The sequence below is a fragment of the Balaenoptera physalus genome (genome assembly GCF_965194825.1).
Source record: "Balaenoptera physalus genome assembly, chromosome: 7".
In the NCBI taxonomy this organism is placed as follows: domain Eukaryota; kingdom Metazoa; phylum Chordata; class Mammalia; order Artiodactyla; family Balaenopteridae; genus Balaenoptera; species Balaenoptera physalus.
Window position 1 is genome coordinate 5,764,589 of NC_138886.1, and position 50,749 is coordinate 5,815,337.

General features: G+C 47.9%; 1 protein-coding gene across 11 annotated transcripts; it reads right to left on the bottom strand.

The window, feature by feature from the left end:
• Positions 1-1,178: 1,178 nt before the first annotated feature.
• On the bottom strand, positions 1,179-50,422 carry FUBP3 (far upstream element binding protein 3). 11 transcript variants are annotated; one of them, XM_082468197.1, is made up of 19 exons: positions 50,208-50,375; positions 38,565-38,670; positions 27,416-27,446; positions 24,991-25,040; positions 24,548-24,619; positions 23,077-23,149; positions 21,022-21,184; positions 19,636-19,734; positions 17,268-17,372; positions 16,070-16,172; positions 15,152-15,252; positions 12,978-13,119; positions 8,964-9,124; positions 8,131-8,204; positions 7,700-7,780; positions 7,485-7,561; positions 4,994-5,065; positions 3,589-3,716; positions 1,179-2,529 (listed from the first exon to the last, which is right to left on the bottom strand). In XM_082468197.1, the coding sequence occupies exons 1-19, from the start codon at positions 50,289-50,291 to the stop codon at positions 2,521-2,523; spliced, it is 1,731 nt and encodes a 576-aa protein (XP_082324323.1). In that variant the 5' UTR covers positions 50,292-50,375; the 3' UTR covers positions 1,179-2,520. The 11 variants fall into 11 exon arrangements, with proteins under 11 accessions (XP_082324323.1, XP_082324320.1, XP_082324325.1 ...); XM_082468194.1 differs by having other exon boundaries at positions 27,416-27,449; XM_082468199.1 differs by lacking the exon at positions 23,077-23,149 and adding an exon at positions 23,202-23,259 and having other exon boundaries at positions 50,208-50,374.
• Between the last annotated feature and the right edge of the window lie 327 nt (positions 50,423-50,749).

A 50,749-nucleotide genomic window follows, 5' to 3' on the forward strand; every position in this document is an offset into this window, starting at 1 on the left:
ATTCCCTTTCCCATCATCAGCGTTTATGCCCTCCTCTGGCTCGACCCCTCCTTCCTTCCAAGTGGCTTTTACTATTCAATCTCTCAACGTCAAACTCGATTCTCTAGAGGTGTAGTTAAAGATGCCACATCTCCTTTTTGTCTTCCGGCTCTCAACAGGCCTCAGAATGGCTGCAGATGGGCTGCTCTCCACACCCCTTTTTGGCCTAAAGGAGCCACAGATGCTTTTTTTCCCCTCCTCTTAGAGCCTGGGGTAGAGAAAAGAAAAGGGACCAGAACTGGAAACACACACACACGAGAACGAGCCATAAGGAGGGGTCTGACAGGACCCTCCTAGCAGCACTGTGTCTGAATGAAGAGACGCCTCCGTGCAGAGCGGCAGAGGCAGGGCACGTTCACAGTCGAGGGGAGAGCTGTGCTCCAAGCCGGGTGCTTCCATCAACGGGCAGGGAAGCAGGAAAAAAAGGAGTCGAAGGCCGATCCCCTGTGCTCCTCAGTAACCCTGCAGTCCAGGGCCCACACTGTCCCCGTGTGTCCTGAAACCACAGGACCCTCCACGGTGGTTTCAACCTATGGGTAAGGACACCCCCTTTCTGTTTCCTTAATGAAAACAGTGAAACAAAATGAGCACAGTCGCTGGCACCTTCCAGCTCTCTCAGCAGCTCAGGGTCCCACAGCCGGTCCAGGGCTGAGAGTAAACAGCACCCACACAGGGAGGGAGCAGACCGTGGGCCAGACTGACCGCGGGCCAGACTGACCGCTTCAGTCCCCACTTCTCAGGCGCACGTGTGGGGAGGTGCGTGGAAGGGAGAGGGCGAGCCGCGCTGACCCCCTTCAGTGAATCTTCCAGCTCCACTTGGGATGGCAGCACCTCTGCGCAAGGAACCTGGCGGTTGACTTCTTGGTGTCACACCCACATCAAGAGATGAGCAGATGTGACAGGTAAGAGGGGCTGAGGTAACCAAGGCTCTCAAGTCAAACTGTTAGATTATACGAAGCCATGAAGATAAAATTAGCTTAACGAAGTAGCTACAAACGTAGGCTGTGCACCAGCTAGGTCGGGCCGACGTAGCGCAAGACGATCGGCCGAGAGCGGCCAGAATCCTCGCCTTTATCTCAGGGGGCAGCGGGCAGGGGCAGCGGGAGGAACAAGCAAACGGAGAGCAAACAGACTAAAAATACTTTGCCCACAAGATGTCTTGTGGAAATTTTATTATGTAGAGTGTAAAATGAATTGTCAGTCCAATAAAAACAACACTTTTTTTAAAAAACAACATGCATAACATTTTCCAATTGCCTTTTTTAATAGTTAGACATTTCAAGCATTATAAGGAAAATAAGGAGAAAAACCCCAGACACTGTAACTTCAGTATATCTCAAACGGAATGTCCCCCAGGTCAATTGAAAAACGCAAGAAAAAATAGCTTCAATTCCGTTTTTCTTTCCTTTAAAAATACATGTTATCTGTACAAGATACACTACAGTAAACACTGGAAATCATATTATCCCTTTTATTAAATCAAAATTATTTAATTCATATTGTGGTTAATGCTAGATTTATTTATTCATCTAGTTAATTTGACAAATATTAAGAAAATATTTAAAAGAAAAAAGCAAAAAACACCTTGGAATTAAAAAATAGTTACTACATTTTTATGCGGTTTAATGTTCCACAGTGTTTGTTAAAAGTTATATTGAATTTATTTTTAATATTAAAAATAACAGTATTTATATTTCTGAGAGAATAGAGAAAGGTTTTTTTGTTTTGTTTTTAAAACAAGCTTGGAGGTCTTAGATACACAATTGCAATCGGTAGGTAATGGAGACATGAAAAAACGTCTGCTAAACACACAAACACAGTTTTATATTATTACCCCTTTAGAACTCTAAGAAATTATACAAACCCTATAAAATGCCCCCTCCCGATCCCTGTTGGACAGCAATACAATTATCTGTCTCAATTCAGAATTCACATAATTAATTACAATACATAATAGTTCAGTTTTTAAAAAAATGCAATAAAACCAGACAGCCAAGATACAAGAAATTAGAAGTAAAACATTTAATGAATTTACACATTTAAGAATATTTAAATACTGTTTAAAATTTTTTTAAAGAATTTGTTACAAGCCACCTAAGACTTCCAAGCCACTTTCTGTTGCAACAGAAAAAACTGTAAATAAAAAGACACGCAAACAAAACAAAACAAAAACACACCATGTTGAAATGTCACTGCTCTGCGGCACATTCTGGTGCCCGAATTTGCAGGTATTGCTCCAAAAAGAATCCCAGAGCTTACACATTTGAAGTAACAAACAAAAATAACAAAACAAAAATTATCAGCAATTTTTAGTAACTGATTTTCCCGATTTTTAGAAAAATTCTGTTAATCTAAATATAGTGTTTCACAGAACAAAACAAAGGTTCTTCATCAAAAGGTTTGCAAATCTAAAAACCTCTGTTACAAATAGGTTTTGCTCACAATGGTTTCGGGGGGGAAAGGGAGCTGCAGGCCACTGTCCTACTGTTCCTGCGGAAGGAAGGGGGAGAGCAGTTAGTCTGACGGCGAGTTCTCAAGGGCCGGCCTGGGGTCGGGGGCTCTGTCTGCAGGGAGGTGACAGGAGCTGACACACACGCACACACGCCCGCGAGCACACGCCATCCTTCCGGGCCTCGTCATGGGATCTGGCCCAGACAAAACCTCTCTTGTACAGGAGGCCCCGGGGCACCTCCTTCCACAGAGGGTGCTGGGCGGGGAGTGGGGAGTGAGCGAGTGATGCTTCTTCTCAGTCACCTACCACCCTGACACCTGTTCCCACCAGGCCCAGGCGCAGAGGGCCATTCTGGCAGTGAGGTGAACGACTGGCCTTGGGTCCAGGGCCTGTGGTAACGGACACACTGTCCACAGGGACCTGACTGGCATCGGGTCGCCTGAAAAATGCACCTGAAATGTGACCTGCGGCAGTAGTTGGTCCTCTTCCCTGCATTTAGAAGAAAACCATTCTGGGCCTCTGACTAGACAGAGCCCTCCAGGTTTCCAGGCAGGGCCCAGCCTCCAGAGGCTGTGGACTAGCCCTGCTCCTGCGGCCCCTCACTGCTGACTGGGGACAAGCGTGACAGCCTGGCCACACCACGCTTTTCAAGAACAGGCCTGGGGAGTGACCCCAGGGCCAGTCCTGCTCCCTAGTCACATGCCACGCTGGCCCAGGGTCAGCTAAGTTTGCCACGCTCCTCTACAGCTGGGGGACCTGGGCTCCAGAGGAAGAAACTGAGTGCCACTCAGCACTGTGCTCGGGGTCTGGATTTGAGGGAACATCAGGCTCGTCCTGGTAGGGGCTGCCCAAACAATTCCTCCACTTGGCTCAAACTTGTCCTGTCTGGGGCGAGGAGGGGGCCAGGGAGGCTGCCGCGGGGCACTCTTGCAGACGGCGGCCGTGCTGAGCAGTGCCGGGGCCCAAGCGGTTCCTCCACAGCCCAGGGGCCCCGTGCTCTGGCCCCGGGGTCAGGCACACACAGAAGGCTTGGCGGGGGCGGGGGGGGTCAGGGTTGGTCTGGGAAGTCTTGGCAGTGCTGGCAATCGGCTACAGACCTGGCTGGGGGCCTGAGCTTGCCCTAATGTTTGCCCGTAGAATGCGACCTGCTGTCTGTAATACTCCGCCCAGGCCATTGTGTAGTCCGGCGGGGAGCTGGCCTGAGGAGCGGCGCTGGCAGCGTGACCTGATCGACAAAGCAAAGCACGGGTTACTGGGAGCAGGGACGCACCTGTGGGAGGCAAGGACACCGTGAGCCTGGAGGGGTCCCTTCCCAAAGCCTCGGGGGCATCCGCAACAAGTGCCCGATGCTCAGCTCTCCCTCCAGACCCCTCAGCGAGCTGCGCCAGGACTGGTCTGCCCGAGCCCGGCTGCAGAAAGCGCGGTTATCAGTCTCTCCTCGCCCGGTCCCCGCTCCACTCCTCCAAGACCTTCCTGTCTGTCTTCTCTCTCCAGAATCACATTCTCTGCATCTGTCTGCCTGTCCTGCCAGCTCGCAGTCAGTGCCCCAGGCCGGAGGGGGACGGGGAGGAGGGACGGCGAGAAAGCGGGTGCCCCGGCACGGGGGTGTGTGCACCTGCGCAGGGCATCCCGGCCCATGCGTGTCTGGGAATCTGGATGGGGGGCTCTGGGAAGACTTTCACCAGGTGCTCCAGGTGACGGTGGCCTCCCTGACCCCCACCCTGGCCCCCAGAAGGGTACTGACCTGGTAATGATCCCAAACACAAGGTGAACATTTCTTTGCCGGCCTCTGACCTGAGCTCTTCCAACTAGCAACTAACACCCTTCAGACTCAAGATACGTGAGACACCTCCTTCCAACAATACCCGAACATTCCGGTTCAGCAGTTTTGGGATTCACACCAGAGACTTCAGTACTAATTTTAAATGATTCACTTAGGGTTTTTTTGTTTTTGGTTGTTGTTATTAGGTTTCCTCCTCCTCTTTTTAAAAAGATTGGTTTAGTTAAGAAAACTGGCACAGTTAAGAGCTCACGTTGGAAGAAAAACAACTCAGCACCCGTTCCGACCTTGGACTCCCTGCTCTGGGTGTCACCGTCCCCTTCCTCTTCACCTGTCCTGAAACGGCCAGAAAGAGCTGGGCAGCGGCAAGACCGCAGGGCAGTCACGAAACGGCTCCCGGCTGGTCTGAGTCCTAACCAAGTGGTTCTCAAGCGGACGGCCAAGGCCGGGACTGTCCCTGAGGGCAGGCGCCATGCCCTTCCGGGCCCTCTGGAGTCCAGAAGAGAAGCGCGAGGAGGGGTGGAGGATGGCAAAGGACAACCGCGCATCTCCCCTGACAGGCACACGCAGGGAGAGGGCGGCAAAGGTAGACGCAGAGATCCGACTCACACAGGGAAAGCGAGAAAGAAAAAAAGGGGTCAGGGGACCACGGACTCTGAAGTCTACAGTCTTGGGGGCTCTGTGGCTGGGGAGCTGCTTGTTAAGAAGGCCAACGCACTCACTCTGTTTTTTGTAATAGTCTTCCCAGGCCTTGCTGTAGTCGGGCTGGCTGCTCTGCGGCTGGCTCTGCTGGCCTGGGCGAAGAACACAAAAGCAGTCAGGCCTTTGGGCTCCCGGGGCCTCAGCCCCCAGCCCGCAGGCTGCAGGCCCTGCTCTCTGCACTCACTCCCTTGCCCCTGTGGCCCGGGGTCGGGGGGGGGGGGCGGTGAGGAGCCAGGCCGACCCCCAAGAGGGCCTCCACTCAGGCCGGTGCGGCTGGGGCTGGCAGACAGCTGCCCCGCAAGGGCGACCAGCAGGCAGGGCCTCAACTCCCTTCAGTCGGGGACTGGGCTGCCACGAGCAGAGCCCCCGGGGCCAGAGTGCTGTCTGCAGCTCCCTGGATTGGCCTGCAAACCGACAAAGAATCCAAATGGCGCTGACCACTCCCTTTCCCTGGCCCTTCTTTTCAAGGACTGATTGCTTTGCCTTTGCACGAGAACTACAGGGGACACACAGGGAAAGTGTCCAGAGACTGCGCTAAAGATTACGACAGAAGACGGGGTACACACCTGACCCCCAGCCTCGCGCTTGTCCAGGGTGAGGGCGAGGACGTGTTGGGGGGCGTCCCCACCCTCCTCTCCACATCACTGGGGGCAGAAAGGCTGGGCTGGGGGGAGCAGAGCAGCAGCCTGCCCAGGGGCACGGGGAGCGGGTAGTGTTTAAAAGACTTGACCACAGCGGGAAGTCGGGACCCTCCTTCTGCCGAGGGACCCCCCCACAACATCCTTTCTTGTTAGAAACACAGCCTGCAGCAGGCAGGAAGGACGTGCTCAAAAACACATTTCACGGCACAATGCTTTCCCCAAGAGTTAATTTCCTCAAGGCTGAGGCGGGGCGCAGGCACGAGGACAGTCGGTGTGTGGGGGGGGGACCCCTCCTCCCTGCACTGCGGCAGGACGGGACTTGGACCTGGACACTGGCGCCAGGAGAAGGCAAGGCCTGGGCGACGCGGCAGCAGGAACCGCCCCCTCAGACACGGAGGCTGTGGGCAAGTGGGATTTTTCTTCTAAACAAGCTTTCACTGACCAAAACCAATTCTCAATTCCCCCGAATGAACCCAGCGACACCACAGGTGAAGGCTGGTGGACTGGCTGCGTTTTCTCCCGCTCAGCCCACGTGCCTTTGCCAACTCCTCGCCCGCCCGGCCTGAGGCGGCAGCGGAGCGGGCTCTGCGGGAACTGTCCCCCCGCAGGGAGATGGACGTGTCCCCTGCAGCCGCAACGGAAAGCCTCCCCACAGTCCAGGGCTTCTCCCGGCTCCTCTGTCCTGGGCGATGGGCACTGGGGAACCCTCTCTGGGTCGCCTCCCGCCCTGGGGGTGCCCTCTGATGGAACAGGAGGAAACAAAACACGCCCGGAATGCGGGATAAGTGAGCACAGTGAAATGGGGAGGGTAGAATCTGGGTGCTGTGTAGGTGTTCGTGTGAAGTTCTTTAAGATACTCTGCACGTTTAAGGTATTCCGTAAGAAAACAAGAAAGGGGGAAGGGAGGGAACAAACACAACCATGCAATTTCAGAGCTCACAAGTACTTTTGAAATCAAGTCCAAACCCTTCATTTCACAGATGATAGAACTGGAGCCCCAGAGAAGCGGGGACATGCCTCAGGCTGCCCAGCACTGCTCCAGACTCGTGGGGTGCTTCTCCAGCTGTGAACCTGACCAGGCGCCCCGGGGCAGGGTCCCACACCCAGCACTCTGCTCAAGGGGAAAGGGGTAGAACCCCGGGCCCAGCCCCTTGTGGGCACAGCTGCAGCGCGGGTCCTGCAGCCTGGCGCACCGCAGATGTGCTGAAGAGCACTTTCCAAACCCCACCAGGCTGGCCCTTCACACGTCAAAAGAACCTAAGGTAAGGTTTTTGTTCGGAAAGCTGTGCAAGATGGGCTCTACCAGCAGTAAAACTCAAGAATGACTCCTGAAGCTGACGTGGGGGCCGGAGAGTGGGAGGGGGTTTAATTCCAACGAGAACCTTCTCTTTTACAATCAGTTTTCATAGAGAGCAAATTCTCTAACCGTGCGCCTTCTGGAAGTTCAGGAGATAGAGAGTCCGTTTCTAAGATGGTGCTGGGGAGGAGAGGGAGAAGGCCACCTTGAGGCCAGAGGAGGGGAGCAGGCGGGGCACCCACTAGGCGGGGCACCCACTAGGCGGGGCACCCACTAGGGGGGGCACCCACTAGGCGGGGCTGCTGGAAGAGGCGGGCGGCAGTGGCGGGAGGGGCCGAGGGGCAGGAGGGGCTCAGGTCAAACCACACCCTCAGGGCCCACAGGCCTTTCGGACCCGTTTCTGGGGGACCAGAGTGACGGAGGGCTGCAGCTCTGAGAAGGACGGAGTAGGTGGGAAAGAAAGGCCTGAGAAGGTGGGCCAGGAGAGAGGCGGGCCCCCTGTCCCAGCCCAGCTGGAGATGCGCCCAGCAGGCCTGTCCCCGGGGGCGTCCCACCTCCTCCCGAGTCACTTACTTGGAAGCTGCTGTGTGGGCTGCTGCCACGCCTGGTAGGTGCTGCCCCAGCCCTGGGTCAGAAAGGCCGGAGGACCACTGCGGAGGACAAGAGCCACTCATTCCAGGGCAGGCCACACCCCGCCCCTGACCCCGGTCCGCCCGCCCGCCCCCCAGGCAAGCACAATGCTCTCTGCAGGAGAAGCGGGCAGGACAGAGTAAAGGCAGCCCACCCACCTCACAGGGGCGCTGTGAGGGTTTCCGTTCACTTTAGCAGCAATGTTTGGGAAGCACCCTGAGCTCCTTGGAGGAAAGGTGCTGAAAGAAAGTGGAAAACAGTGACAACGGCTGGGGACCCAACAACGGATTTTGCAAAAACAAACAAACAAACAAACAAAAACCCCTCCCGCCACCCACCCAGCCCCAGGGCGGTAAGCTCTCCTTGGGGATGCTGGCGGGACCAGAAGACCCACCGCCCTCTGGGAAGGCTCTCGCCCCAGCACTGGTCAGTGAGCAACAGACAGGCCAGAGGGACCACCAGTGAGAGAGAAGGAGAGGAGTCCTGCCCCCACCCAGAACTTCCGGCTTTCGGCTGGCACTCCCTGGAAATAGCTGGAAAAGGAGGACCCTTGGGGGGAGTGAGTTCTTCCAGTCAAGAAAAGACTCACTTTTGATGCGGCGCGGCAGGTGGCTGGCTGAAGGGGCTCTGTCCGAAGGCTCCGGGTGCTCCGAGACTGGTACCCTGTCAGGGCACAGAGGGAACTCTCACCTCCTGTCGGCTGCACCTGCACCCTCTGCCCAGGCCCGCCCCGAGGCAAACCACAGCTTTCGGGGAGAGAGACAAGTGAAGTAAAGATACCCTACGGCACTCGCACTAGCCTTCCTTGCCCACAGTGGGCTTTATTTGCAGAAACAGCTTCTGCCCCTTGAGCGACCGATACCACCACACAACCAATACTGGCACCACCACAACTGCCCTAGCATGTCACCCTGGGGGTAGGGACCAACCTGCTGACTCTCCCGTCAATTTAGGCTGGCCCACAGCTTTCTGCCATTCTACGTCCCCTTTGAGGTGAGCAGTGGCCAATCTGTCCTCCATCAACACTCCCTTTCTTTATCTGCTTTGAGGTGCCTGAAACTAAAGCCAGAGTCAATGAACGCTGCCTGCAGGGCTGGCCGCCAGGGCGATGCCAGTGGGAGTTCAGGGGCAGTGCTGGGGGAAGGCTGCCGCCCCTGGCTGCTCATCTACGCCTGCAGGGCCAACGGCTCGGGGCCTGAGCTGCGGTGGCCTGGGCGAGCTCTGCGCGTCTGGGCCTGGCCCTGGTGTCCCTGCGCCCCGACCTTCCCCCTCAGCAAAGTGGGAGGGGGCTGTTGCCCTCACATCACGTGAGGACCGAGAGCCACAGGAAGTACAAGGTTCTGGGGAGAAACAGGTGCCTTGGACATCCAAATGAAAACCCAGCTACTATTAGGCCAGGTGGGGAAAGGACCTTGTACGTACGCCAACTTTCTCATCTATGAGATGTCTGGCCAGCTCAATCTGTTGAGGAACCCCCCTGATGGTGAATATCCGCAGGTTGGGGTCCGTGTTGGGAGGGGGGTTCCGCTGAAGCTCCACGTGTGCTCCTGACTGCTGGTTTATGCTTTTGATGTTCTCACCCCCTGTGGGCAGGAGGACACAGAAGAATAAGTGGCTACGGTTCTCTCCTCCAGAGGAGGAATGGGTATTTTCTGCACACCAGCGCTTGTCCTAAGAGTAGACAAGTGCTTTCCATTTATACTTTAAAACGGCTCTTGTAAAAACTAGAGCTGTCTCATTTGTGAAGCCAGACTTGTGAAGCAAAGCTGAGGTGCAATGACACCACGTGGCACCAGCTGGTCTCCGTCTCGGCGTCCTATGCAGAGGTCTGGAGTGGCCCAGAAACCAGGTCTGGGCCTTGGCGCACAGATTTGCACACAATGAGCTCAGCTCCGGAGAAGGCACTTCATCCTTCTCAGCATGAGAATGGTGACCTGATGGCCCCTCCATGGCACAATGGGGGCCTTCAGCCCCGGTGTGGGCCACCGCACTGCTGTCTCCCGCCCTCCACAGGTCAAACGGACGGCCACAGGCCCCAACAATACCCAGAGCCCACTCAGGCCTTTAATATCCCATCCTGTCTCTTCTCAAGTCTCTGCTTCCTCCGTGGGTGGGGGACAGGTCTAGACAGAGCGGCAGCCCGAGAATGGAGGTCACAGAGGCCTGGGTGGAGCGGGGCTAATGAAAATGTAGTTGGACTCTTTGAAAAACCTGTGAGAGTCCCAGTCTCTTAATGAAATTTGCGTAACAAAAGCTCCATCAGTGTAACAATGGTTTGATTCTTCTCTTCAAATTTCACAGAACTTACAGATCAGCTCTGCTCAATTGGGTTGGCGGAGCCAGAATTCAAGGAAAACTTGGAGCACAGAGTTTTGCAGAACTGGAAAAAGACGACGTGTATAAAATCTGGTGCAGGGTACCAGGGAGCCCCAAAGGGTCAAAGCGAAGACTAAAGGCCAGTCTCTGTGTCACCCCTCCCCACCAAGAGTCGAAACTAAGCTGCAGTGACATTTCTCGTTTCATTGTACACGTCCACAATCCTTCAAACTCCCAACCTGCCCTCCACCCGCCCTGCTGGAAAGCCACGTCTGAACAAAAGCATCGAGGAGTAGGTAAGTAAGGGACACCGAGAGCAGGCACGGCCCTCTCATCCAGAAAGCATGATGGGATTCTAGGAGGGTCAGGATGCAAAGATGGAGCCTGGGTCCGGCCATTCTTCCTGAAGGCAGCGTGAGCGGCCCTCACACCATAGTAAGGAAACCAGGAGACTGTCGGCATTCAAGAAAGCTTGGTTCAAATGTTAGTCTGGGTAGGATGTTAGCTTGGTTTAGGGTAGTTTTAAATTTAAAAGGGAATTAAAAAAAAGAAAAGCCCAGCAGACCAAAGTGTTGTATGCATGGTTTTCTTAAAGATCTGCTGCAGTTTAAGGGAGATGTCCCTACGTTTTCCACCTTGAGCAAACACGTGGTCTCAGGGGCAGCACCAGCCAAGGCAAGAAAGTTGCAGAAAGTCTTCAGCAGCTTCACTTTGCTTCCAGGTACGTGCAAGCCCCTCCCAGCCCCACAACTACCGACCTTTACTCAGGTCGTGAAGTTTACCTCCTTTGCATCATGAAAAGCAAGCAGTTTCGCTCCTAGGCAAGAGTGTTCTGGGGGAGCGGCGAAGAGCTAAGAATAGGCGGAGACCTTCCCACTGCACACCCAGCACTTGAAGGGACCCCCACCCCACCCTCTGCCCAGACCACTCGGTCCCGGAGACAAAAGCACAGAAGGGCGCGCGTGTCTGGAACAGAGAAGCCCACGGGCCCAGACCGGCTCCCCTCCATCCGGCACTTGGACCGGCAGCCCCAGACTCCTCCCTGAGGCCTCAGGCCCGCGCTAATAAGGCGAGGAGGCACCACAAAACTGCATGGGGCCGGAAGGAGTTAATGTAAGTTCATCTTCCTTCAGAATGAGGCCACCAGCCTGGCACACGGTGGCTGTCTGCAGGCCCGCTCAGCGGCCTCTGCTGCGTTCTTCCGCCTGATGGGGGACAGAAGCGGCCCACCCGCGGCCCCCGGCTGGATGTGAAATCGTAAAGCAATTAATCAAACCTGCTAAAAGGCTTGGCTGACAAGAGCAGGGCTGGCCACACTATCTGTCACTATTGCTGTATTTATCATGGAAATCCAGCAGGGGCCCAGGGAGGTGCAGCGTCTGTCCAAGGGCTGCAGGGCCTGCCTGCGTGTGGCTCCCCTCACCCGCGCCTTTCCCAAGAAACAGGAAGACCTCATACCCAGCCCCTGGGGCGGGGAGTTACAGAAGGACCCCTGCTCCTGCCTGAACGAAACTTAGCCTGGCTTCCCAAGGCTGCTACTGGAGCACCAGGACACAGCATCGGTTACTGCTACGTTCTGCTGTCTCTTCCCTCCGGGGATCGATCGCTCAGGATGACTCTGTACAGGACAAACCATGAGCGACTGTCCTGTGAGCACCGAGGTTTCACTGACTAGGAGGAACTGTCGCAGTGAAGACAGCAAGGCTCTGCCAGGTCTGGAGAAGACACTTCCCATGAAAACCTCGTTGACAAAACGGTTCTCAAAAAGCACAGAAAAACCTAGATCTGATTCTCGAACTCCAGGCATCAGCTGGATTTAACCTCACGGCAACAGGCCAGCTGATGGTCTGGGCAGCACGTCTGACTTATCGCAGCATCTGGGCAGCCAACAATGTCCATTAAACACCTCCCAGCATGTACGCCCTGCCAGAAAATTAAAACAAACCTACGTCGTTCCTACCACCTCTGAGAGGTTAACCACCCAAGAGACAACACAGATACAGGAGATAAACGTTTTAAAAGAGCATAAAACACACACTGTCCGAGAGTGGGACCCAGTGCAGATTCTGGGAGGTGAACGAGGGGGACAGGAGGAATTCCAGCCCCGTGCCCGCTCGTGAGGACGTGCCACGGGCAGCCTCAGCTTTCTGCTGGTGAAGACGTTCCCAGGTTAGTTTCCACGGGATGCTAGAACCCCTCCAACAGCTAAGAGATGTCTGGTGATCACAGAAATTGGGGAAACTCTAGGGAGAAAACTGTATTTATTTCTTCCACATGTCGTCAAACACATACAAAAGGAATAAACAGGCAACTACAAAACCCAACGCTGAACATGGGTTTCCCGCCAGGTCAAGGGCTTTGCTTAGAGAGCAGAGAAGCTGAGCCACTGCTCCGGGGGCCCCAGACCTGCTCTCAGCAGCCTTCCTTGGCCGAGGCCAGCCCAGGTGAGCCCAGGCCAGCCCGCAACAGTGGCCTAGAAGCCTGTCTGCTCCCTCCCTCGCTGTTCACTGAAGGGCAGGAAGGAGCCACGTTAGCCGTCAATGAGGGTTCCCACCTAACGTTCTCGAAAACGCCTAGAAACAACTAACAAATCAATTTTTATTTCCCTCCACAGGGTGCCTGAGACTCATGGTAAATATGCTGAAAAGATAAAAAAACCACTTTCACATGTTGTGTCAATAGAGAACAAATACCCAAATCCAGTAAGGAAAAAAGTGACGCACTTGTCAGAAAGCAATCTTCGCTTGAGGAAATTATCTTAACGGTTCCTCTAAGCTCCCTGGAGGTGAGTTAATCACCAATCAGTCGATCGACAAACATTCAGAGGCCCCTCACCTGTTCAGGGTGCCTCTTTAACAACCTAAGCTGCTTCCATAGGCAGCGGGTCTTCCTGACCATCTGTTTACACGCTGTAATGAAGTACTGGCTTTGCCCCATTCATGAGAAGGCCCACGCAGAGGACGGTTCCTGCAGAAGGCAGCGGATGCCTCGGACCTGGCCCCTCAGTCAAGCGCAGCAAACAGAAGGAACTCTGTGCCTCAAAGGTACTGGACGTGGCCTGTCTGCTCTCAGGTCAAACCCCTAGAAGGGGAACGCCGAACTCTAGCGACTGTCTCTTACCTTTGCCTATGACAAGGCCGCACTTATCTGCCGGCACTGTGTAGGTTATCTCCTGGATGCCACCAGGGGTTCCCACGCTCCAGTCACCGCGGCCACGGCCTCTTCCTCTGGCTACCGCCAGGCCTCCGAAGCCATCTCTTTCCTGGGAAGGAAGCAAAGCTCAGGTGACATTTCTGTCACTGCCACCAGCACTATTTTTCACCTCCGGGGAAGAGGTTAAGTGACAGGATGTAATCAATGCCACGCATTAGAACCTGAGCACCTTTCCACAGTTCAGATTCTGAAGTGCTCTTTACAAGTAGAATTAACACAAATCACAGGCGCATTCAAGGAGACGTGCGCGGATAAATCACATGGTTACATAAACAGCACAAACACACCCAACTAAAACAGGCAGTCAGATATAAATTCCTAAGTCTGAAGCCCAGTGCCCTTATCCCTGGAGTTTTAATTACTGGGCCTTAATCTACAGGCATCAGGAGCTGGTTTTCTTCTCAATGCTGGGCCTACCAGAAACCAGATATTCGATGCTAAAGAGCTATGAGCTTTTGAAAGTGACACGAGTAGCAAGGATGACTTCTGAGCCTCCCCCGACAAAGTTGCTATAGAGGACAATTCAGACACCGCTCTAAGAGTCAGAATACCCTGCAGTTCAACCAGCAAAAAGAATAAAAGGGTTTCAAAGAAAAATTGGTTGTCTCGCTCCCCAAGAGAGGGAGGAGCAAGCCAGGCCCACCCGCCCACGGTCCGGGGCTGGAGAGGTCTCCCGACTTATTCTCACAGCTTCCCCACCAGAGAGCGAAACCCACATCCAACACCTAAGCGAGGAAGAGTCCTTTCATTCGAGGGCAAAACACCCCATTCCAGCCTCTGTCCTTTGAGTCACTTTGGAGCAGCAGCATTTAAAATCTTGTAAAGGTTGAGGGCAAACCTGGCCAAGCTGAGAGCTCCTTCACGGAAGGGAGAAGCTGAGCGGGCGTTCGGCACAGCCTGCTCCTGTCGATTAAGGGTAAACTGAATGTTTACCCAGAATCGAAACCAGCAGAAAGCCGAGCTCACTGGAGTGCTTTCTGTTGCATTCTGCTTTCATGAGTGACAAATGACAAGTAAAGAAGGTGATTTTAGGGATTTATGTTAGAACACAAACACGTGGCCAACTTTCTGGGTATGCCACAGATTCTCAAAGACAAGCTGTCCCCTCATCATCTCACAGCCTTTGCAGTCCTGGGATCAACAGTTCTTACTACTAAAAAGGATGTCCGAGATGAATTAGTGACGCTTCTCTGAACTTGCCTCATCCTAAGAACTGCCTGGGGCTGTGGGTGAGACCCAAGCCACCCTCTTGGATACTCTGATTCAGGAGATCTGGGGCGGGGGGTGGGGGTCTATAAACCTGTAACCTCAGCAGGTGCCCCCAGATGACTTAGGGGATCATGTGGGGTGCATCACCTGGTACAAACCCCTTGGTTTGCTGCTGAAAAAACTACGCCAAGAGGAGTTCAAAGGCTCGCTGAAGGTCACATGAAAAATGGCAGAGCTGGGATGGTGATTTCTAATCTCTGGCTTCTTTCTTCAGCTCCCATTGTTCTCAAACTTTTCCTACAAACCTGGGGGACATGATGTGCCAACCTGCCACCAGCTACAGTAGTTCTCCAGAGCAATTTACAACGGGGGCAGGTGTATTCTAACAGCATCACACAAGCCCGCTCACATTCCAGCGAAAGACGTGCATGGAATCAAGTGCATGAAGACAGCGTTAGGATTTTGGCAGATCATGAAGTGCCTTCTAAAGCTGAGATTAGACTTTACTTGTAGTTTTATACTAGGTACACTGAACTGTTTGAAACCTGGCGATCTGCACTGTTACATCCCACAAACAGTTTAAATAGTCAGGAACTTTGTAAAAACAAAAATCTAGATTCTGAGATAATAAAGGCAGAAGAATAATAAACTAGCAGGAAAACAAAAACAAAAACAAAAACTAAGGCGGGAAAGAGACAGATGTAGAGAAGCCCATGGCTATAATCTTGGAGGGAGGTAACTGACAAGAGTACTGGTTTCCAAAACCGTGACTTGAGAGGGGGTGACTGCTCCAGGGTGCTGCCCCGAGAGCCCCAGGTGGCACTTGCTGCTTCTGCCGGTGAGATATTGAAGCTCCAGAGAGCCAGACCCACCTGGGCTGTAAGAATAAGCTCGTTGATGACATGTGCTGCATGCTGGCATCGCTCTGGGGGTCCCATGACCTGTGCAGCTCTCTCTGGACTAATACCATCATCTGTGGAACAAGGTGAGAGACGGGATTAGGAAAAGCCCAACTTCAGAAGGAAACAAACGTCAATCTGATTTGCAATCAATGTTCCTACCAGTGCCAAAGGGGTAATAAGAACATCACCATATCACGGAACCTTTTGGATAGGGAAACGTGTACGGCTACATCTTTTTCCATGATCCACGTCAATACTCATTTCTTATGCAATTACAGCCATTTTAAAAAAGGTATCACTATAGAAACTAAATTAAACTTAAAAAAAAAAAAGTGCCAAGGAAAACAGAGTTGAGCTACAGCAGTATTCTCCCAGAAGTAGTCCATCATGATGTTTTCCCATCTTCAGAGAAATGAGGGAAATAAAGACATTGTAGATGATTTTGCTCATAAAGGTAAATTTATAAAATTTAAAGAACGGTCCTTGATTTTACGATTTTTTTTAATGGTTTTAAGTTATCTTTAATTTTATGAAATCAAAAGATCAGGTTTTTTTTAAAGTCTTTACTTGGCAAAATTAAAAATTGGAAATGCTATGTTGATTCCCCCCAATTTTACTAGTCCAAGGAAAAAAAGAAAAAAGCCTGGACACCCCTGGGCTAGAGTGTTCTGGCACAAGAAGGGTGACCCGGCCAGCAAATCCAAAGAAAGAAATGAGGGACCAGAGGACAAACCTAAATTGGAAATTTGGTAACAGAATGTTGCAAAAGAGAGAGAGGGTGAGGGAGAGCAAAGAACACTCAGTGGGCTAATAACAAAGTCCTTGTTTTGTGAGGTGTTCTTTAATTCTTCATAATGCTGAGGACTTTTGAGAACCATCTAAACCTACCTGGTTTGAACTGAATTCTCACACCGGCATCATTCTGGATCTTCTTGATCATTTCCCCATTTCTTCCTATTACAATCCCAACTGCAAACCTAGGCACAGACACCTAAGCACAGAGAAACAAAACATCAGAGTTTTTCTGCAAACGTGTGTGTGTGTGTGTGTGTGTGTGTGTGTGTGTGTGTGTGTGTGTACATACAATGATTTTTATCACAGTGCATTTCTGGAAATGATACAATGAAGCATTTTTTTTTCCTCTTAGGAAAAATACTGTGGTTGATGACTGCATTCCTGTCCATTAAACGCATCCAATAGGTCTGAGACCTGATCAGAAATAGTTATAAAGATGAAGTAAAGTTAAGAATAAACCTCATAGATAAAAGATTAAAAAAAAATTTTAAGATTAAAAATTTATCTTCCAAATTCTATGAAATAAACATAAATGTACCACACACATTGATTATACTATGGTCCTATAAAATGTTTTTCTTTTCCTTCACTCTTTTATTATAGTACAATATATATAACATAGTATTAATCATTTTAACCATTTGTAAATACACACTTCAGTGGCATTAAACACACTCACAATGTGTGTAACCACCACTGATGTCTACACCCCAAACCTTTTCATCATCCCCAATAAGAACTCCTGTGAAACCACAGTGCTTCCTTCCCCAGCCCCCGGTAACCTCTACTTCACTTTCCGTCTCTATGAATTTGCCTATTCTAGGTGCCTCATGTAAGTGGAATCACAACAATGTTCATCCTTCTGTACCTGGCTTATTTTACCAAGCATAACGTTTGCAAGGTCCACCCACGCTGTAGCGGATGCAGACATCAAGGATGTATTTCGATCCCATTCCACCTCATCAGTAAAACAGGCTTAGGAGTCTGATACTACCACAACATAGATCACCACAAAAACCTGGACTTCGGTCTTCACCTGGGCAGTGGGGCACGCTCTGAAGCACAACCCCCAACCAGGGGGAGCGGCCCCACTCCCTGAAATGCACGCAGCTGGCGCTCCTCACTACAGCTGCCTGCCCCACTCCTTCCTCACACCCACCCTGGGAAGCGAGCGTACTCGGAGGGTTTTGCAGGTGAGAAAAGAGTTAAATAACTTGCTCAAGGTTAAAGAGCTAACAGAAGCGTGCCCTACAACCTTAAACTTGCCTACTAACCTGTGACTCAAGCATACCTCTATACTGCCTCCTCCCATTCGGGAGCTGAAATCACCGCGTACACCTCGAAAATCAGCTTGGTCTTTTTCTCGGATGATCTCTAATACCATTTCTCTTGCTTGCTGCATAGACACAGATAAAAGGCATTAAGGAAAGCAACATCCTGAAAAAAGACATGACACCAGGTGAAAGATCAAACCCTCTTAAATTGGTGATGGTCGCTCCACCGTATTACTGACGTGCCATTTCTTTCTAGTGGGCAAGGGTGGGGTCTGAGAGCTCTGGCAGTGGGCAGTTCCCATGGGAAGGAAGACATTGACAACGCATCCCATGGCAGAGAAGCTCCAGGGAGGAAAAGGGAAAAGGCCAGCCTGGGAGCCCGAAAATACCTTCTGGCGCTCAGAGCTCGAACATCTTACCAACTGGCAAGACCATCCCTCACACCTGCCCGTCTCTAAGGCGCATTCACTGTCCTCTCCCCCAAGAATGCACTTGAGTCAGTCCATCCCACCCATGCCAGCACTGGCCCCACAGGAGCCGGTGCTAAGGAGCAACCGTGCACAACTCAAGGTCATGTTAGAACTGAAACTGAGTCCCAGTTCTGGAAAAATCAAACCAAACGAAAACCCAAAGCAGCAGTGTCTCATGACATTTGGAGAAATCGGAACATGGACTGACTATAATATGATGTTATGGGATTACCGTTATTTTCTTAGGCCTGGTTTTATAGAAGCAAGTTTTATTCTTAGGAGATACATACTGCAGGATTTGGAGGTAAAAAGTCACAGTATCTGACATTTACTTACAAATGGTGAAGCAAAAAAATAAAACATAAACACACAAACAAAACAGTAAGTAGGTTGAGGGTATTCAGATGTTCGCTACGCTATCTTTTCAACGTTTCTATATATTTGAAGTTTTTCATAATAAAAAGTTGGGAAGAGGGGAAAAAAAAAGAAAGCCAAAGAACAATATACCCTAAATAAAGCACACAGCTTCTTCATAATAAAAAATATGGAATACACAGTTTTAAAATAAAAAAAATACTGAAAACCTTTCTTTATAATAATTTTCCTGCAAATTCATGAAACATCAATGAAATAAGCTCTTTGCCCTGGTATTCTTTCTACAAAAGATAAAGCCAAACGTTCCACTGGAGAAGGCAAGCGTGGAGGGCTTCTGGGAGGCAGGCTTTCTGTGTCCAGCCAGCTCTCCCCTCCGTTCAGAGCTCTACGCCACACAGCAGAGGAGTCCCAGGCTGGACTGCATGAGCCGAGTGAGGAAGATTAGGTGCAGTCTGTTTTTTTTTATTAAAGCCCACCTGTTTACATCTAAAGAGATTAGAAACTCTGGGGGACCTGACGGGGCAGTAGATAGTGAAGGGCTGCATTGCTGACGGGAACCTAAGCAAAGCAGTCATTGTAATCACCGGCCCTCAAACCTGTTTTAAAATCATTATTTTACATATAGAAACCTTGACAAAAAAAAACTACCAGTGATATCATTTGAGTTCAGCTGAACGACAGCATTAAGAACTACGGGAATTCTTTTGCCAGAGACTGGTAACCTCTGCTGGATCAAAGCCCCAAAGCCCCTGCAGAGGGACAGCTGTCGCTGACGGGCTGGCTCACCAAGGTGTGTTGCTCTGGAGCTACTCTAAATGCAGCGAAGGTCAGGCAGGCTGCAGTGGGCAGAAAAAAGAGCGTTCGTGTCTCACGGGGACAGACACACTCCCACACCCACAGCCCACACGCATTCCTGCTAACAGCCCAGGTGCTGGAAGATGGAGCACCTGGGTGACTCAGACCTAAGCCCCCGCTTTCAGCACCTGCGGCTGTCCTCTGACGCACACAGGATGCTTGCTACGAGGGCACACACGTGCCTTGTGTGGTACTGGCACCTTTGGTCACCTCCCACCTCAGCCAGTGATCTTATAAAAATGGGTTTAGAGAACAAACAAATAAAAGCCAGAGGGAGCCTGCATCTGAGCTGACCACAGCTCAACATTGAAAACTGCATCTGATCAGGGCTGTGCCAGCCAATAAAACCTTCTGCGCTTATGGACGAGTTCTGTGCATGGGCTGCCCTGACAGCAGCCACCTTCCACACGCGGCTCTGAGCGCTCTGAGCGCTGAACCATGGCCGGTGTAAATGAGGAGCTCACGTTTTATTTAATCTGAACGAATTCCAACAGCCCCGTGGCCGGCAGCTCTGGTACCGGGCAGCACAGCCCTCCCTGTTCTTTGCATCACCAAACTTGGTTTGGGAAAACAGCTCAAGGAACACCCAGTTTTATAATTTCTTGAATGACATAAAAGCTCTACAAGTACTACCAAGTGATACCGCCACACCCAGGACCTGCCTGATCCATGGTTTCTCTCCTACCTGTACTTTAAACGGGTCTCCGGTGATGCGAAGAGGTTTGTCTGCTCCCGTGGGCAATGGGCCGTCCTGGATCATGACCATCTTCACACCTGTCCGCTCCTGTGAGGGCACACACACCGGTACAGCCCTCACTGTCAGCAAGAGGCACGCAGGACGGCACAAGCTGCACGGGTCGGGGCGTGTCCACGGTAAGCCATGCCCCACTACCAAAGGCGCTGCCCTCTGATCCGGCCCGTGAGGCTGGCCTCCGAGAACGCTGACGTACATGCCGTGCTTGAGGGCGTCCAAGCCTGACAGAGAAAACCGTTTCCCAAAACTCTCCTCCCTTTCCAGTCCCTGGAATATCTAAATATGAATGAGCTACTTTTACAAAATGCTAATAAGCACTGAGCTAGACAATCTATTTAACGTCACGTGGTCAGAGCTCACGCACAGCAATGGGAGGGAAGGGCCACCACTTCCCGACCTCACAGAGGAGAGCTCTGAGCAAGCTACCGAAGGCTCCAGAGCCGATGAGCGCGGCACCAAAATTTGGATTCTGGGATTCTAAAGTCTGAACTCTTAGGAGTCCACAGGAGAATGCCTTCCACACCCAAGGACCGGGCTATGCAAGAGCGCACAGGCAGGCCACAACCCCGACCCGCAACTCTGAAAGCCCAGAGCTCGGAAAGAAGAGCCTGCTCCTAACTAAATCTGGCAGCAAAACTACCCTGAACTCACGTGAGTGTACTTCCAGCCCTCCTCTCATGCAGTGTGACTGTTAGGTTTAGCCATGGAAACCTGCACTCGGCTACGGGATGCAGCCACAAAACTTGCTGGGGCTATTAAATTCTACAACACGTTTGGCCCAAGTGTCTCACGTGAGGGATTCTGGAGCTCAGAGCAGCAAATGTTCACGGAGCATTTACTCAGTGGCGGGCTCTGCACTAAGGGTCTCATGTAAATCAAAATAACGGGTATTATTTCAGCTCATTACAACAGCGAGGCCGGCCCCTTCCTGCTCTTACAGACGAGGAGCCTGAGCCTTAGACAAGCGCACGGACATAACTCTGATTGCACAGCTAACAAGCAGGAGTGCTGCTGGCTCAGGGACCCCGGCTCTGGACACTGGAGTTTTATCTGCGTCCTAACAGGGCTTCATCGCCACAGTGGATGCTGCCACTTCACGGGGACCCCAGGCCTTGGCGTCACAGCTGGCATCAAGCCTGGCCACAGAAACGTTCAGAACCGCAGAGGCACTCGGGCAGAGGTTTCGAGGGGAGCTCTGCACCGTGGTGCACAGCCAGCCCAGCTCGGACACGCCACAGCCGCGACAGAACCTCCCAACCCGGGAAGACGGAGGAGGAGGAGGGCTGTCAAGTGCTGCTCTGCCAAGGGCTCACGCACCTGCAACTGCTTTATCGTCTCCCCTCCCTTGCCGATGACCAGCCCCACTTTAGACGCGGGGATGAGAATCTCCTGGATCGTGCTGTTGCCGTCTATGTCATTATGAAAGCCAGGTCCATTCCGACAGCGGTCCACAATCTGTCCCAGGAGCCGTTTGGCTTGTCTTTGGGGAGGGAAAAGAACCACAAGAGAGCCAGCGTTAAATGAATGCTGGAGGCGCCCAGGAAGGGGAAACAGCACCGGGGGAACACGCGAAGGAGTCAAGGCAGCCCTCCATCCAGCTCCAGCTCCTGCCCTCACAACCCGGGAGGTCTCTGCCATCCGCCACGCTACTGGGCTGGAATTTAAAAGCAATGCACACCACAAGAGCAACGTTCCAAAACAGCCCCTCCACGCCTGCCCTCTGCTTGCGCTTGTGTCTCGCGTGCACGCCACAGACACGCCTGTCTCCGATTCGAATGTCAGCTGCTCTGGTGGCAGTGTCTACCTTTGACCCCCTGCATCTCTTGCTGCTCCCCGATCCAGCATTACCCCTCTCACAGAGCATATGCTCAACAGATATTTGTTAAATAAGAGCAGGAGAGAAAGCAATGAGAAAGACGGGAAGAGAGAAAGCAAGGGTTAGTAATCATCATTTGAATTCTCAAACTCCAAATTTCTTCTCCATAACCAACCAGACTGCTCGATGACTTCTAAGCTACGGCTACGAATCACCAGTTTGATTTCAAGGGGTGGGAAAAAAAGGAGGCAGGGCCCTGGTGCAGCTGTACAGTCATATACACCTGCTTTGTGCTTTTCATGTCAGATTGTCACGAGCCTGCATTTCACATGGGATTTTATGCTGATGTACCTGGAGACTGGGGAGGGAGATGGCAATGCTGAAATAGAATAACCCAGCCTACCGAGGTCATCCGTTGGGCCAATTTCCTTTTCTGCACCAGAATTTCCCATGGCTGTTATTTGCAGTATTTATTCTTTAAATCACCACGTACAATCTATTTTGTGGTTCTTTTAATAGGGAAAAACTCAGCTACTAAACAGGCTGGCTATACTGCACACTGAAGAAAAAACTGTTTCTTCCTAAAGTTATAATCCCATTGCCTCCACTGCTTGGGTAGAAGAGGAAGCAGGAATGTTTAAAAGAACAGGAAGAAAGAAGCGAATGGCAGGAAATAGATGTTGCCTTCTGTAGTCTTGAGCCTTTGTGTAGAGTCAGTCTTGTGTATCTTCTCAGTTACAGCAGCTTTTTAATATTTTGCTTGTGTACTAGATTAACCTGTGTTGGAAGAAAAGTGCCTTGACTCCAGCAAAAGCATCCTGCTTGCCCTATAATGCACACCTGCCAGTGATATTTATTCTGGTTCACTGCTTGCAATGTTACAGCAGAACAAGAAAATTTAAACTCATCTAGACTCCCTGAGAAATGGAAACAATAAAACAGCCCTACCTATTGAGCCAGACATAATCTCAGCACCCCTGTCCCCAAATGCAACGCTACTCGGTAGACTGAAAGAGGAAGGAGAGCAGACTCTAAGTTAGTACCTCCCCTTTCCCCAGGGGCTTCTTGGATTTATGAGGCCTGCATCTGGTACAAGGCTCCAAGCATGCGTGTACCAGGAGAGCAATGTTAGTCTTAAGGCTGCAGTAAGGGCCCCAAAAGTCCAAACACCCTCTGGCCGGTCCCTATGGCCCTCTGAGTGGAGCAATGGCCACAAAGAGTAGATTCATTTGGTTCACAAATATCAGAAGGGCGACAGGATCAGCCCCAGGCAAAAGACCTGATGCCAGGATTCTCAATGCTTCACAAAGTGAGAGGCTTACTGATCCAGACCTGCTCAGGTAAAGGAGATATTAACACGGAAGAAGCGAGTTAATGAGAGCATTCAGGCAGGGTGAAAGTACACTCTCAAGGATCTGGTTTATGAAGCAGATGTTATGACAGCTGTGAGAAATTCTGTGGGGTTTGAAAAAAAGGTGATACCTTATGTGTTTAAGGTAACAGAACAACAACTCCCCTGGCGTGGCAACCTCCCAGATCCTTCTCTAAGGAAGCACCTGCTTTCGTGGCCAGATTGCAGCACAGATCGACAGTGTTCAGTAACAATTCTGCCCTTCCATTTCTCCCCATCTGGGGAAGGAGGAAGAAGAGTGAAAGGAAAAAGTAAATAAAATAAACTTACTCAATACTTTCTGGGGTTCCGGTAAGTACACAGGGCCTCTCTGGAATCCCAGAACTCTCTATAAGAAGAATCAAGAAGATGAGGTGTGTTGGTGGGCATCAGGCAACCGTGCACCTTCGCCTCTGTGTACAGACTGTCTCTCTGGGCTGGTTCCTACACCAGCCCCACAGAAGGCCCGGCTCCCAGAAAAAGACAGCTTGCTTCCACTTGTGGAGAGAATATCAAGCTGGTAGCTCCACCCTAGATTCTCCAAATGAAAACAAGTCCTGCAGGGGAAGCTGGGAGGACGCAGCAGAGGTCTCTGAGTCGGTCCTGATTACCAGCCTCAGCTTCACATCTGACCCGCTTGCGTGCTAGTAAGTGCCAGAGTCACTTAAACCGCTGTTCCTCAGTTTGTCCATTTGCAGTATAGTTTAATGGTTATCTGTTTGCAGCCCTGAGGCACACTCGTAAGGAATTTAATGGCATGCACATCAGAGTTATGACCAGTAATTGCATGAACACTTCAAGAGAATAGTGACACCCACGTGGAACTGGTTCCAGGCCATTTGACAAGAGAGGAAAAAAATCTTACTTTCCAACACCACACACGACGCTTTATTTTGTTCCTAAAAACAACTGCCTCTGAAAACTCATATTCAAAAAAAATTAAAGAGAAATAGCTAACAGCAGTAACTGCCTTCAAGACACTGTACTAAGTATCTTTTAAAATGACAAACATTTCTGTGGTCGAATGTCCTCCAAATCCCATCCTCTGCTGTGCAAAGAGGTCAAACTCAGATGATGAAACTTATAAACGAAAGTAAAAACTCTTCTTCCCCAGTTTGTCTCTCTCCATATCACATGGTCAAAATGCACCAGGCTGGGAAAGGTCCTGAACTGTGTTTAACATGTGCTAATTTAGCCAGAACCTTCAGCTGGCCTCTTTCGACAAAGGGCAGGGACGGTCTACTCCAGGGGAGCTGGCGAGCAGTCCCCAGGCGTAAGCCCAGAGCCCCAGGACTCGTCCAGGCCCCACTATGTCTGGCATAACATTCTGGTGCAGAAAACAGAGGTCCTAGACCAGCAGGTGTTTGGGAGGGGCCACACCGGGCCCAGAGCTGCAGAGGGTCTCCCCAGAGGCCAGACGGGCGGCATCATCTCTGGGCCCACTTCTGCTCTGGTTTTTCTGGTTCTCAATTGGGAGGTCAGCTCCAAAAGTGCAAGGAAAACAGCAATCACATATACTTACCCAAGCCCCTAAACCTCTAAGCAACAAGCAAAGGTACTAAATATGAAAAACTCAGTAAAAAAAAAAGACTGATTTCTACCAAACTGAGATCTATGAAAAAAAAAGTAGCCCTTACCCGAGGCAATCTGAATTTTGCAACCAGATTCTGCTTGAATCCGTGAAATCTGCTCACCTCCCCGGCCGATAACTGAAACAAATTAAACAGGGTGAGAACATGCCCCCTTCATTCCATATTTAACCACACATGCGTGACAATTAATTCAGCAAACATTCCCACTTGGCTCACGGCACAACAAATCAAGTTGGCCTCAGCGAGCCCACAGGAACTGCATGTGAAACACAGCCGATGACACGGGGTTCTCTAGCTGAAGTGGGGGCGGGGGTACCCAGGGCCCAAACTTCTGGTCTCCCCCTCAGCCTGGAGAGTCCTGCAGTGCTCCGGGGCTCTAGAGAACACGGTGTGCAGAGCATTCTACCACGAGTGACACTCACACTAAGAGATTAAAATGAAAATAAGGGACAGAAATGAGGGAAAAAGTAGATAATGTGGATACTTACTAAATCCAACCATTTTATCAGGCACTTTGAATTCTTCTGTTATTACTGCCCTAAAAACAAAGAACATTTTGGAAAAATACACAGAATAAAGAATTTTGCAGTCATTTTAGGTTCCCCGAATTTCCCATATTGGCAATGTTAGAAGATAAAGGCTTAAAAGAAATCATGCCAATTTGGCTAACAAGTCCACAACCATCCACAAAGACTGTCATCTAATGAACCCTTTGGTCCATCACTCCTTCAAAAGATCCAAGCCTCCCCTTTCCTTGTGTCAGAGGAGGAAACCTCTATTTTTTTCATTAAACCATCAACTGCACTAACAACTGCCTTTTCTTCCTACAGCTACCCTCAGCATTGCTGAACACTTGAAGATCCTCTGGGGAGTGGGGAGTGGGGAGTGTTTTAGACTTCTATTCAAGTCTCCCTAGATGAAGAGGGACAACTACTCTTCAATATTCCTTGTTTCCCAATCTTTTTATTGCTTTCTGGCCTCCTTCTAATTTATCTGCCTTTTAGTGTGAGACGTCCCAAGTGGAACCGGTATCCAACCGAGGCCTAATCAGTGCTGACCAGTACAGAATAATTACCTTGCTTACTTGGCAACGTACTTCTGTTAAATGCTACCCCATCCATTACGTGTTTGTTTTTTTTTTTTAAAAAAAAAAAAACAACTACTGCACTGGCTCTTTCAAACAAATCTTCAAATTTGCTGTATAGTGTATTGTGGACAATATCCAATTTGCCCAACACCCCAGAAAGCAATTAAATCTAAACATTTACCTTAGGAGGAAGCTAAATGCAAGTAGTTTAAAAAAAAAAAGGTAAGCATTTTTAAACATCTCTCACACAGCTGGATTTTTACCCATCATGGAAAGGAATGAATAAAGTGCATGTTTTCAGGGAAAGGGCAGCACTTAGAAGAAACGCAATATCATAAATAGCACTGCCACTGTATCATTCTGATGCGAGCAAACAGTCTTCCCGTGTTTACATCCTCAGATTACATATGCACAGGGATTCTCTCTGCCTCTTGGGATATCCAAATTCACACCGAAATCAGGCAATTCCCGGCTTCCTCATGAGTAAGAGCGTGGCCGTTCACGGCAAGGCTCGGCCGGCCTGACAGGACGTCGCACGCTAGACGGGGGTCCCTGTCGGGAGGGTCCCTGTCGGGAGGCTCCCTGAAGGCGGTGAAGGGAACAGTGCCCCCACACGTGCAGCCACACGCAGCACAAGCTGTCGACTCCCAGGAAACAGCACTGGGGAATTTACTAGAAAGGGTTCAACACCAGCACAACTCAAAACTCAGGCAGCTCCTCAGCCTGCAGGGACAATTTTAGCAGACTCTCTTTGAGGAAAAAACGTATTAGGATGAACTGCTTTGGGCTTCCTGGAAGACAAAGCTCTACGCTAAATGCAAGGCTGAAACTGGTCTAACGCACAAAGTATAAACATTTTGGAAAGTAAAATCCTGATTAACTAGGAAAGTTACATTTGATACTCACACAACCTCATTTCAATGACTATGTTTCAATTCATTAAAAAACAAAGCAAACAAAGAAACAATAACTAAAAAACCCCAGAATAGATCTTTTGGTTATCTGATGCCTGGTGATTTCTAGAAACTCCTAAACATCTGCACAGAACACAGGAGGATATAACTGTATCATTGCTGGTGAAGGTTAAGGATAACATGTTACAGTAACAAATACACAGCATAAAATTTCACCCCTTAGGGAAGAGAAGCCTTCCTGGCGGTTTCCTGTATATTTTATCCTTTTTTGAAGGACAACATTGTGACCACAAATATTCCATCTTACAGACTGGTCTTTTTAAAGCCCAGAGGTCTTTGTCTCTCTCTAAATTCTCAGCGTTTAAGGGAACTAACTCTGTGAGGGGAAACTAAGGAAGGGCGTCAGCCGGGCAGCCGTCCAAGGTTCCGCGGCGACGCCTCTCACTGCAGTGGGGGGACCCGGGCTCCTGCCTCCCAGACCGTGATTACTGGAGCAACACCAGCTCCATCTTGTGAAAGCCCGGCAAGTCACACTTCTTCAGCACAGCTTTGCTCAAGTGAAGAGGTTAGGGTCCATAAAGCAAATACTGAGAAAACCATCCAACGAGGAGGACAATTCTCACATTCTCTACTTTTAAATTCAACATATGTGGGCAGAAAGAGCAGCGCCAACATCCCAGAAGTCTTCTAAGTTTACAGACGATAATGGCTGCTTTTTATACCTTGTATTAGTTTATCCCTTCAGCTTACACTGTCTTGGAAAGGACTACAAAAAAAGTTGAGTCTTAAGGAAATCTAGCCCATGTTTTTTCACGCTCTCAACCTCCGACTTTCTAACACTCTAGTACAGATGGTGGATCAATAAACAATTAGAAATGATCAATAAATAATAAAACATAACCCACTGCTTACCTTTGATGTACCAAGGCCCCTAACTGGTTACCTACTGTGGCAAAGAGAAAGAGAAAAGAAAAATCAAAGCATTAGCACGGATAAACTAACTTCATCCTTACACAAGTTCTTACCATTTCAGAGGGGAAGAAAAAGAAAGGCAGAAAGAAAGCAAACAGTAATTTAGGCTCAGTGGCTGAAATGAATGCGTTACATGATACGAAACAGGAGGGGACGTCATGATCAACACAGTCTCTAACCCAGTGTCCAGCTGAACGCAGGATAAGAAATTGATCCGTGTGTCCACATGCTGAGAGGCCTGGGAGAAAATCCTGCTCGCCTAAATCCCTCTCTCTTCCTACCTCCCTCCCGCTTGGGATCCAAACTCAATGTAAAGATGGCGAGGGTCTCTTCTTTCTCTTTTTAAAACAAATGAGAAGATTTAACCTCCTAGCTCGGAAGCATTGTTAAAGACTGCCCCGTGGCAGCTGCAGTCCCTAAGAAAGTGCACATATGTTCCCGCCGGCCATGCCACGGGGCACCCCCCCCCACCTCTTCCTACCCCCTCAAGAGCATAAGCATCTCCAGGAGAGGATCCGGCCTCCTCCCTCCCCGGGCCTTTTCGCTGAGCCACTACCGCCGTCTGTGTACAGTGGACACTAAGCGTGAGCAACCGTCTCTCAAGCCCATTTCACAGAGACAACGGTGCCCAACGGGCTCTAACGATGAAAACCAACTCTGCAATCATATCCCCACAACACCATTCCATCTACGCTTTTTGCTCGTTTCTCCTCTTTCAGCTATTGATGAGTGTCTCCACCAGCCATCAGCAAAAAATGATTCTGTGGTGTTTCCCTTTTGGAAAATGCAGCCCAGGAAACACGGTCAGCAGACAACAAAAAAGTATAAATCCTAACTGTCTTACAAGGAACTGAATGAATCTTACAATATGCTAACAAGAGCATTCAAAAATATGTCTCTGGGGAAAGTTATAAGAAGGACAGATATGCGGTAAGTGGGGAAGGATCAATTACATCAACCTCAGAACAAAGACTGAAATGGTTTGACATCCGAAATCTAGGTCTCCAATATAGCTCTTCTTTCTGCTTGAACTTAACCCTGTCATTCTCTGACCAGTCATAAGACGACAAAGGAGAAGAAACCAGATCATGATGTTTTAAAAGGAGAATAAAAAGCACGGAGAAACATGCTAGCAAAAAGTACACGAAACTACTGAGTCGATGCCATATTTCTCCTGGATCAACAGCAACATAATGGTCTACAGCCAAAATACTGACATTATATACTATTAACCTGCTTATCTCAGGGATAACAGAATTGTTTTTTATTGAATCTTAAAATTTTCTTTTTGCATTTCCAGTTTGAATATGACAAACGCCCTCACCCGGGATAGGCAGTGTTCATGATTCCCACTCCACTTGAAAAGTGGACATTGTGAGAGGGGAACGCCCACACCTAAGGCAGTGGGTATGAAAACAACACACTGAAGGAGAAGGTCCATGACAGAGTGTTGCTGAGTTTGGCTGGCCCCCTGTTCCTATTTAAGGGTCAAGCTCAGCTTCCCTGCTTACTGTCAGAATTCTTCTCGTAGGGGTAAAGAATCCAGGGGAGACAGAGGAACTAAAATGTCCTGAAATGATGCAAACACAGAGGAGAGGTGCCCAGTCCCCAAACACGGCAACGTGGCCGGACCTTGGCTCCTGGTCCCCTGTGCTATTTGGTAAGAGGTGTCAAAGGGCTGATGATTTTCTGATATTTCAGCTAGAAAAGCCGCAGAAACACAGTAAAGGGCTACACTACCATAAAGAACTTCATGAGATTCACAAGAACATTCAGAGGGCTCGTGGTCAAAAGCCATTTGAAATTTTGTGCTCATCAAAAAAAGGAAATTCCTTTTTGTTGGCAAAGTACGTGTGACGGGTGTCAGGCACACCGTATCATTTCTGACAGCCAACTGCCTTGCTGCCAAGTGGAGGTGCCTACAGAGATCGAAAATAAAAGTGCACACACCACCATCCCACAAATAGACGGACTGCTGAGAGCCACAGCACCAAAGAATGAAATCAAATTCAAATCCAGATCCAACTCTTTGAGTTGGTGGACTCTTAAGCAGGACAAATCGTCTCCCTCCTCCATGCAAATGCTGTAGCCTGAGGCCACAACGCCATTTAAAGTTTCATTCCCTTCGGAAACATTCCCATTTGATGCCTAAAAATGAAAACCAGCAGTTAGATAAGGGGCACTGGGCACTCATACAGCAAACCGCTAACGTCCGACTCCACGAATAGGGGGCCTTCTCTGCGTCTTCATGATGAAAAGGGGTCAGGCGAGGGAGGCACATGGGAACGCCTATCAAGCTCAATTTATGGTAACTACCGTCATTTTACTGTAAAAAAGGAAAAGTGCTGAATAAAATCAGTCCTATTTCCTGTTAATGGCACCTGCTGGTCGACCATGGTTCAGCCTGCCTCCGAAGTGCCCCTTGGCGCAAACGCGCACAGGTGTGGTTCTCATGTACCCTGCGCGCTATGTAATGGGAGGCCGCCCGGGCGATGGGAAGATGAGCTTCCTAGAGAAAATATTCACGCTACAACATGAGAAATCCTTTCTGAAGAGTAACCCTCTGCCAGTTTCAATCATGATCTTTGAAAAAAATAAGGCACTGGACACATTTTTTCCCCATTAGTGAGGAGGAAAAAAGTCTCCATTTTCTTCCCCCCAAAGAAATGCTATCAAAATATCGCTGGGGAACACACCCAGCTTTATAATACACAACCATCTTAACGGTTACCCCCTCCCACTCCCCCTCAAAAAAGCTCAAGGGACCAAAGCGTCCGTCATCCCTCGTCACAGTACAGACAACAGGCCGGCCTCCCACACAGAGCAGCAGACCTGCGGCAGGTGAGCAGGCGGGTCCGGAGAGGAAGCGCCGGCAGTTCTTACGTGACCCGTGACCCGCAGAACAAAGCAATAAACCAAACCTTCCTCTTCAGCCTCTGAACACAACCCTCCTGCGCCCGTGCTTGGACTCCAGTCTCCTCGACTCTGACCGATGCCTTTCCAAGCCCCGGTTAAGGTCAGTGAGACTTGCAGTTAGCTGCAGGGACGTCTGCAGTTTCCAAGGCATTTTTAAAAAGCTTTTCTGCCAAGGACAATACGAAGGCTTCCTGTGTTCTAAGGCAGCAACCCCCATCCCAGAGTCACAACACACTGACACGCTAAAATCAGCTGAAAGTCCCTAGACACATAATCTGTAACTAATTTGGCAAATTATTATTTTTTAAAGGTGAGAGTAAATCCAAGTTTATCTCAATAATGTCACTTTCACTTGCAGCTGACATGCTCTGTGAGTGGAAAAAGACCACCACTAGCTTCAAAGGGCGCTCCTCTACGGGGCCTCACCTGCAAGAACCCACTTAGTCCTACAAGAGCCCTGTGAGGCAGATGCTGTTACTACCGTCCCATTTGACCAGTGGAGGCGCGATCACACCCAAGCCCTCAGAAAAGGGCACAGGTGAGCGAGTGCCCGTGCCCACGTGACCTCTGCACCGTCACGCCTTTCAGGCACTGGGCACTGTGCCGGGTCCTGGGCGTGAAATGGTGAACGAGGTCATCTTTGCCTTCAAGGTGAGATTCTCATGGGGAAAGCAGACGGCTCTGTGATGAGCAGCAACCTACCCTGGTCTTCAGGAGTGCAGAGGTGTTAGGAACCCCACCTGCACCCTTCCCCAGTTCCAGTGCCCACCCAAAGGTGTCGGGAGAAAAATTAAGAGGAAAAATAAAGGGTATGATACTTATTTACAGCACTATGCCTTATTTTTATTTCATCCAGCGGTTATGAAATCAATTTAGGGGGTCATGACCAGCTTTATAAAAAATGAAATAGAAAACAGAAGGGACCATGTATATTAAGGGTATGTATTTCATAAAGTTTTAATTTCAATTACACATGTGATTTCAGTATGTGTGTAGTAACTAGTTCAGATGGAGATATGAGTATTTCTTACATTGCGAGTAGTATTTTAAAAGTGCGAAAATAACTTCTTACAATCCTGATGATAATTTCATGAGATAAATATTATCTCCATTTTACAGGCGAGGAAACAGACTTAGAGAAGGGAAGCAAGCTGCCCAAAGCCACACAGCTAATAACACGCAGAGCTGGGATGCAAACCCCAAATTCAGACTCCGGAGTCTCCACTTTCAAGCATACCCTGTTACAGCACATGAGACAGAGACCCAGGTTCAAGTCTTCCTTCTGCCACTTATCAGGTACCCGCCCCTGGTCAAACCACTTCTCCAGACACCTCTACAATAAGGAGTTCAGGCTCCAGGGCTCCTTCCGGCCTTATTCTGTACGGGCCCTCCCACCACTCCATCTCTAAACCCTGGCAATCACTAATCTATTTTCCGTTCCAAAAATGTCATAGAAGTGGGATCATACAGTATGCAACCTTTTGGGGTTGGCTTTTTTCACTCAGCGTCATTTCCTAGAGATCCATCCAGGTGGCTGCAGGTATCAACAGTCTGTTCCTTTATATTGCTGAGCGGTAGACCATGGAGACCATGGAGGTACCAGGTTGTTAACCAGTCACCTGCTGAAGGACATCTGGGCTTCAGTTTGGGGCTATTATGAATAAAGCTGCTACGAAGATCTGTGGGCAAGTTTTTGTGTCAACACAAGTTTTCTTTTCTTGGGGATAAATGCCCAGGAGTATAACCGTGGCCTGAATGGTAAGTGCATATTTAGTTTTGCAAAAAGCTCATCAGGGGGCTTCCCTGGTGGCGCAGTTGTTAAGAATCCGCCCGCCAATGCAGTGGACACAGGTTCGAGCCCTGGTCCAGGAAGATGCCACATGCTGCGGAGCAACTAAACCCGTGCGCCACAACTACTGAGCCTGTGCTCTAGAGCTTGCGTGCCACAACTACTGAAGCCCGCGCACCTAGAGCCCGTGCTCCACAACAAGAGAAGCCACTGCAATGAGAAGCCCGCGCACCGCAACGAAGAGTAGCCCCCGCTCGCCACAACCAGAGAAAGCCCACACATAGCCATGAAGACCCAACACAGCCAAAAATAAAAATAAAAAATAAATAAAAATTAAAAAAAAAAGCTCATCAGGTGGTTTTCACATACAGCCAGGGTCAAGAACCACTCTGGGTCATATATTCCCTAAAAGAATTTTGAAAAACTATGAAACCCTTTTGATTTGACAATTAAGTTATTTTCCTAGGTTAATGGGTGCAAATAATACATCAGGTATTGTACACGGCTTCAGTTATATCTCTGCTGCAACACTGATACTGCAGATTTAGCTCATTTATTTTCATGGAAGATGTCTACGATTTCACCTACTTGGCTAAGCCAACTGTCAAACCAACCAGTCAGATCATACTTTGCCAGGAAAAAAAAAACTCACTTCCCTTTTCCAACTCACACATGTGTTAATATGCACTCACGTGACTACAACTCACTTCTGAATTATAATCCTAAAACGGATGGATCAGATGGAGGGGAGGAGGGGACAGCATGAGCCTTTGCCATGAGCTGCTACCTGGATAAAATAAAAATCAGGTCCTGACCCCTTTAATATTTCTTACCAAGACTCTCATGCTTTTATCATCTTGGGATTCCCCACTCGGAATCCTGGACTCACCCCTTTTGAGGCATTTGAGGATTTTACCGCTCTTGGTGATGAACCGCCATAAACTAAAGAAGGGCGATGTGAAAAGGGGCATGGAAAGGAGAAGGCCCACGTGGCATCCCCAGCAGAGACACAATTCTCAGAGAGATCCATTTTAGGGAAGAGGGTGTACAGAAGTGTAAGAGCTGGAGAAGGATCCCGTGAACCTGTCCACACCCACCTAACCCTGGGAGGACATCATGCACCCCAGCTTGAAGACTACTGCTTGACAACACCCCTGATTTGCTTTGCCCACGTTGTAACAGGCAGATCTTCCCCCACCCCCTCCAGCTCTCAGGGACCGGGTTTTAGTCTTGCCTCTTCATCCCTGCAGCATCATTATTACCCTCCATGCAGGGAGAGTATGAGCATCTCTGAGATGCATTTTTTTCTCTTTCCAAAGTAGAGGCTCTGGCCCTTGCAGGCTCCTGCCTGAGGTGGTGCAGGCTCTGTGCCTGCAGCTGCACGGACGCCCCTGCCATGCAGCTGCGCGCACACTGGCCCTCGCCACTCCCGAGCACGGGCACCTCTCATCCCTCTTCTCTCTCTGAAAGTCTGGAATTTAAAACATTCTTTCCTCCTCTTTTTTCCTCCTTCTCCTTGCCCTATGCCACAAGTGCTGAAATAAAACTTGGAAAGGACCGTAGAGATATTCTATTCCTATCTTCCTGTAAATCATTCATTTGGTAGTACCCCTAAGAATTCTCCTTCCTTCATTCCACAAGAAGACCAGAAAGTGTGGTAAATCTAAGATGGTATTACATAAGTATCAAAGGTAGATACTTTCTCTGGTAGAAAAGGCAGGCATATTTTCAAAGTCACTAGCATAACACTCCCCGCCCCCCAACCCCAATCCTTTGCAATGGCAGGAATGGTGCTTTATTCACCCCAAGTTGTGATTTTGGTGCCACTCTTTAGAGAGAAGACAGGAAGAGAGTGTGGTCTGTTTGAACTAAAAAAGCTCAAGGGGACGTGATTACCTAAAACTCTCCCAGAGTAAAAAAAATTGGAGAAGATGCTCTCATTGCCACTCAAAATATGGCGGGGACAATGGGAAGAGTGCCGTTTCCATCTGTCAACCAGCTCTACGTAAACAGCAGAAACCACGTGTTTTCTCCAGCAGTCAAGACAGAGAGTGGAACCTGAGACAAGGAGATTTGTTTAAGGAAATTAGGGGAGGGGGGACCCTCTGTGCACCTTCCTAACTGACGATTAAGCAAGTGTTAGAGTTAATCATTTGACAAGGCTGATTTGAGATCAGAGGTTGGCAAACTACGCCTGAGGGCCAGCTTTCCACTTTTGTAAACAACCAGTTATTGGGACACAGCCATGCTCATTTGTTTACGTACTGTCTAAGGCTGCTTTCGAGTGCCAACGGCAGAGCTGAGTGGGTGGGACAGAGACCATACAGCCTGAAAGCCTAAAATATTTACTACATGGCCCTTTAAGAAAAAGCCTGCCAACTTCTGATTTAGATTAAACTTAAACTTGCATTTCTATCAGTTAGCTAATACTATTCTCTTAAATTTGGAGCTTCCATTTCACAAAATTTCCTAAATGCTAATCATAGGATACACAGAGGGAGAACTTAGGTATCAAGCATTTATTCACTCACTGCATGAGGTAGGTAGGGAAATAAACTGTCTTTATGACCATGGCACGTGGAATCTGGTAGGAGAGGGACGTGACGTTCCCGTCACCTGCAGAATAAAGAAGATGAAATGTGCCCCAAGAAGGGGACAAGTGAACTGCTGTCAAAGTTCAGAGCAGAGTGCCATTTACTATTTCCCAATGAGGTGGGCGTGTGAGAACGGGAGGAAGAGGGGCAACAGGAAGGGAGGAAGGAGTAAAGGGGACGAAGGAAACGAAAGAAGGGAGGGGGTACCCTGAGGGGGCACGCGAGCGAGGCACTGAAGAAAGTCAAAAGGTGAGGATGAGGACAGGTTTCCAGGAGGAAGTCACATCACACCCGAGACTGAGGGTGAGCAGGAGTCAGCCAGGTAAAGGGCTGGGATGGGGGAAGTGTTTCTGGAAGAGCAAAGAGAAAAAAGCTGACTAGGCCGCTGCAGAGTGCAGAACAGGGAAGCGAGACTAGAGGGGCAGGAGGCGGTGGCCAGGTTAGGAAGGGCTGGGCCCCCCTGGTTACCGGAAGCTGCCACAAGTCATAGAGCAGAGGGATGGAATTGGTTCGATGGGCTCCAGCAGAAGCATGAAGAAAGTACTAGATGGAACCACTGTCACACCAAGACCAGCAGGGAGCTTCTCGAATCCGTAGGGTGTACCTCAAAAACCATGAGAAAGCGTGGGTGCCAAGACAGAAGATGCTGATAGTTAAAATGACCTGACCCAGGGCTTCCCTGGTGGCGCAGTGGTTAAGAATCTGCCTGCCAATGCAGGGGGACACGGGTTCGAGCCCTGGTCTGGGAAGATCCCACATGCCGCGGAGCAACTAAGCCCGTGAGCCACAAGTGCTGAGCCTGCGCGTCTGGAGCCTGTGCTCCGCAACAAGAGAGGCCGCGACAGTGAGAGGCCCGCGCACCGCGATGAAGAGTGGCCCCCGCTTGCCGCAACTGGAGAAAGCCCTCGCACAGAAACGAAGACCCAACACAGCCAAAAATAAATAAATAAATAAATAAATAAATAGGGAAAAAGAAAAATGACCTGACCCAGAGGGGGAGGGCAGCAGAATGACTGCTCTTCCCAGATCAGGGACCAAGGCAGGCTCTGGAAGCTGGGTGCGAAGCTCTTGCTGGGTTCCAAGTGAGCTCATGAACTGGCAGTTGGACGGACAACTCACAACTGCCTTGGAACACAACTAACCCAAATCGCTTTCTACATCAGAACACAACGAACTCAAATCGCTTTCCTCCTGTTTTACTGCCTAGCACTTAAAAAAATCCTCCCATTCATACACGTGTTTGCACATCTCAATGTCCCGAATAAGCCCTATGTTAAGGTTCTTTATGGTTGACTTAAGAGTTGAAGTACCTTTAAGCAGACCCAAATAACACCTCCAAAAACTTCTAGGGGACTGAAGTTTAACCTCCCAGAGGTCAAAGAACCTGGCTTCACGGGAAAAGTCTGCAAGTTCATATTGCTAAAGAAGTGATCTGATGAACTTCCGTCAAAAAATCCCAAGCCGAAACAAACAAACAAAAAACTGCAAAGCCCTCGGAAATCTTTATTGCTAAGAAAAAAGTGCCGGCATTCCTGCTTGTTGTTCGTCTCTGCTTTTCTAAACTTTCATCTCACAAACAGCAAGACTGTGACCCTTAGAAAGCTGTCGGGTAAACAAGAACGTCACTTGCCTTGACAGGATCTGTTTATCCACATATTTATTCAAGAGAACAGAACTGGCCCAGTGACCTCACCCCTGTCAGGAGACAACTGACAAGAGGCTGGGGCAGGCCCCAGATGCCCAGCTCTCCTTAAGGTCCACAGCAAATCTCAAACTCTACACAAAGAGACCAACTTGGAGAAAAACAATTTGTGTAATTCTGTTATTTAAACAGAAGAGAGGATTAACTTTATCAAACTGTTATGTAGAACGTAAAAAGCCTGAGAAATTTCTCACACTTCAAATACAGTCTGTCGTCATGGTAAAACACAGGCCTGGGGATGACAAGAGACACAGTTCAAGGCGGAAAGGGTCTCCCTCAGTTCTTTCCTACTAAAGGAGACTTAATATTTTGGGGGAGGAAAGAGAAAAATTGTATTTATTCTCTAATCACAAGAACTTAGTCCCCCAAAATGCAAAAAATTATGGTTCTCAAAAAAAAAAAAAAAAGGTGACAATACACATATAATAATGAACTGGAGTTTCAAGTGAGATTCTGGACTTACTGGTGACTTAACGAGCCACATTCTTTCAAATGGGTGTGCAAAGGATTGATGGGAAAAGAAAAAGTCTGCAAGATGCCAGAGGTTTCATTTGCACATTTTTAGGCATTCATTATGCAAAGGACATAGTGATACTATTCTCTGTGGGCACAAGTTTTAGACTTCAACTCCACACAGTGGGTGAAAACAAGGCTGAGAGTTGTGGAATGTATTGATCTCAATTTCTGGAAATGGTGGGCCAGAGAGACACACTGTCCATTAATGAGACATATGCTCAGAGCCAGACAACTTAGTGTTATTTTTATATTGATGTCCCATAAGAGGAACTGAAACATGATTGCCCAGAAAAGGTAAAAAAGGTTGCTTTGCATGACAGCTTTTTGCTAAGGCAAAAATGCAGATAATGCCATCACTCATGTCTGGTCTAAGAAATCACTAATGCCAATCAAATATAAGATGATCACAAGATACCGTTTCAGAGTAGCAGTGTAAATCGTCACCTTAGTTCCAGTGGCCCTGTGGTAGATTTTCTGTGAGTGACCATAAACATTAATAATTTTTTTAAATAGACAAGAACTTTTACACCCAAACTGCAGGTTGTTCCATTAAAATCTGCACCGTGTGAGTCTATATAATTATTCCAAAAAGGTTCCCACTTACAAAAACGATGGCGATCTCTTTTTTAGAATCTCCAAAGAGACCAGAGCAATTAGTCATGCCATATTACATTTTTTCTATGAACATAAAACATGCACTTTTTTTGGGAAAGGAGATTACAAAATATATACTGTTGTATACCTTGACTGTTTTTCACTTAATAATGTATCACAGAAATATGAACACATACGTGGCTGGGTACATATGCAGATTGAGGACAGGAAGAGAAGACATTGGCCCACCCACTATGTGCATATTCACGTGCAATCTAGTGTATTTCAGAATTCCTTTTACAGAGCTACTTTGTGGGAGATGAAATATGATAAAGGAAGTCCAAGTTCTCTGCAGAAACACATCTGATACTCTTTGCCAAAGTGCTGGTAATGACGCACTTCTAAGTGGTCTCAAATTCTTTTGGGGATGAGTAGGGTATATAAACAAACCAATGAAATAAACGAAGGAATGAATGAAAGAAAAATGGATGCTGCTAGAAAGAGCCTGTTATAAATGGGAATGGTGGGAAACAACTAGCAGATAAACTGAAAAAAGGTCATCACTCCCCTTTCCTTTCTTTAAGGTCAGTATGTAGCCACAGCCTCCCCAGAGCCATGCACCAAATCTCAGCTTTTCTTTGGAGAAAAGTGGGAACTTCAATTCCCACGTGTGCACTGAGGAATAATTGAGGGCTAAATCAAGCAAAACTCTCGAATCAGTCAAATTATTTCCAAGCTGATGCTCGAAGACTGTCTTTTACCTTACAGCCCAGCCGAAAAGACTCCCTGTATTATCAAGGCAAGTAAGAACTCAAATGCCGTAGAACTGCTGAGGAAAATCATCTTAAATACTTCCCCGCAACCAGTCTTCAGAGAGTGACGCTGGAGAAAGCTGTTAAGGAAATGGCTGACACAGACTCCAGCTTAACTGGCAGGTTCACTACCACCTGAAAGGCAAAGATATTTACAGCAACTTACCTCCATCATCCAAGGGCCGTTTTTGTACTCCATAGCCATACACTGAGGGGTCCACTAGAGGTGTGGAATTATTCAAGTGAGGAATTGAATCAATTTTAGCAGCAATCTACAGAGAGAATCAGATTTAAATACTCAGTAACAAATCATGGCTCCATCGAGGGAGAAAGACAAGAGTCTTCTTTAAAGGTCTGCTACCCCATTTCTCCCCCCGACGGAGATTAATGTAAAGCAATGTCATGACAGGACATGGACTTTGCACTATTAGCTGAGTTCCCTTTTGGTCTTAGTAATAATGTCTCTTTAGAAATGATACTTCCAAAAATTTGTCTTCTACAAGCAAATTTTTAAGTCATCACTTAAAATATAGGTATACCACATTTTAAGGAAAAAAGCAGGCCAACAATATGAAGAACTCTGTTCAAAAGGTTTTAGCACAGGATTGATTCCCTTAAGGAACAAATTCCCCAGCAATATTTAAGAGGCCATGTTTGCTCAAATGTTGACAGCTCTTTAGGAATATATTCGTCCTATTAACCTTAACCCCTATAAAGTGACGATGTGATCTACAGAAACATAAAACAACAAGCTGCTCTCCACTGGAAGTTCAAACAGCAGGGGGGTGACCATCTGTCCAGACGAGTTTGGAAAGATTCCTGCACTGGAGAGATCGAGATAACCTCTGAGAGCTATTCTAACTTTTAACATTTATCATCAAAGAACAGAACATAGTTATTAAAATTTTCCCCTAGAAACAAATGCTATGCAGAGCTTCCTACACTTATCTGCTTTGTTTCCGTTAGGAATTAAACGTGATTTTCACAATAAATTAACTCTTTGATTTAATCAAAGGAGTATTTACAACTGGTCTTGACGTTAGTCCCTCAGTTAAGCCTCACAAGCAAGGGGGGATTAAGGGCAGCCAGCATAGATGTCCCAGACCTATGTCTTCAGTGGTAGTTTTCCTGAGGTTGTCCAAATGTGCCCAGAATTCTGAGACTTTCTGGGACCAACATAAATTACTTTAAACAAATAAACAACCAAAGACAATCATGATACTGAAAACCTAACGCAGAATTTAAATGTCAGGTATCCTGGGTCAGGTCTCGTCCTTTCCATTTCCTAGTTCTGTGGTGTTGGGCAAGTCCCCTTCCTCTCTGTCTAAGATCCTCTGGGTATAATACCATCTGCTTCATAGTTTTTGAAAAGATAACAACATACTCTGAACACAAAGGAGCTCTGTACATGAGAAAGCACTTCACAAATACCAGGGCTGTAAAAGAAGGCAACTCACCCAACAAGTGCTGAGTGTCTACTATGTCCTGGGCTCTGCAGTGAACAAGAACAAGCAGGTCCTTACTCTCCCAGAGTTGGCAATCAGTGGGGAGTCACAGGTACATAAGCTAATCAGTAAACTGATCATTTCAGCTGGTGATAAGCATGATACTAATAAGAGAAGACAAGGACATACAGAGTCCTCAGGAGAGCTACTTTAAACAGGGTGATCAGGGAAGGCTGCTGTGAGCTGAGATGTGATCTGAGACCTAAATGATGAGGACGAGCATTCTAGGCAGAGGGAACAGCTTGTACAAAGGCCCTGAGGCAGGAGCAAGCTTGATAGGTAAGTTGACGTCACTAGAATAGAAGGAACTAGATGTGTTCCAAGGGGTGGGCGAGAGCAGTTCACATAGGGCTTCAGAGGTCATGGGAAGGGGCTTGGATTTATTCACTTACTTATTTATTTATATTTATGTATATATTTAGCTGCACCTCGCAGTTTGCAGGATCTTAGTTCCCCGACCAGGGATGGAGCCTGTGCCCCCCTGCAGTGGAAGCATGGAGTCCTAACCGCTGGACCGCCAGGGAATTCTGGGGCTTGGATTTTATATGGAGGGTGATGGAAAGCAACTACAAGGCTTAGTAAGGGGGGGAGTAACCTGCTGATTTATGATTTTAAAAAATGTCCCTGGACAAGGAAAATATCAATAGATTCTAAGGGGACAAGAGCAGCAGGACCATTTAGGAGGTATTCTAGGCCAGGAGTCAGCAAACCCCAGTTGGTGAACTACCTGCTTTGGTCAATAAAGTTTTATTAGAACAGAGCCACACCCATTCACAGAGATCATATGGTGTGCAGAGCATATATATATATATATATATATAAAATTTACTACCTGAACTTTTTTTTTTTGGCCGCACCACGTGGCTTGTGGGATCTCAGTTCCCCGAAAAGGGACTGAACCTGGGCCCTTGGCAGTGAAAGCGTGGAGTCCTAACCACTGGACCACCAGGGAATTCCCACTATCTGGACTTTTGAAGAAAATGTTTGCCCTGTCTAGGCTACAGATGATGGTAGCCTGGACAGGCGCTCGTTGAAAAACACTATTTTAAGTTAAATAATTAAAATACTAAGACTGCTGAGAGAAACCCCATCTCTTATATTCAAATTTCAAGGCAAGTGGGCATTTGCTCTAAAACAGAATACTGTATAAATCTCGCCTAACAGCATTCTACCACCAGCTTTCAATCTTGCTCTCCATATTTGTTTTGGATAAGCTTGTGGAGGTTGGCTACTTACTTAAGATGCAAAACTTATCTTTAAGGACTCAGCTCGGGAAGCAGGCAGATTAAAAGGTGAGAGAACACTGCAGTGGCTTATGCCCCACCGAGGCCCTTTCGTCTGTCCAATAAACTGAGCAGTAAATAGCCAATGTGAGGGTTTTCAAGATTACTGGCCCAGTTGTCTGTTTGAAGACAGACCAAAACATTGGCAAGAGACAGTAAGGACGACCCCAAAACACAAGAGAAAAGGCTACGGTTATCAGTGGAGTCCCCCAGCAGTGTGCATGTCAGATCACCCTCAAAGACAGGACCCTACGTGTAAGCTCTACAAATCTGGCACTCTCTCTACCCTCTTCTGATGAGACCTCTTAGCTTCCAGACCTTTTCCCTTCCTTCCAAATTAGCTCAGATGTCATTCCTGAGTCCTTGGCCTTCCTTATAATTTATATGGTATGTTTCATATGTTGCTGGAATGTAATTTTCTCCCCAAAGCTGATATGCCAGAAGTGTTACAATAGTTTTCTATTCCTAATTTTGATTAAATCAACAAGCGACCTTCTAAAATGTGACTGAGGATTTCAGATTTGTTTTTAAATCATGTTTGCTTCCCAATCTATAATTTGGGAAATTTTCACTAAGAGAAAAGCAGTACAGGATAATGGTTAAGAGGTGTAGCTCTGAAGTCAATAACTGCATTTGAACTGCGGCTAAACAAATGTTAGATACGAGTTTAACATTATAATATACAATTATACCATAACTTACATTGATATCACATTATATATTATAATATGCTATAAAGAAACAATGTATTCCTTTATTCATACAAATGCTACCTTGTTCTAAGACATGATTTTAAATGCCTACTGAAATAATGAGTTAAAATTCAATGAGTGCTTACTATGTGTAGGCACTCTGCTAAGAACATTTTAAAGATGCTATCTCATTTATTCCTCATGATGATTCTTTAGGAGGTTAGTGTTATTATTTTCACTTTAGGACAAGGAAAAGTGAAGCTCAGAGAGGCTGAGTGACCTGCCCAAAGTCACACATCTTATAAACGGCAGAAACAGCATTGAAGCCCAGGCCTGCCTGACTCCAGAGTCCGTGCTACTAACCACTGCACTAGGCTAACTCCCTTTCCTCCACCTGATACTTTTTTAAACACAGTCACTTCCCGAGGACTTAAAACCTAATGATTTCCAGTACGCAGAGCTCAAGTAATTCCTCACGTCCATAACTGACCCTTCTGAACAGTAGCTGCTTAAGGGAAGTGAGGTACGTTTTTCAGTTAATAATGGCATACGCCAGAAAACAGTCACAGAAGCCACGATATTCCAAGAAAACCAAGGCCACTCCAGTGCTTATCTGAAAGCAAGACCTTGAGGGGACGCTGCTACGGATTTTCTACTACTTGATTCACTTTCCCCCCTTTCTGGGGGGAGGCGGCAAGAATGGGTTACCTCACTACCTGTGCTATTTTAAGCACAGCTAATAGATGAAATATAAATCAACGTCACAGACATTTAACCTCCACTGCCAGTAGTTAGTGGAAACATGGAGGAGGGGAGCACTGGACCAGGCATCAGTCAGGAGTCCTGGTTTTCCAGCCGGCTCTTCCGGCATACGACCTTGGGCAAGACCTTCAGTGGTCTTGCTCCCTGTAAAATGCAGGGATGAACTAAACCAGTGTTTTCTAAAGAGTACAAAGCAATCTGGGGAGGTGCATGGATGAATGTTCAAAAATATTTTAAATAAACCTAAATTTAAAATGATTTTAAAATACAAAGTAAATAGAATACTGAGGGTTCACTGATATGACAATCATAATAAAGGTGGTACACGATTCACTAAAGTTAGGAAACATGGCAATTAATTATTCCCAGTGCACATCTTTAAGTTTTGTAATCAGAGTAGCTCACCTTATAAACCCAAACAGAAAGCTGTGAATATTTCCACAACTTCACATTTAATAAAACTTTACACTAAATGGAAACAGGCAAAGCTATCTGAATGGCGGCAAGTCATCCACACACAGATTGGGTCCATGTCCTTCAACACAGTCACTGTCGATTCTAAAGTAGAGGTGAGAGCTCACACCACCACTTAGGGAGGAGGAACCCAACCTGCTTCCCTGGAACCTCTGCTCTGAAGTCACCCAGGGTGGCCCCGCCCTGGCGAACTGACAGACTGAGCTGAAAGTCTCTACTCCCCACAGCAGGAGGACACAGTATGTGGCCAGAGCGGTCGAGCCCAGTGGCTGGGAGCGAGCAAGTCTCGGAGGGCAGGTCTGGAGCCGTGGCGCACAGAGGCAAGTCCTCGTTCTGCACCCACTGCCTAGGTTACTATGAAGACAGCAGTGCATCAAATTTATTGTGCACTTACTAAGTGCCTGATGGTGCTGTCAATTCATCTTCACGGTGACCTCAGACAGTAGCTACTAGTCTCAATTCTGTGGGATCTGGAGCCAGTCTGCCTGGAATTATACCCATGGGGATACCAAGACAACAATGTAAAGCACCCAGAACAACGCTGGGCACATCGTAAGGAACGAGAAATGTTTGCTATTTTAACCTTTTATTGAAAAATAATAAAATAATACAAAAAAAGTACATGGGTGAGTTGACAGCTTGAATTTTCATGTACTAAAATGCCTGTGCAACTAGCATCCGGATCAAGAAACAGAACATAACCAGCACCCCCGAAGGTGGACTCATGACCCCTTCGGTCACTACCCACCTCCACCTCCCAAGGGTAACCTCCTAACTTCTAATATTAGCTATTCCAAAAAACAAAAAACAAAACTATCTATCTATCTATCTATCTATATAGATGGATAGATACAGCCACCATCAATGATCTCCCTTTTACAGATGAGGAAACTGAGGTTTAAAGATGTTAGATAACTTATCCAAAGTCACTAAGCTAGTAATTGGCAGACCCAGAACTTGAACTCATATAGACTGAATCCAAAGCTTTAATAACCACTTCACTATACTACCTCTTGGGTATTCTGCAACCATCAAGTGAGAGAACTTATATGAAAGTCCTTGCCTGGCACCCAGCACAACACAAGCTCAATGAATGGTAGCTATTGTCGTCATTAGAGATGGGGCCCTGGCTGATTCTGCCCTATTAACTGGCATTAACCAAAACAAGGAATTCTATATGTCAATCGAATAAGATATCAGCTCTTCTTAGTAGCTTTTGCTGACAACTTCATGCCACCCACATTTGGGGAGAATTAAATACTCCCTTATCTGTTTGCAGAGCACTTTACAAACTACCTTTAAGTGGCGTGACCTCACTGAGGAAGTTGCTGGTTATACTGTCTCCCCATTACAGGGAGCTCTTTGAGGTGTGGACCTGTCTCAATCATCTTGGTACTCCCAGGACAAAGGTTCCTTGACTGGGAGCTCCAGGGATTAGCTTTAGAGAATTCATGAACCTCCTGAAATTACATACAAACTATTTAAATATTTCCGAGGAGCGGTTCAAAGTTTTCAAGAGTCTTAAAAAGGTCTATGCTCCAAAAAAAGTTCAAGAACTTCCCTAATGCACAGCAAAGCGTTTGGCACATAGAAAGTACTCATTAAACGTTTGCTAAAGTTAAAGTGAATATGGAGAAGCCTGTCAGAAAAATGCTAAGATGACCAGCTGAGGCTCCAAGCTGAAATACTGTTCCAGCTAGGATCCCCCCTCCAAAGACCCTCAAGATGACATGACCATTAGTGTTCTCCCCGGTGTCCCATCTAATTCCACCAGCATCCCTTTGATGCTTTGAAGATTCTGCTGCAGAATTCTCATTGAGATGGAAAACTACCCAACTACCTCTGCAAAGGAACCGAGTCCCTCTTAGAATGCAGGAGACATGGGTCCAAGAACTACTGCATATATTAACTGTTTGTGTGCCTCCGAGAATACTGCTTTATCTCTCTTTGGCTTATTATTTTCAAATATAAAATGAAAATTATAACCCTTGTCCTGACTATTTCACTTGGTTGTTGTGAGGATCTAATTCCACGGTAAGATAAAACCAGCAGCAAACTTGTCTTATTTATCTTTACACGGGCCCGGCATCCAGCAAGAGGCCTTGGACTCAGCAGATCCTCAGACAACAGCAGGCAATCCCCATCACTTCACAACTTCCAAGAACACTACTCAGTCTTGCAAGTGATCTGCTATCATCTGATACTAGGATAAAAATGTAGTTCATGCCTCCAAAAGTATTGGCTATTCTTTCCCAAGTGTCTTTAAAACAAAACTCTAATAAATGTAAAACATTTTCAAGAGGGATGATTAAGAGTAAAAGAATTGCACAGCAAAGCTAGGGAGAGAGGAGCTTGAACAGACACCCAACACATCAGAAAGTAAAAGAACCAAAATAATATGGCCAAAACTTTTTTCAGATCTAGCTAGATGGAAGCTCTGAATGTTGGTGAGCTTGAAGGGACCACTGAGATTATCTAGCTTAATATTTCCTGAAGTTTGATCCACAGACGGTGATTTGGTTTTATGAAAAGAGGGTATGAAGTGACAGAACTTGGGTGTATTTACAATGCATATCCCAAACCCTAGTAGGACTTAATGCACAGAAGCATACTAAGGGCTCTGAGAAGTCCTGCAGTAAAGAAGCCAATTCACCTTTATTTAACCCTGTATCCCCCAAACTTCTCTGTCCATGAGCCCTTTTCCATGGAAGATCTATGAACAGCTTGTAGATCAAATGCTGGGAAAGGCCAACCTAGCCCAAGGTCATGCAGCTACTTGCAGGAGACTCAGATCTCTTAACTCTCCAGCACAGCGCTTTCCGTCAGAAATTTAAATTATTGTATGGGCTCACAATTTGGAAAAGGATGAGGAAAAAAAGCTGCTGACTAGGCATCCCGATGGGCAGTGCAGAACAAAAGCAAAGTGGTGAGAACAAAGGCAACTCGGAGAGTCAATGCCCCGTGCAAAGGGGCAGCTGCTACCCAGCTCCTGCCAAATAAAGGCACTGCAGAACGTGGGAGCAGTATGGCCAAGCATTAGATAAAAATCTCACTTTTTACGTGAAATTGTTCTAGTTTCTAAGTGTTGGCGCTGTGTGGTCAAACAAAGCATGCCTGCAGGCCCGCTCTGAGCCTTCTCCAGCCCACAAGCCACCAGTCTGAAAACTCTGGTCTAGGCAAATTTGCATTTGGGACTTAAGAAACCTTACTTTGATGATACACATGGGTTACCAGATTTTAAAAGAAAGATAAAGAAGTCCCAGCTGAATATCAGAAAAGCGTTAGAGGCATACAGTGGAACGTACTGTTCATTTACCATCTACTTTTCAATACCAAATATGAAGTTCAGTGCTTCCATTAATGCGCGGTGACCCAAATGGGCTCAGTCACATCATGAAAACCCTTCAACAAGAACTCGCTCTCTGTAGGGTACTCTACTGGGTCCCATCAAAGCAAAGACACAGAGCAGCCCACAGATGTCCTGCAGACACTGGTTTTCTTCAAGTGTCTGAGAAAGTTCAAATGAATGTACATGCAGGAGTAAGTCCCTTGTGAAATGATGATCTGAGCTACTCAACCACTGGGCACGTCTGAGACAGTCTCAGTGGAGTAAACTTAAAAGCCACTGAGCATTCAGCACACGTGACTCTGCCATGAGGCACAAACATCACATATGAGGTGAGCAAAGGCAGTATCTCTCAAGGAGTGCCCAACAGCCAATGAACACAGGCCTTTTCTTTAAAAGGTAGAGGCACATTCTTTTAAAGGAAATTTAGTGTTTCTATACAGCACACGTGCCAAATCATCTACTGCTCAGGCTCGAAGTGGGAAACAGCAGCACTGGGAAGCATTTTGTGCAGGACTGTGGGACTTCGGAGGCCCCACACCAACCAACAGTTCCAAAAAACAGCGCTAGTAAAGAACAGGCTCTAGGCCTTAAAATCTGTCAAAGGTTACTTTCCACTGACTCTTCAGTGGCCTGGTCACAATCATTTGGGAGCAGAACCACCATGATGCCCAACTCCATGAGGTACCAATGAACACTGTATTTATGTGAATAGAACACTCTGGAATTATGCAGTGCAGAGGCACTGACTGGGTCTAGGTCAAAATAGGAGCTTAAAGTCCTAAGAAGCCCTAGCAGTTTGATAAGAGAACGTCTATTTGGGTGATGACTGGCAGGTGGTTGGTCCAGCTCGTGGAAGGAAGGCTGCTGGGAATGTGAAGTACACTGTGGTGTGACACCGTCCTGTTAAAATGTGAATGGGTGCACTTGGTGATGGATGCTACTAAACTATCAGCAGTGGGCTTTCCAGGAACGCTTTTATATTTTTAGAAAAGCTAAACAAAACAAAATAGATTTGTATCTACTCATCCATAATCTCCATGAGGTCCCCTTGAAAGCCTGACAGACAGTAGTCAGCGTAGAGGTGCAGTGTGGCCACAGAACAGGATAATCTGGCTTTAAGTCCACATCCCATTCTTATTAGGATCCTGCGCTCTCTAAACAACGAGTTGAAGAAACACTTTATTTTTGCTAACCAGCCAATGACTTCAGAGAACTGGACATGATTTTTTTTTAAACACCCAGCAGTTCTTAGATCTTCACCAGTAGGAATGAATCAGATCACATTTCTACATTTGTGTACTTCCCTACAAAATGACTATGTTATCCCTTTGGCCAAACACTATTAACTCACTGGACTTCACACTGCTGCAGAAATTTTAAATTTTATATGACATCTTCAGAGACTCCCTTCAGATCTAGGAATACCATGCTTAGAGTGATCTAACAGCAACAATTGGTTCCCTTTGTTGGAAAGAGTCCAAAGGATACAAAAGGAGGCTTCAAGATGCCAGGAGGGAAGCTTCGTGGATTAGGTGCTGGACTCTACATATCAGACTTCATAGAAACTGCAGGTTCAAATCCCATCAGGGTCAACTCAGACTCCACTGTGATATTCTGGATAAACTGAGCACCAGACAGCTTACTGCTCCCTGACAAACTTATGAGGGCCTTACAGACTGTCCCTGGTGTTTATGAGGGCACCTAAGAGGAGAGAAAGCTTTCCAATCATTTAAATAAAGAAATGCACTGTCTTTTATCTTCAGTTACTGGGGGGAAAAAATCACATTTCTGCAACATGCTGTGTATACAATGGCGAGGTAGAACCACCATCATCAGATGCCCACATGATATGAGCCCCTTTGAGGTAAGCTTCACTATTGATATAAGCACACAATATTTTAGATTTCTAACATTCCATTCTTGCCCAATGCAAATCTATAAATAAACCTAAAATTACCCACAAACCTGTGTTTTCTTTAGTTTTTAAAGGCCATCAAATCCTTGGAGATAGTATCGCCCTCCAGCTGTTAATATTCGGAAGTAATACACTTACAGCACTGTCTCCATTGGGCTTACAACTGCTCCAGTCAATGGTGCATTTCAGAGCTGGGAACATTTCCAGTGAAGTTTCCTCTGCTAGTAGTAAACACCACTGCTTCAACAATCCACATTAGGTCAGCATTTAACAGAGGGTCTCCCTCCCTCTTGAGCAGGTTGTCCAAGAATATGAGTTCAACCACTGGCTCAAGAGAAGCAGAAAGTCTTCTCAATGGTTCAAAATTCATTTTATGTTCAACTATAGGCCTTCTGCAAACTGAGGATCTGAGCTCTTTAGGGTAGTGACTATAATTCTTCCTGGATACAGAGGCCGACAAGGTGATTGTCACACATCAGCACAGAGTGAAAGCCATTACATATTAGTAGCCAGTGAGAAACAAGGTTCAGGACCCTGTACGGTAGAGGAGAGCAGTGTAACACGCCGGCAAGCAGAGTGCTGGAAGGGGAGCTGGATAGCACTGTTCATCCATTACAGCCACTGGTTGGCTCTGAAGTCTAAGTAAGATGGATACTCACTATATATTGGTTGGTGCCTAGGCAGTAAGTAACAAGTCATCGGATAAAATTTTAGGCGGAACCACAGGTTTGGAAACTTCTGGGATCCAAAGTAATGTCTATAGGAGCATCAGTATTACAATGAAAAGTCAGTATCTGGGAAACAGGTAGGGTTCCCTCCCCTCGAATACTGGAAAGAGGTGGAAAGACCATATCTTCAAGCGACCGAGTGGAGGCTTTCTTCTAATACAATGAGTCCTGTAGCTTTCTGTTAGGAATCAAGCAGTAATTAGTTATAGCCCAACTTTAAAAGTATCCGTTAGTATGCCTACAATTAAATAGGAAGAGACGATGAGTATAAGACACTCAGCAGAAGAAACTGAAGTGTTAGAGCTAACACTTGTTCAGTTAAGTTTCACACACACTACAAGGACATGTTCTGTTCTAAACATCATACCAGAAACCAAAGAGTATTTCTGGCAGGTCCCATATTCATTCTCCAGGGAAGCTTGCAACCTCTTAAAAATCAGTTTATTTAAGTCTGACAAAATGCACGACATTGTCAGATGGTCAAGTTTCACTGTTGGAATGACTTCATATCACATGCTCCCTGAAAGAGGAAAAACTAATGCCCATAAGGAATTTCTACATCTTATGGACCACCCACACCTATCTAACATCTTTCTTTCTCTCCTCTCCCGAAGCACCCTCAAAAGTAAAATACCCTCGAATTCCTTCCACTCCACCCTCGAAATATAATAAGTCTGAAGAGGATGTTTTCCAAGTTTTAAAAAGCTACTGGGCCTGAGACAGCCCCCTTCTGTCTAGACCGGGTCCTCGCCGTGAGCTCCCCTAGCCCCCTACCCTCGTAAACCTCAGAACCCCACGCTGGCTGCCCTGCGGGTCCAGCCCCGGCGTGGGGACGCGATAGGGCCAGGCGTCCTGGACAAATCTTTTCCCAGCGGCTGCAGGCACCTGGGAGACCGGCCCGACAGGCTGGGCCTGGGCCTCCCAGGGGCGCCTCATCCCTCGGCTCCTCTCGGCTGCAGGAGCCACCAGGAACGGCCGAGCCCAGCTGGGGCGTCAGCCCAGGTTACCTCCCGCCCCCAGGCCGGACCCCCTCCTCCCCATCAGGCCCGACCCAGCCCCGCCTCGGGCTCCCGTGCTCCTACCAGCCGGCCGCGCCCGTACCTGCCGGACCCGGTGCAGAGCGTCCACGAAGCCCTCGGCCTTCATCCCCACCGGAGCGCTCTGCCCCTGCACCAGCTCCGCCATTACCGCCCCCGCCGCCGCCGCTCGGCTCCCCCGTCGGGCCTCCCGCTCCGCTTGGGGACCCGTAGCCGGAAAAGGAAAGTCGCTCCACTTCCGGCGGAAGGGAAGCCGGGACGCTCGCCGACGCGAGAGGAGCCGCGTCTGCGGGGCGGGGTCAGGGCACGTGACCGCGGTCCGGCCGGAAGTGGGGGGCGGGCCCTGCGAGCGAGGCTGCCATCTGGTTTCGAGGGATAGGTTGCGATCCCTTCATTCCCAGACGTGATTTGGTCCAGGGCCGTCGATGATGTCGTGACAGACCCTTGAGGCGTGTGTGTGTGTGTGTGTGTGTGTGTGCGTGTGTGTGTGTGTGCGTGTGTCCCGAGGTGTCCGGCTGTCGACCGTTTGGAAACCCAGAGAGGAGTGACCTGGCTTTCCCTAGACGGCACCCTGGCTGCCCCTCTCAGGAATGACCATCGATTAGG

Excerpts from the sequence above, each read along its gene's own strand:
- FUBP3 (XM_082468194.1), bottom strand. The coding sequence starts at position 50,291 with ATGGCGGAGCTGGTGCAGGGGCAGAGCGCTCCGGTGGGGATGAAGGCC. Across the intron at positions 23,150-24,547 it reads CAAAATTCAGATTGCCTCGG|ATGGGGAGAAATGGAAGGGC; the intron begins GTAAGGGCTACT and ends CTCCTTCCCCAG. Across the intron at positions 13,120-15,151 it reads AGCTTATTCTTACAGCCCAG|GAAAGAGATGGCTTCGGAGG; the intron begins GTGGGTCTGGCT and ends CTTCCTTCCCAG.